Source organism: Capsicum annuum, chromosome 7 (assembly GCF_002878395.1).
Source record: "Capsicum annuum cultivar UCD-10X-F1 chromosome 7, UCD10Xv1.1, whole genome shotgun sequence".
Lineage (NCBI taxonomy): Eukaryota > Viridiplantae > Streptophyta > Magnoliopsida > Solanales > Solanaceae > Capsicum > Capsicum annuum.
In genome coordinates this window covers 127,504,591-127,573,338 of record NC_061117.1, presented here as the reverse complement: position 1 = coordinate 127,573,338, position 68,748 = coordinate 127,504,591, and the positions used below count along the sequence as shown (strand labels likewise).

At 34.7% G+C, this 68,748-nt stretch overlaps 3 protein-coding genes and 1 long non-coding RNA gene across 4 annotated transcripts; 2 read left to right on the top strand and 2 right to left on the bottom strand.

Annotated features, from left to right (window-relative positions):
- Nucleotides 1-16,039: 16,039 nt before the first annotated feature.
- On the bottom strand, nucleotides 16,040-32,306 carry LOC124885620. The gene is made up of 2 exons (XM_047393718.1): nucleotides 31,335-32,306; nucleotides 16,040-16,501 (listed from the first exon to the last, which is right to left on the bottom strand). The coding sequence occupies exons 1-2, from the start codon at nucleotides 31,394-31,396 to the stop codon at nucleotides 16,195-16,197; spliced, it is 369 nt and encodes a 122-aa protein (XP_047249674.1). The 5' UTR covers nucleotides 31,397-32,306; the 3' UTR covers nucleotides 16,040-16,194.
- LOC124885621 lies at nucleotides 16,501-23,473 on the top strand. Its single transcript, XR_007042927.1, has 2 exons — nucleotides 16,501-18,967; nucleotides 23,111-23,473. It is a non-coding gene; the product is annotated as an uncharacterized LOC124885621 (long non-coding RNA).
- Nucleotides 28,821-31,959, top strand: LOC107876638. The gene is made up of 2 exons (XM_016723513.2): nucleotides 28,821-29,780; nucleotides 30,608-31,959. Exons 1-2 carry the CDS (start codon nucleotides 29,237-29,239, stop codon nucleotides 30,721-30,723), a joined length of 660 nt encoding a protein of 219 aa, XP_016578999.1. The 5' UTR covers nucleotides 28,821-29,236; the 3' UTR covers nucleotides 30,724-31,959.
- Nucleotides 32,307-32,453: 147 nt separating the features above from the next.
- On the bottom strand, nucleotides 32,454-46,538 carry LOC107878078 (uncharacterized oxidoreductase At1g06690, chloroplastic). The gene is made up of 10 exons (XM_016724954.2): nucleotides 46,046-46,538; nucleotides 36,073-36,164; nucleotides 35,934-35,974; nucleotides 35,654-35,818; nucleotides 35,534-35,556; nucleotides 35,340-35,411; nucleotides 34,944-35,111; nucleotides 33,842-33,924; nucleotides 33,705-33,767; nucleotides 32,454-32,739 (listed from the first exon to the last, which is right to left on the bottom strand). Exons 1-10 carry the CDS (start codon nucleotides 46,248-46,250, stop codon nucleotides 32,554-32,556), a joined length of 1,098 nt encoding a protein of 365 aa, XP_016580440.1. The 5' UTR covers nucleotides 46,251-46,538; the 3' UTR covers nucleotides 32,454-32,553.
- Between the last annotated feature and the right edge of the window lie 22,210 nt (nucleotides 46,539-68,748).

The window sequence follows — 68,748 nt, the reverse complement described above, 5'->3', positions numbered from 1 at the left end:
TTATTATTTTTTAGAGAAATTAAAATATATAAATAAACATAATTTATATATTTTACAACGATTTTGAACGGTAAACTGTTCAAAATTTATTTATTTATGAATATATTATACGTTAATTAAACATAATTTATGTGTGTGTGTGAGAATATATTACGTTATATATTATGTTATATATAATTAAACATAATATGTTATAATTAAATATATATAATTAAACATAATTAACGTATATATATTCATAATATTATACGTTATATATTACATAATTACGTTATATATTATGTAATATATTATATTCATAATTAATGAATATATTATACGTTAATTAAACATAATTTATATATATTTATGAATATATTATACGTTATTCAGTAACATATATTTATGTTCATATTATATTGTTCATAATATAAATTATACGCCAAAACATAATTATTATACAGTTTACCAGCTTACGTTAATTATTATTATATATATATATAATTTATTTATAAATATATTATACGTTAATTAAAAATAATTTATTATTTATGAATATATATATATATATATAATATGTGTGTGTGGATTAAAGAATTTCTAAATGATTACTTTTATTATTGCACAATTAGTGGGAACTCATTTGATTAGACTCTAGGAGCTAGATTATTTATTAAATTACCAGAGGCTCTAGGAAGAGAGATAGAAGAAAAATGGTCCAAGAGAGAAGGAGTAATACAAAACCCGACACATGTCTCTTAAAATCTTAATCTGGATATTGACAGATTAAAATTCATGAACATAGTATAGAATGGATAGCTTTCACATGTCCAAAAAGACATTTTGAATGGCTGGTCATGCCGTTCGGATTAAAGACGGCTCCTCCAATTTTTCAAAGATAATATTTTTGGAGACTATAAAAATTTTGTATTAGTTTATGTAGATGATATTCTAGTTTTTAGTAATAATATGAGAGAATATTTAGAAAATTTACAACAAGTTTTTAAATTATTTGTAGATAATGGAATAATAATAAGTAGAAAGAAAATAGAATTATGTAAAAATAGTATTAATTTATTAGGAATAGTTATTGGAGATGGTAGAATAAAATTACAACCACACATAGCTAAATATAATGTAAAAAATTGTAAATTACTAATTACATCGTGCCAGGCCTGTTGATCCTGTTTTATAATATAATGGTCCTGCTACTTTACCTAAGTCTTTAATAAAAGCTCTAACATAATTTAAAAGTCCTAAAATTTTTTGTAAATCTTTAGTCTTATCTAATCTATCTGACATTTCTAAGACTTTTTTAGCTATGTGTGGTTATAATTTTATTCTACCATCTCCAATAACTACTCCTAAAAGATTAATACTATTTTTACATAATTCCATTTTCTTTCTACTTATTATTATTTCATTAGCTACAAATAATTTAAAAACTTGTTGTAAATGTCCTAAATGTTCTCTCATATTATTACTAAAAACTAGAATATCATCTAAATAAACTAATACAAAATTTTTATAGTCTCCAAAAATACTATCCATTTTTCTTTGCAAATTGAAGGAGTCGTCTTTAATCCGAACGGCATGACCAGTCATTCAAAATGTCCTTCTGGACATGTGAAAGCTGTTCATTCTATACTATCTTCATGTATTTTAATCTGCCAATATCTAGATTTACAATTAAATTTACTAAATATTTTTCTTCCTTGTATTCTATTTATTAATTATGTTTTGTCTGGTAACTTATACCCATCCATTACAGTATTATCATTTAGTCTTTTGTAATTTATTATCATTCTAGTTTTTCCTCTTATTATTTTACTATGGTTTCTTACTATGAAAGCTGCTAATCTATGTCTTGATGTAGATCTTCTAATAATTCCTAATTCTAATAGCACTTTTATTTGTATTTCAAAGTTTTTAAGGTCTTCATTTGTAGCCTCTATAGATGCTATTTTTATAGTATATTCTGGATTAATTATTTCTAATTTGCAGGTAATTTGATTGGAGTTCCAATGTTACAGGGGTTTTTCTCCAATTATCTCTAGCATATCTAGGATTTGTATTATTTTTTCTAAGTCTTTTTGATCTTTTATTACTCTTAGCTGTTGTATACCCTTTTTAAAAATGTATAATTCTGTATCCATTTCTATTAAAGTATAGTCTTTTTCTATTTCTTCTACGACTAATAAATCTTGTAATTCTTCATATATTGTTATCTTATCATTACAAGTACAATTTTCTCCTTTATCACATTCTAGGATTTTTTTCGATTTTATTTGATCATTTGAGCTTTCGATTCTTTGTTCTATCTTATCTTTAAGGAAACAATATTTAGTTAGCAGGGGTTGTGTCTGCACTGGTGAGTAAGTGATATTACTAGCGAATATTATTCAATTTTTCGTAATAAGACATCTGTCATTATTTTGCATCATAAAATCTAATCCTAAGACAAAGTCTGCTTTTATGTTTAAATTTCTAACTAATATTTCACTAAGTGTATATGATGGTTGGTAGAATTTTTCACAAGTATTAATAAAACTTACCTTTGCTCTTGGTATATAGTCTGTATAGGTAGTATAGGTTCCGTCCATTTGCATGAATAGTTGAGGTTTTGGCAATTTTTTAATTAATTTTGATGGTAAAATTCTACTATTTAAAATGCTTTTTGTACATCCTGAATCAACTATAGCTAATGTCCAGAACTCATAGTCTTGAATTTTTATTCTTGCTAAAACTTTGATTGTACTTATCTTCTTTTTTTCATTACCTACCATTCCTTCAAATGGTAAATTCATTGATTTTTTCTGTTTAACTTTATTGTTTTCAACAAATGTATTTAATAATTCTAACTCTACTAAATCTTCTTCTCTAATTATTTCTTTGTTGTACACTCTTATCTCTAATTTTCTTAGTGTTTCTTCTAATTCAAATATTCTGTCTTCTGTTGTTCTAGTTATTGGTCTTTGTTGTAAAATTTATTTAAATTATGGGTTAATTTTGGAGTTTCTAAGATTTCTGATGCCTTCTCTATACATTTTATGCATCTTTCCTTGTAACATTTCCTACATTTTGCCCTTTTATTTTTACTTGGAAACCACTTTAAAAAACAACATTGATTATTGTCTAATATTTTTCGTTCATCAAATTCATGTTCACATTCTTCTATCAAATTTACTAAATCATAATAGTCTGAGTTTGTCTTTTCTAATCCTATTTCCTTTATAAATTTCTCTTCTCCAGAATATGAAGAATCAAATTTATTTATTTCTTCTCCAAAGACTTCCATACTTCTAATAAAGTATATATACTTTCATTATCCGACATATATTCGTCTACATTTATTAAATTTTCATTTACATCTTCTATTAATTGTGCATTCCTATATCTATTATTGATTTTGTTTTTACAAGTATTTGCTAAGTGCTCTATGCTACTGCAGGTAAAACATTCTAATTTATTTTTATAGGTTCTGCTGGTATTATATTTTCTTACATGTTTATTCTTATCTAGGTCTGGCTTCTTTGCAGTTGATCTTCTTATATAATATTTCTTCTTAGGGCAATAGTCTTTTTTATATGACTTTCTTATTTCTTCTTTTTATAATCTTGGTCATAATGTTGTATAGTATATATGTTTTTACAAAAATCTGTATCACTTCTTTTTAATTATTTTTGTATCTGTATATTTGTAAATTTTTCTTGTAATACATCAATTACATGTTGTATTCTTTGTCCTATTGACCATGAGTTATTTGGGTTTTGTATTACTCCTTCTCTCTTGGATAATTTTTCTTCTATCTCTCTTCCTAGAGTTCTTGGTAATTTATTAAATAATCTAGCTCCTAGAGTCAAATGAGTTCCCACTAATTGTGCAATAATAAAAGCAATCATCTAGAAATTCTTTAATCCTTGACCAATTATTAATACTTAGTTGTTCTAAATTTATTAGGGCTTTTTATTGCAATACCACTAATCTACTATTGGGATCTTCTCCTGTTAGTAGAGTATATACTTTGTTTACAAAATTGTATAAATTTGAACCTAGTTCTACTAATTCTTGAAAGTCTTGTGAGAATATTGTTTTATAAGCTTCCCAAAGTGCTTTAGTTCTTTCTCCTGAAAATGTTTCTAAATATCTATACATAATTTCTGCATCTGGTTCTTGATTATCCTGTATATGTTGTATGTAGTTTGCTACAACTACATTTTTCCATATGTCTATTACATTATTCCATGCCTAGGGGTTATGAGCTAGTAAATTTAGAATTTTTCCTTTATTACCACCTTCTTGTAATCTAATGGGTTCTTCTATTGGCATTCTTCTCCCTCTAGGTTTTATGTCTTGTTCTGCTTGAATGTCTGGGTTTGTTCTGAATACTCTATATTTTGGTAAATTTTCTGTTGTTACTGCTACTCTTTGCATACCGGTTGTTCTCTGGAAAGGGCTTGCAGTGCTTGCTGCACTTTTCATAAATTCTTTTATACTTTCGGCTATACTATAAATCGATTCTGAGTCTTCACCTTTTTGTTTCTTTTTACGTGTATAACCATAATTATCTGTTCTTAATTCACATTTTATAAAATGTTCTTTCATTTCTTCAAGTTTTAAGTTCCCTAATTTACAACCTGTGCATTTAAATACGCTATTGCTATTTATTTCGTATAGGACTTCAGCTTTCATTATGACCTTATTTACTTCAAAACCATCTTCTTCTATTATTTCTATATTCATAAAATTAGTGTTCTCACATTTTTCAATTTCTTCCTCAGTTTCTCTTTCATTTGTATATGTATAATCTGTAAATCTTACTGAGGTGTTTTCTTTCTGATTAATATACATTAAATGATCTGTGGGTTTTAATATTTCTTTCTTGCTGAAATTTTCTAAATTTCACTCTAATCCTGCATATTCTTCTGGATTTATTTTTAAAGGCTTCATTAATTTAATTTCTTTATTTCCCATTATACTTACTACATCATCTATTTTTAGATTAAATTTTATACTACTATTAGTGGCAAGTTTTCCTATAAATCCTACACATATTAATAAATTATTTTCGTTATTCATTTCTTCATATCCTTTAGTCTGAATACCTATCTTTATATATTTTTCAAATTCTAAAGAATTTATCATATAATCTGGACTACAATAAAAAAGTCCTCCATTTGTCGACATGTCTACTTATGTTATTCCTATTATGGATCTTTTCGAGTCTAACCATCTATTATCATATATTGTAACTAATACCTTAGTTCCTAGATTTTTTCTAGTTAGGCCTTTTAATCCTACTACTATGAATCTCATATGCATGAGGCTCATTTTTTATTTTTCAATTTGTCTTAAAGATTCTGGACTTATTAAATTTACACTAGCACTATCATTTTTAATTACGCATAATTGCTCTTCCCTATAATATTTATATAATTGTGCCATTGAAAACATTCCTTCATTGTATAAAGTCTTAGCACTTAATAATTTTAATTTATTTTTTTGGAAAAGTTGTATATCTTTATCTACGTCTACTATTTCTTCTAGGTGTTGTCTTGAATTCATTTTGAGTCTATTTATGATCCTTGATAACATGTTTGTTGTTAATCTTTCTTGGGTAAAACTTGGTCTTGATCTGCTTGGGAATGCTGAAAAAAGATCCATGATTTTGGTTTAGTTATTTTAGCTTCTTTTAATTCTTTTTGAGGGGTTATTTCTATCTTTTTTAGTTGCTCTATTAGTTTGTCTATAGTTTTATCTTGACTGTCTATTTGTTTTTCTTCTTTTATGTTTTTATTAAGTTCTAATATTAATCAAATATCTTATATTAACAAGAAGACAACTTGAATTCTATAATTCTGTCCAGATCTCTTGTTAATATAAGATATTTGATTACTATTAGAACTTAATAAAAACACAAAAGAAAAAAAACAAAGAGACAGTCAAGATAAAACTATAGACAAACTAATAGAACAACTAAAAAGGATAAAAATAACCCCTAAAAGAATTAAAAGAAGCTAAAATAACTAAATCAGAATCATGGACCTTTTTTTAGCATCCCCAAGCAGATCAGGACCAAGTTTTACTCAAGCAAGATTAACAACAAACATGTTATCAAGGATCATAAATAGACCCAAAATGAATTCAAGACAACAGCTAGAAGAAATAGTAGTCGTAGATAAAGATATACAACTTTTCCAACAAAACAAATTAAAATTATTAAGTGCTAAGACTTTATATAATGAAGGAATGTTTTCAATGGTACAACTATATAAACATTATAGGGAAGAGCAATTATACGTAATTGAAAATGATAGTGCTAGTGTAAATTTAATAAGTCCAGAATCTTTAAGACAAATTGAAAAATCAAACATGAGCCTCATGCATATGGGACTCATAGTAGTAGGATTAAAAGGCCTAACTAGAAAAAATCTAGGAACTAAGATATTAGTTACAATATGTGATAATAGATGGTTAGACTTGAAAAGATTCATAATAGGAATAACAGAAGTAGACATGTCGACAAATGAAAGACTTTTTTATTGTAGTCCAGATTATATGATAAATTCTTTAGAATTTGAAAAATATATAAAGATAGGTATTCAGACTAAAGGATACGAAAAAATGAATAATGGAAATAATTTATTAATATGTGTAGCATTTTTAATAAAACTTGCCACTAATAGTAGTATAAAATTTAATCTAAAGATAGATGATGTAGTAAGTATAATGGGAAATAAAGGAATTAAATTAATGAAGCCTTTAAAAATAAATCCAGAAGAATATGCAGGATTAGAATGGAATTTAGAAAATTTCAGTAAGAAAGAAATATTAAAACCCACAGATCATTTAATGTATATTAATAAGAAAGGAGACACCTCAGTAAGATTTACAGATTATACATATACAAATGAAAGAGAAACTGAAGAAGAAATTGAAGAATGTGAGAACACTAATTTTATGAATATAGAAATAATAGAAGAAGATGTTTTTGAAGTAAATAAGGTCATAATGAAAGCAGAGGTCGTATACGAAATAAATAGCAATAGCGTATTTAAATGCACAGGTTGTAAATTAGGGAACTTAAAACTTGAAGAAATAAAAGAACATTTTATAAAATGTGAATTAAGAACAAATAATTATGGTTATACACGTAAAAAGGAACAAAAAGGTGAAGACTCAGAATCGATTTATAGTATAGCCGAAAGTATAAAAGAATTTATGAAAAGTGCAACAAGCACTGCAAGACCTTTTCAGAGAACAACCAGTATGCAAAGAGTACCAGTAACAACAGAAAATTTACCAAGATATAGAGTATTCAGAACAAACCCAGACATTCAAGCAAAACAAGACATAAAACCTAGAGGGAGAAGAAGAATCAGATTTATTTATTTCTTCTTCAAAGACTTTCATACTTCTAATAGAGTATATATTTTCATTATCTGACATATATTCGTCTACATTTATTAAATTTTCATTTACATCTTCTATTAAATGTGCATTCCTATACTATATAATCTGTTTATTATCTTCTCTGTTGATTATAAATCCCGTGTTATTTCACTTAAAATTCTTTGAAAAATTCTGATTGTGACGTTTCTAGAGTTGCTAATAAATCTGTTTATTATCTAGTCTGTTGATTATTTAAGTAACTATCTAGACTATTACAGACTTTATAATAAACCTAGGAGAAAAAGTTCAAAATGAAAATACAAAAATATTAAAAACTCTAGAGATATTAGAAGACCTGCAAAACAAACAAAAGAATTTGTTAAGTAAAATAGAATTAAATTTTGATTTCTTAAAGAACCAACAAGCAGAATTAGACAAAAAATTTAAAGTTTTAATTAATAAAGACAATGATAACTTAGAAAATTCTGAAATAAAGCTAGTATTACAAGAAGTGTGAAAAGAAATTAACCAAATAAAACATATAATACTCTCAAGAATGATATACTACAAGATAAACTTTATTTAGCAATATTATGAAAGGCTGCACAAATTCAATCAAATCTCGAAGAATTATCAGATCATCAGGCTTCCGTCTGCCTCAACTATTAAATAATCTGTTTCTAATGGTAATGTTAAGTCTGGGTATATATGTGTGTGTGTGTCTGTGAGAGAGAGAGATGAAAATAATAGAATTTGAGGGTATTTTTGTTCTTTCATACATTTATCCCAAGGATAAATTATGATGGGATTGTTAATCCCATCAATTGAGTGAATAACTTATCCCGGAACTATTTATTAGTTTCGAAATAAGTTATTCCCAATATTACCAACCAAACATGCAATGAAAAATTTTATTCTGAAATTATTATTTTATCTCAAAATTATTTGCTTTAACACCTCAAACCAAATGACCCCTAAAAGTATTATGTTCAGATAAATTCTCCACGTATATGGTGGTACATCCACCCTAGCTGTATGAAATCTTCTCTTTTTCTATGGACCCTTCCACCTTGTGGATCTAATACTGCTAAATCCTATAGCCACGTCCTCACTTATCCTTTTTTTACTATTATTATATTATAAATCATTATTTATTCACATGTTAGTACATATTTTTAATTATTTTGTTCAGGAGTATCAATGATGTTGATTAAGGAGACAAGAAGATTGGGGTCAATTATTATATTATGATTGAACTAATATGTTTTTTTAATGTTGGTAACTAAGTCAATTAATATATTATGATTGAAGTTACCAAAAAAATATATTATGATTGAAGTCGTGTGTTATTTTTATGTGTGTAATAACCGATGATAAATCCTTTTTTCGGATATACTCTATTAAATGATGTTTACATTATTTCTTGAAATTAATTTTTAGAAAAAATAATTAATATTAAGAATAAAAGAAAAAAAGGAGTTGTCTTTTCTTTATAAGTAAAAACTGAAAGTAAATTTCATGAATGATCATCCAATTTTGTATTCATTATTCCAAAATCATTATTCTTTGTTTTATTTCATAAAAGTCATTTTACTTTGCCTCATCTTTCACAAAAATCACTTTGACAAAATTTTATTAAAATATTTGATAAATAAATAAAAAAGTTCCCTTGTGTTTGAAGGTGGGTTCAAAATGACCTCTCAAATATACTTTTGAGTAGTTTTGATACTTTAAGCATACTAAATGTGAGTAAATTTGGCCTCCATAAAACACTTAACCAATTTTGATTGTTAAATTTTATAAAATTGTGAAAAAAAATTATTGAATCACATTTAGAGATGTATTCTTTGTAATTTTTTTTTCTTTTAGTTTATTGGAGGATTTGGAGTTGCTTTCTAGGTTAATTTATTTATTTGTAGAATACTTTCATAGATTCCTTCACAAGCTTCGTTTCATAATGTTGATCTCTCATGTTATATATGATACCACACTTTCTTTGATTATTTTGATTTCTTTGTGACAATTCCTTCGATATATGTATCACTAATACAAATAGGTATACTTGAAATTATTTTTTTTACGTAATAATTGAAATATTAAGGAGTAAGATACTTATATAAATTTGAAATTTTCATCATATCCCTATTTTCAACTAATTTCAATAAGTCTTTTAGCTCCCTCCCTAGCATCTCAAAAATATCTATCATCCAAAATTTCTTAACTTTTTTATTTGATGTTAATTAATATTATTTTATTTTTTAAATTTCTTTTAATAACTCTATTTACAAAAAATATTGCAGTTTACTCCGCATATTCAATATATTGATAATAATATTCAAACAAACTATTATAAAATAATTTAACAATTATATTTACTTACTTAATAATCTACTAAAAATATGTAACAAAAATAAAGCAAAGATGTCGATAAATTACTCAAAAAAATAGTGTAATAGTAAAATAAAAATATAATTATTGTACATTTATGATGAATAAACTTTAAGATTTTTTGGTTTTACTTTTTTCAATTTTGTTAAATTTGATCGATAGACTTTGTCAAACATATGTAAATAAAAAGATTCATTTTTAGCTATATAGTAGATCAAAACTGCTCAAAAGTATATTTGAGGGACCATTTTGAACCTGTCTCAAACATAAGAGGTCTTTTTTTATTTAATCCCACATTTCATGTAGTTTTTTAACCAAATTTTGTCAAACTGACTTTTGTGAATGATGAGGCAAAATTCATTGACTTTTGTGCAACAAAACAAAGAATAATGAGTTTTGGATAATGAACACAAAATTTGATGACCACCCATGAAATTTACTCTAAAAATGATAGGTAAAAGTAAAAATATAATAGAAAAACAATTAGAAAATTAGTGACAAGTAAAAGCGAACGGAAGGAATATATTCTAAGTAACTTGTTGAATTTATTTATGGTCGATCAGTATTTTCTGTACGTACTAAGTAAGGGAGTTTTCTTCTTTAATTGCCTGTTTAATTTCACTTTTAAATGCTTGTTAAATGTTACTACATTATTCTGAAAAATACGTCAACATTTCAAGTTATATCAAATGTTTCGTGACAAATGCTCCTAACTTTTACGACCAATTAGATTTCGCCCATTGGCTTGAAATAAGCTTTCTTTCCATTTTGATATTTTTGAATACTAATTTTTACCTTCAATGAATTTTACGACTAATTAGATTTTGCTCATTGACTTGAAATCAACTTTTCTTTTCTTTTCACTTTTTTTTTTTTTGAGTATTAAATTTTATCTCTGTAGTTTTTGTGATTAATTAAATTTCGCCCATTGATTTGAAATGAACTTTTCTTTCCATCTGATATTTTCTAAACTCAAAAAGAAATTATAGAAATCAACAAATAACTTTCCTCTCCTCAACTACTCTAGGCAGTTTTTACTATGCAAGGTCGAGTCTGAGAAACATGAGAAATTTTCTCTCTGCAAAGGGAAATATCATCCCAGTTCATCTGCTCTTCATCTTTCTTAGAACGGAAAAAACTCAAAAATACCCCTGAATTATCTGAAATAGCTCAAAAATGTCCCTCATTAGATTTTTGGCTCAAAAATGCCCTTCCGTTAAATATTTGGCTCAACAATACCTCTCCCTCTAACGGAATTCGGAAAAGGATTAAAAAGATCCCTGAACTATCTGAAATGACTCAAAAATATCCCTCTGTTAAATATTTGGCTAAAAAATACCACTCCCTTTAACGAAATTCTACCAAGCATGGTACCTAGATAAAAAAAACCCACATGACTATGGCACATTACCATCCACATATAAAATATTAGTATTTTTTAATTATATGACATTCCTTTCTTCTTTATTTTTATTTTTAGTTTTAGTTTTTTGCAAAGCAGTGAAACGAAAAAACCAAAAAACCAATCTTTTGCTAATTACTTCATTAGTGTTTTAAAAATTCTAGATTTCACCTTTTCATTAGTGTTTTAACAGTTCTAAATTTCATTTTGTTATTGTCGTTTGGGATGAGGGACAACTTGATCTTGATCTGATATTGATTCGGAAGAGGAGCTAGAATTTTAACTTTTAAGCTAGCAAATATTGATGTACTAATAATTGAGTTGAATTTACTAGATGCAAATTCTTTTTCAAAATAAATGAATTCCTTTTAACACTTGTTTAATCATTCGAAATGAATTCATTTTTCTAAATTCAATTTTGATGAATAATCTTATTATTTTTAGAACAAGTTTGAAAAGAAGTAAAATGATACTTAATATTGATAAATTATTCTTTAATTATGTCATTCATTAACTTTTTGAAGATGTGTGCCACATTCAAGGATTCATTAATTTTAGATTAGAGGAGGTATTTATTAAATCATTTTAACATAAACAGTTTGAGTAAAAGCTAGCAAAGCCAAACATATCTTTTGGGTAACTAATTTGAAGTTTAGTTTGAAATTTGTTACTTTGACGAGTAAATCTTAATTTCAACTTTTATACTGGCCTAATAATTAATGGGTATATCAGTTTAATAAGACTCTTTTGTTGAGTTTCACACTTTTAAACCTATTAACAGGAAAAAACTTATTTTTTAGATGATCAAAGGAATTTGATAATAGCGATGTTACGTTTAATAAGTTTTTTCAAAAAAAATATTATGTAACCACCGTTTGTCTACTTTGATTAAAAATTAAAAAGCCGTGTAAGTTTTGTCCGTTTCACTGACGTTTTTAAATAAAAATAAAACTAAAGAAGAAAGGAATGTCATATAATTAAAAAATACTAACATTTTACATGTGGATGGTAATGTGGCATAGTCACATAGTTTTTTTTTATCTAGGTGGCATGCTTGGTGAAATTTCGTTAAGGGAATGGGTATTTTTGAGCCAAATATTTAACAAAGGGATATTTTGAGCCATTCAAGATAGTTGAGGGATATTTTTGATCCTTTTTTGAATTCCGTTAGAGGTAGGGGTATTTTTGAGCCAAATATTTAGTGAAGGGGTATTCTTGAGCCAAAAATCTAACGAGGGGCATTTTTGAGCTATTTCAGATAGTTCAGGGATATTTCTGAGCCTTTTCCATTCTTAGATTTAGAAGCCATTTAGAAGCTCTTCTCCGCTCTTCTCATTCCCCTGAATAGTTAGCTAAGCTAGTTTGCTCCTCAATTTATGATTTAAAAAAAAAGAGTTAATCTTTTATTTCTTATACCTGATTAATAGAGCTTTAGTCTCCTTTCAAATTTCCCTATTTTAGCTTAAATATTTCACCTGGTTTCTTCAGTGATGGAATTTGATCCTCCAGCCCTCCAATTATCTATGCATCCTACTTATGCTGAGAGACTTTTGGGTGAGGGGATTCTTCATCCTCTACACTCAAACTTGCCTAATCTACCCTTGTTTGAAGAAATCACCCCAACAAATTCTGCAAATAATTTTATCCCCATTTCTGCAGATAAATCCAAACTGTATTCACCTTGGCAAAACTCCTTGATAATTAAATTGGTAGGTCAAAATTGAGCCATCAAATTTTAAAGAACAAGCTCCAGTAACTCTGGAAACCAACGGAAGATCTGCCTTTAATGGACTTAGGCCATGATTTCTTCCTTAGAAAATTTACTCAAGAACAGAACTTGATTCACGCCCTTCCACGATGGGCTTTGGTTTATCTACAATAATTTAGTTTCTGTACAGAGATGGGAGCCAAAATTTGTTGCATCCCAAGCACATGTCGCCTATACTGCCATCTGGGTCAGTCTTCCCATGCTTCCTACAGAATTTTATGAAGATGAAATTCTTCGCAGGGTAGGTGTGATACAATCCAAATTGGCATCAATACCTTTGAGCATATAATTCGAGGCCAACACAAGGGATTTTAACCCATGACCATCTCGAGGATGCTAAGACATGTTTGGAGTACCCTTGTTAAGCTCTCACGAGAACCATACCACGGTTGGTTGATAGCTTGAAATGCGGGAGAAGTTGTACTTGAAGATGTCACCCAAAGGAGCGTTGAGCAACGCCACATTTGGATGATAGCATGGGCCTCGAGAGAGTATGGGTTCCCTTTGCATTGTGTGGGCTCATGAGTCACTTTTGGGCCCAATAACATTTTAAAGTCACTTTTGGGCCCATTTGTAACAAGTAGCCCATGGCTATAAGTAGGTAGGTTTTTCTTCATTTTACGGAGTTGATGAATGATGAATTGAGATACACTTGCGAGTGTTTTTATTGAAACTAGTTGGAGTTTCTTTGGTTATCTAGAAACGTGGGTGCTCGGGATCCATTTCCGTTGTGTCCTCGTAAGAGGTTGGTGTTATCGGTAATTGATAGGAAGGTTTAAGGTTTAGTATACCCTTGGTTGTCCTTTTGCTATCGACTTATGTCAATCTATCTATCTTTTACTTTATCGTTTTATTTTCTTGTTTCCGTGTTTTTGTGTTTTCTATTTAGTGTGTTTCCTTTGTTTTTGTGTCGTTTCCATTTTTGTATTTTCATCTTGTATCATTTGATATTAGAGCCGAACTTGATTTCGTTCCTACGAAGTCAATCTTGAGTTTGTAATCTTGAAAATCACAAAAAAAGAGTGTCAAAAAAATGAAAATCCAAAAACAAAATCACTATTTTCGTTTTTGACCCTAGGTCAAAATTTTAGTTTTTGATTTTGTGTCTTTCTTATGCTTCTAGTGTTAGATTTGTGTTCTCTAACACTGTAGGAGTCTAGGGTTCGAATTTGAGCTAAATCGGAGTTGATTTAAGTCATCCACCGTTGTTGAGCTTGAGTTGAAGAAACTTGAAGGTGGGTTCTCGAATTTGGAAGGTTGTTGTTGAGATTTTTGGCTTGAAAACGTGTTATTTGTGTTTGGGGGGTTGACGTGAGCTTGGGGTTCAAATTTCATCGAATTCCGAGGTCATTTGCTTGAGGGTCAATTTTGAATGTTCTTGGTCTTCTTCGTGATCTTCATACATTTTTTAAGAAGAACATTCAAAATTAGTGTGTTTGATCCAAAAAGGGGAAGTGAGAGAAGGTGTGGTCCTTGTTTATTCCAAAGGAATATTCTAAGTCTTCCAAAGAAAGAAAGAATAAAAAAATATTAAAAAGGAATATTCTCAAGGAAGAGACAAAAATAGAAGTATGAGGGGTGGGGCGGGGGGGGGGGGGGGGGGAGGACCACAAGAAATTCAAAAGCTTCTTGAGCTTGAAAGCTCACTTGAAAAACCCCAAATCCTTATATTCTTTTCGTCCATAACAGCCCCAACAACACCAATCCAACCTACTTCAAAACTCCGTTACTCAAGGTTTGAATTCTAGTTTCATTTTCTTCATTCTTAAACATCATTCTTGTTTGTTCTTTTTTTGTGCCGTAATTTCTTTGTATTTTTTTTGTCTTTCATCGTTGAGTTGAGTCTTTAACCTCCAAAAGAATCATCAATTATTATTTCATCATTTTTCTCAATTATGCTAAATAACTATTGGTGGGGAAACATTGAAAACCGTATTGAAAGCCATCATGGATTTGCGATAAGATTTGATTAGCCTCGATCGTGGATTGAAACATGTTGAGAATAAGTGGGCAGACTTTGAGGAACACTTCGAGGCCTTGCACCCTACCCCTCATACTCCCCAAGGCATTGTTCTACCAATCCAAATCCAAATTGAAAAAGACCATTCCAACAAGGAGCCTTTGTCACTCCCTAACCAAGATACTAGCATTTTGCCTGGTATCATTTCTCCTCTCGTAACGCTCAACTTAAACGTCAATTTAAGTGTAAGGAGGCTGTTGTTAATATATTTATCAAACTTTGAAGTCGGGGTTGAATCCACGAGGAACAATATGAGTGGAAATTAAGTCATTTCGAAATAATATATACAAGTTAAATCCAAACCAATGTTACAAGAAGGTAAAAATGGGGGAGATAAGTATCTACACTAATGTTTCTTTTTAAGTTTGATCCTTATATAAATTTGGGGCTACGAATAATTAGAGTTTTAACAATTATGCACGGATCTTGGGATTATGCATTACTAAGTGAGTGATATGTGGGTGTTAGCAATCAACATCAATTTAGCAAGCCAAATATGGGTAGGTTTGGTTATGGATTTTGATGCTAATCTTTCAACAAAACACCAAACTTCCACCTATTGATTATTTTGAATACCTAATAGGTGTGTTCAACAATTGGTAACCACAGCCTCTAGGCATCCCTATTTCTAGGATAGTACCTATGATGTAGTAAACCTCACATTCACCCTTATGCCTAAGATAAAGAGAATTTAGCAAACTACACACACAATTATCTATCATTGCTTTAGTCTCCACATCCCTCTTTCGAGGATGATATGGATTCCTAAACTTCATCCAAAACCCTTCTTTTGAAGATGTCTTCGAGTTTTCTAGAGCATGGAGCTTTCACTCATCATACTCATGTGGGTATTTGGGGCTTTCACCGATCAAATCCCAACCAAGTTGGCATAATAATGATAAAACCCATAAACATGAACTACTAAATAGAAACTAATCAATAACAACCCACACACACTTTAACCCCTATTCACACATAATACCAAGATGGAGATCTACCTACACATAAGATAAATAAACATAGATATACCCATAATCTCTATTGAAGTGATTTATTGAAGCTTAAGCGAATGTTACTTCAAACCTGCCACTCTACAAATCAACAATGGAAGTGAGATAATCTTCCACTTAGAAAATCTCCAATATATTCTTCACCCAAAAATTATACAATATTTTTTTCTCCAAAAATGGAGGCTTATCAACTACCAAAACCAACAATTAGGGAAGATGGAATATGATACAAGAATCAAGGGTTTGGGTCTTTTTGGCCAAAATTGGGATCAACCACATTCATTTCTAATTTTACCCCTGGGCTGAACTCTTCCGCTAAGCCGGGATCACGCCAGCATGGCTGCACCCGCGTCTTCTGCGACCACGATAGTTGAATGCGACCGCAATGTATTGACCCTGCTTGACTACTGTGATCGCGGTCAACAGACCGCGACCACAGTAACTGAGGGCCTTCTATTCCAGGTCTTAATTTGTACTTTCTTGCTCCCCTTTTGATCATTTTGTGCTTCATTCCATAACTTTCCATCCCTTCAACTCTATGCCTGCAAAGAGTGGATATTAATGCATTTAATCATGACTATGTCTCATTTATTCATCCAAAATAAGGTAATGTGTATGAATATTTAGTGCAAGTGAGTGGTAAAATCACTACTCATCAGCAAGATCATGAAACATCACTTTCAAAGGAAAAGACAAGGAGTGTGCCTAACGAATATATGATTAAAAATCACACAGAGTTCTTATCAGAGGTTTCCAAACTTGAGAAGTATGATGGAACGTCATCAGAAGATTTGGATTCGAGGTCGAATCCTCTTCACGAAGGGAAAGACGATACAATCCAAATTGACATCAACGCCTTTGAGCATATAATTCGGGGCCAACACAAGGGATTTCAAGCCATGACCATCTCAGGGATGCTAAGACATGTTTGGAGTACCCTTGTTAAGCTCTCACGAGAACCATATCATGTGTGGTTGATAGCTTGGAATACGGGAGAAGCTATAATTGAAAATGTCATCCAAAGGAGTGTTGAGCATTACTGCATTTGGAAGATACGTGGGCCTCGAGAGAGTATGGGCGCCCTTTGCATTGTTTAGGCTCTTGGGTCACTTTTGGCACCAATAGCATTTTAGGGTCACTTTTGAGCCCATCTTATATTAAATAGCCCATGGTTATAAGTAGCTAGGTTTTCCTTCATTTTAGGGAGTCGATGAATGATGAATTTAGATACACTTGCGAGTGTTTTTGTTGAAACTTGTTGGGAGTTTGTTTGGTTTTCTAGAAATGTGGGTGCTCGAGATCCGTTTCCGTTGTGTCCTCGTAAAAGATTGATGTTATTGGTAATTGATAGGAAGGTCTAGGATTTAGTATACCCTTGGTTTTCCTCTCGTTATCGACTTATGTCAATCTATCTATCTTTAACTTTATCGTTCCATTTCATTATTTCCGTGTTTTTGTGTTTCCGTATTTAGTGTGTTTCCTTTGTTTTTGTGTCATTTCCATTTTCATATTTTCGTCTCGTATCAAGGTGTAAAGATAGGCACACTCTTGAAGGTAGACAACCATACGACCATAAATTCGCGTGGCAGATATGCTCGCATTTGTGTTCAGGTGCCCTTAGATCAGCCAATGCTTCACCACCTATTCATTGGAACGCACAAACAAGTGATTCTCCATGAAGCATCGATACTACTCTACATAATTGTGGTCGCCTCGAACAAATATCCTACTCCCCGCACATACCTCCTTAAAAACCTGATGTATCAGCTGCTGCGACCGCAAAAAAATGTACATGATGGCGAACAAATAACTACTAATCCACCATCAATTCTTGAAGAAAATAGTGAAGAGAAAGAAGGATGACGGTGAAATTCTCCATAAAGGGTAATAATACTCGATGACTTGCAGACACATCGAACGCAAATAAAAAATCGCCAACTCGCCAACTTGAGTTAGACCCACTAAAAAGGCCAGGTAAGCAATTTGGCTACCACCCCTGCAGGCAGCCAGGTAAGTCCAATAATTCTCCAACTTTAAATCAGCCTGTGACTCATGATGACTGCGCTGCTTCTTCTCTGCTGGCACAAATAAATTCTTCCAATAATCCACCTCTATCTTCGGATAAGGACAACACTAAATATACCCCCTGTAGTTTATATTTTACTACCTGTTCTCACTTAAGCCCTACCCCAACTATGTCCGACAATCACATGACCCCATCCAACATTGATGGCATGTAGGAGGTTCCCTCCTTTGCTGCTCCTTCCACGTCACATGCTAATTCTTTAGTTAGAAATGTTAATCAAGGTAATGATTACATTTCATGTGATTCATTAGACTTGTACATTCCCTTCTGTTTACCCCTCATAATCCATAATGAGACACCCCTTTATCTCCAAACGCCCATGTTAACCATACCGCTTTCATCCTTGCTATAAATTATGAACCATCGTCTCAACTGTCCCTTCACAAGCCTTCACATACACCACAACACCCTAACAAATCCACAAACTTCAGCACTTTTAGTTTGCTCAAATGGAATAGAAGAACAACCAAGTCCCTCATCTTGTTTATGTATTTACGAATCCATCTCTGCTCCACCCACTCCAGTCTTAGATGCAAGTGGGGTTAATGGGGTAAGCAATAACATTCACTATGCAAGTGAACGAATGGGACTATCTAGTGATGATGCAAAATCCATGCGACCTAGCCCATATCATCACTGAAGGGAAGATACTTGGAACGAAAATATTTAACAATACGACGCAGTAGAACTCGACTCTCCCGTCTCTCCTTTTCTACCCTCAGCTTCACGAGGATCTAGTCCCTTAGTTTTAGCCATACGTAACTGTGGTGCAGCTGGATCTCGAGATATACCATGATACACAGCCTCCTCATTCACCATACCAAGCTAAGGAGGGGAGCGACGAAAATCGACTGGCAACCACCATGGAAAATCTGCTGTGGGGACGGAAGGGATGATATTCGCGACTACCTTCTTGGGTCAGGTACGAGTATTCCTTCTCAAAGAACTATTAGAAAAAAGAAAAAATGTAAATTATCCTTAAAATATATTTAAATTCTCAGTCCATATGAGAACGATGCTCAATCCAGAGGTGGGGAAATATGCCATAATCACGAGTCCCTCTCTGAGGGACAAGGAACTTCCTAGTTCTTCTCGCAGTTGTCCCTTAAAATTTTACCACTCTATGAATTTTCTTATATTGAATTGCCGGGGATCTTCCTCCTCTGATTTTAGACTTAATTTTAGGAAGTTACTTGATATGCATAAACCCGTTCTAGTTGTACTATTGGAAACTCATAGAGCAAATCACCAGTCAATGCGACATGAGTTGCACTTTTTAAATGTCTTAGTTGTCCCGACTGAGGGACTAGCGGGTGAAATTGCCATTCTCGGGAATGCTGACCTCGTTAATGTTACTAATATGGCTCTTACGTACTAGGAAATTCATTACATGAGGGCTATTTATGCTTTTAATAGCGCTTCTGATAGGCTTGTGGTTTGGGAAAATCTTAAAAGTCTAGCTGGTTCAATATCTGGTCCTTGACTTATGGGTGAAAATTTTAGTGAAGTTTATAGAGCCGCTAAAAAATTTAGTGAATTAGGGGTCAATTATACTAGGGCTAATCAGTTTTCAGACTGTCTGAGTTATTGTCGAATACATGACTTGGGTTTCTCCGGTAGCAAGTATACCCGGTCAAATTTATGTAAGAATAATAGAACTATCCTAGAGCATCTTGATTGATTTTCTGCGAACTCTGAGTGGTTAGAGTTATTTCCTGAATCCTTTTTCAGACACTTCCCACGCACTTACTTTGACTACTACCCTTTGCTACTGACTTTAACTGCTCCTATTTCAGTTCCTAAAAAATCTTTCAGACTTGAAACTATTTGGACGTCTCACCCTAAGTTTAAACAGATTATTACTAGCTCCTGGGCTCATGTGAATAACTCCCTTGTCCCCGCAATCTCCTATTTCTAAGAACAAGTCTTCAATTGGAATAGGAAGGTGTTTGGGAATATTTTCTATAAAAAAAGATGACTTCTTGCGTGTCTAGCTGGAATTCAAAGATCCACGAATTATAATACCAATATTTTCTTGCAGAATTTAGAGACCTCTCTTATCTCTGAGTTCAATAATTTGCTTCATTTTGAGCATGGATTTTAGAGGTTGAAGTCTAGGATTCATTGGCTCAATTAGGAGGACATGAACACAAAATTCTTCCATATTTCCACCCTTAGACGAAGGAGAAAAAATAAAATCTTAATACTTCGGGACTCAGTGGGTAATTAGATCTTTGGTAGGTAGGACATTAAAAGGCATGTTACTTCCTTTTACATGAGCCTCTATACTTCAAATCTTCTCTACTCTCCCAGGCACTACTCGTGTGCTCTTTCACGAGTAGTCCCCCCCTGAAGAGGCCGATCTATATCTGAGGCCCCTAATGTATCAAGAAGTCATTGATACAATCTTTTCTTTTAAGCCATATAAGTCCCTTGGACCTAATGGAATCCATCCCCTTTTCTACCAAAAATACTGGGATGTCCTAGGTAGTTCCATTAAGGATTTTTATTCTAATGTTTTCACAACCTGGACAATCCCAATGAAAATCAATGAAACCTTTATTTGTCTCATCCTGATGATTTCCAATCCTCAACTATTAATCAGTATAGACCCATTAGCCTCTGTAACACAACGTATAAAATAATTTGCAAGATTATAGCGAACTAAATGAAGCCTTTTCTTCACAACCTTATTGGCCCCTTTCAATCGAGCTTTCTAACAAATTAGAGGGCTTCAGACAATGTAATTCTAGTCCAAGAGATCCTTCATTTTTTCAACACTACCAAAGATATAAAAGCTCATATGACTGCCAAGATTGACTTGGAAAAGGCTTTTGATCAGCTAGAATGGTAGTTTATTTATGACAATCTTCTCCATTTTAATTTTCCTCCTAAATTTGTGGGCCTTATCATGTCTTGTATCATGTCTTCGTCAGTCTCTATCCTCCTTAATGGATCTGCTTGTATTATTTCTACCCTTCCAGATGTATCCGTCAGGGCGACCTTCTCTCTCCTTATATCTTTATTTTATGCATGGAGCATCTTTCCCAATGCATTGACATAACTGTTGACTACGACTTGTGGAGTCTAATTAAAATCTGTACCCGTGCCCTGCCTTTGTCCTATTTGTTCTTTGTCGATGATATCATTCTTTTCTCAGAGGCGAATTCCACCTTATGCATTAAAATTTTAGGTATTTTTGCACACTTTAATTCTGCATCAGGTCAAAAGATTAGCCTTACTAAATTGAAACTTTTTTTCTTAAAAAACATATCATTCTCTACTAAGGAGATGGATAAACCTATTCTACATCTTCAGGAAGGTCATACTTTTGGAAAGTATTTGGGTTATCCTATCTTTTTGCGTCGCCAGACCAAACAAGACTCTCAGTTCCTATTAGCAAACTTCAAGACTCGACTTGCGAGCTGGAAAACTCCTTTTCTTACCACTACAAAGAGAACAAACCTTATCCAATCCACTCTTAATAGTCTCCCAAATCATGTCATGTACCTCCTTAAGCTTCCTACATATGTAATTAAACCTTATCCAATCCACTCTTAATAGTCTCCCAAATCATGTCATGTACCTCCTTAAGCTTCCTACATATGTAATTAAAAAAATAGAGGGTTACCTACGAAAATATTTTTGGGGGACTATCTCGGAGCACAAAATGATACATCTTTTAAATCAGGCCTCTATTTTAAAGCCTAAAAACCAAGGAGAACTAGGTATTCAGTAACTTGAAACCAAAAACTTTGCACTTTTGCCATCTACAGCTTGGAGAGATTTCTACTCAAATTCCTTTTGGGCTCGAATTCTTCACAGCAAATACTTAGGAAAACGTTTTGGCATTTCTCAAATTTGGAAAGCTCACTCTGAGCTGTTCTCAATGTCAAATCAGACTCCAATGACAGCCTAGAAATGGAGAGCATATTAATTTCTTCACGGACGCTTGGATAGTGCCAAATACGTTGCTCCAAAATTTGATTCATGGCCCACTTCCTGAGCATGAAATCACATTCAAAGTGTCTCAATACGTAATAGCAAATAGTTGGTCCTTATTGCAGCTGTCTTTTGATCTCCCTACTGATATTATTTCTCTCATAAACTCTATTTACTTACCTCGCTATAGTATTTCTAGATCTGACAAAAATCAAATGGGGCTTGAAAAATTCAAAACTTTTTACTGTCATCTCCGGTTACAACTGCATCTTCTCCTCAATCCATTTTAATGCGACTATCGTTGACTTCTCATGGATTTGGAAATTGGACGTTCCACCTAAAATAAGGCATTATATTTGGCTTATAAATCATAACCAACTCCCAACAACTTCTTACCTTGACCACGTTCATTGCACTAATTCACCTTCTTGCACGCTTTGCAACTCGTTGGCTGAAGAAACTGCATCCCATCTCTTCACACATTATAAATCGGTTGATCCCTTATGGACACAACTCAATATCATAACCCAAATTCATCAGCTCAAGGAGGTAATTCCTGAGTATCAATATCCAAACACGTGGTTCTCTTGGCTAATTGACCTTGTGTCTCACCAACCTCTCCAACCAATTAATCCACATATACCTAACAGGGTGCTTCTAACCTACTTTCTATGGTCTATATGGTTGGTGCGTAATAGAAGTATTTTTCAAAATATTCCTTCTGAAATCTCTATTGTACATGTCTTAGCTTCGTCCACAGAATACTGGTTTTTAGCGGGCAAGAAGAAAACTATTAAACGTACTATGCATGTCTATGTTAAATGGAAGACCTCTGCACCTCCTTTTATAATGATTAATACAAATGCGACTTCTATTTCTAATTTAGAGATGTCTAATATAGCACGTGTTTTTAGAAATTCGAATGGTGAATGGTTACTAGGTTTTACTAGTAAGGTCTTTACCCCGAACCCCTGAAAGCTGAACTTCAGGCTTTACTTCTGGGTTTGAATGTTGCAATTCAATACTGCTTTACAATACTGCAAATCAATGTGGACTGCCTTCAAATTGTTCAAGCTGTATTAAATATATCACCTGATGATTCACTCTTAATATCTGATTGCAGGTGCTTGATGCATAAACTAGGTAATTCTCTACTGGAACATGTGTCCATAGAACAGAATAAGTGGACTCATGTACTTGCATGGATGAATTCAGCTACTTCTATGCAACTATTTTGGTAACCTCCTGGATCCATAAAGGATATTTTGAGTTCTGATAAAAATGGAGACTTGAGTTGCTGACGGATCAGATAGATACATCTGACAAATTTTTGTTTAATACTACTAGTCGTAGTTGTCAGGTTGTAAATACTACTGCTAGGTGTGCTATTACTACTGCCGGTTCTTGTACAATTTTCAACATAAAATTTTCCTGTAAGACGTTGAAGCATATGTATATATATAATATACATCGTGTTTACCAAAAACAAAACTACTCTGGGCGGTTACCTTTTTTCTTTTCATATTCATATTTATATCCTATATGTTATATAATATGAATTTCATGTGACATATGTTTGTGTGAAATGTCATTAATTAGAGATAATAGTTAGTAATCAAATTGAATTTGAATACCAAGATTTACTTGTTCAATTTAGATTTGAATACCCGAGGTAGTTGGCCAAATTGCCAACTTGAAGTTAATTGTTTAATTTGGATTTGAATATCTAAGAAATTTGGATAAGTTGCCAACTTGATGTCAAGCTTGACAACCTTAGAGAGTAAGTTTGGTGGTCTATAAATAGCCACCCCTTTGTACATTTTTATTGATATATGAAAGTAGTAAAATAAAAGTACTACTAAAATTTCCTAAAGTTCTCTCCTTTTGTTAAGTTTGATATTGATATTTTATCTTTATTTCATAACGTTATCAGCACGAGACTCTACCGTCTCAAAATTAAAAGGCTAAGAAAAGAAAATAGAATTAGAAAGTCGAGAAGGCAAGACCGCAAGAATTATGGGATCAATATGATTTGGATTTCATCTTTCTACTATTTATGATAAGATAAGTATATTATTAATTCATATTCTTTAATTAAATTTGAAAATAATATTGATAATCACAAAGTGGTGACATTATTATAGGCTCAAGTTTGAGTTTATTATACTTTGGCCTAATATGATATTGGCTGAAGGTGTGATGATGAATTTAAATCTCATGCCATTAAGAGGGTAAGGTGATGATGGATATAAGTCTTATACTATTAAGAGGGTAAGACATCGGGTTAGAATTCTGATGCACCGTGATGATAAGATGTTGGGTTTAAGTCCCATGAATTTTTGGTCTTAGATGCATTTATATGGATAAGACATTGAGTTTGAATCTCAATGCACTATATTGATGATATAATGATGACTAAGCCAAAATTTTGGTGAATGTTATGAAATATATTTATGATATAATGTGGTAGCAATGCATAATATGTCTGAAAGAAGCCATGTGATTGAATTTATGAATATGAATATAGACATATCAACGACAAAACCTTTTATTACATTATATGTACGCCTTGATTTGCTCATGAAGGCGCAATATCTTGAAATAAATTCTAAGCTATCATAATTTGATAGGCTTAAGACATCATTATATTTCATTTCTAGGAATGAGAATGTTCTTTGTTAAAACTACAGATCTATTTCCTGGGGTGAATGTGATAGGAGTAACATCTCCATCAGAGGTAGAATAATTGAGAAGAAATATTATGAAATATACTCTAAAATAATAAAATTAAAAAATTATTTATGTTCGAGTAAATTTGAAATTTACTAAGTAAACTCATATGTCATGGTAAGCTTGGAGTTTACTAGTACAAATAAGTTCATAAGTTGACATGAACGATTTTGCAATCTTAAAGATGTGCACATTGAGTCTTACACAACATATATTAATGAACTAGAAGATTCTTCTAAGAACATTATGAGTTCTCAAATGATCCTTCAAAAGGTAAAGGCAATTTTTGTCACTAGTGGGCATGGTATGAAAGGTCATTGGGCACGTGATTGTTGTGCAATCCAATTTGGTATAAGTTTTCTAAATCCTCCATCAAAATAAAGGAATATAATGTGATGGTGCACTTGATCTTTCAAAAGATGTTGAGGTCTGTCATGTAAATATAATAAATTTCATGGAGTGAGAATGGGCTTTTAGTGAAAATTTATGAAGCATGTATATTTGATTATAGTTCATTCCTTGAAGAGAAGGAAACTTGTGATAAGCATTGTTGATGCTCGACCATTCTTGAAACGAATGTGTCAAGATGTGATAAAAACTATGAATAAGGACATGCTCATGCATGGTTGGATAAATATCACATCCCACCTCTATGGAAGGTTTGAGAAAAATAAATAAAAATTATTTTTCCATAAACGGCTATTGATCGCGTACTTGTAGTATGCCATAAATATTTTGATATGTTTATCACGAATTATTAAAGAGTAAAAGAAAGAAATAAGTCTTGCCTATTTTTAAAGATTATGACCGTACTTGTATGATTTTCTCCTTGAATGAGATGTTCACCATATGAATGGTGTCTGAAATACATGATAGTACACAAATTAATTGAGAGCTCCAAAGAGTTTAAGTGTTACTATCTAGAGGAATGAAATTGTTCATAATATTAGGATTGTAGTAAGTCTCAAAAGAAATTTATTAAGTTTCAAAGACATTGACCAAAAATAAATTATATTGAGAATATAAATAATGAAAAGATATTATATCTTCATATTACTACAATCGAAGCGGGTTATGAATATTTATGTAAAAAGTTACCCGCCCTTTTTCTCCTATTTGTAATACACAAATATGAGCATGATAACAGATCACATGCGATAGTATATTAAAATTTTACTAAAATAAATATCAGTTGGCATGACGGTTGACCATCCCAGTTCAAATGTGATGCAAAAATAATTGAGAATTCATGTGGTTATATATTAAAGAAATAGAAAGTTCTTCACAAATTCTCTTGTGCTGCTTGTTCTTACACTGAATTATCATTGTACCAGCTAAGGTTGAGATAGTATTCCCTAAAATTTTGAAACATATAAGAAGGTGAATATAGATCCGTTCACCTTTCATGCTGATCGATTATTATTAAATAGTTTAATAAATGTATCTGTGAAATGGTCACATGTGCTTTTCTATTACCTTGCAAATTGATTTTTGCAATTGTTTGCTCAAATTATTAAATTAAGAGCACAATTTCAAACTGTAAATAATGTTGATAATGCTAGTTGGTTTAGTAGAAATTGTATGCCTCTAATTATAGCTAAATCCTTGATTATGAGAACAAATCTCTCAAAAGAAATTTTGAATGAGATGTGCCATTTAAAATCTAGCAGCATTGGTATGCATCAAGCCAACAACGCTTCCCTTTTCGCAATTGGTTCAGGATCAGGAACCAAATAATTTCCATCTAAAAATTTGAATGTGGGGTATATGATTTAATTGCTCCACCACAACGTATAAAGATGAATCCCAAGATAAGATTGGGGTAGATGTTAAATTTCTTAACATTAGAGGGGAGTTGATTAATAGTTGAAAATTATGTATGAAATAAATTATCTAGATCCTCATAATACACACACACACACATATATATATATATGTGTGTGTGTGTGTGAATTTGATGTTCAAGAGATAATTTATTTGCAAAATGTTGCACAAATTGTCAGATGTGTTTGCTGGCTCTATATGATAATTCAAATGTAAAATGCTTCAATGAAAAGTCCGTAAAAGAGTGAAGTCTATATCACACTTGAAGCATGATAGACCAATTGATTCCAAAGATAAAACTCCTTGAAGAAATCAAAGAGCAAACAATCAAGATGATTATGATAATGAGGCAAATGCTTTGAAAGAGCACTGATATAACACTTCATAAAACCTTGGTAAAGATTTAGGTACCTGAATAGTAATGAATATGGAGAGATCTTCATAATTATGTCTTATTGAAATCGATATCAAACAATCATTGATGATATCTTTGATATAATATAGCGCTTAATATTATAAATAATATCAAGGATTTTAATAAAAATCTGTTAAAAATATGAATAGATAAATTTTTGGCCAAATAAAAGTATGTAATTCAAATAATCTATTTTACTTGAAAAGTGAATATGTGGACTCATAATCTAAAGATAAGAGATATAATTCTTGTGGGCTAAAAATGAGTTATTATGCAAAAGGTACAACTTGTAAGATATAAAGTATGACTTGTGCCTTGGGGCATAAATATTTCACAAAGTTTCTAAAATTATTGTAGGAGAAGTGTTCTCCTGTGGTGGATGAAATGAGGTTTGTTTCAGTCTGACAATACTGAAAAATTTGAATATGTATAATGAATTATTGTCATGTGTAGCTAGATGACAAAGGTTACATGAAAATACTTGAAGGATTTAAAAATGATTTCACTGAATGCCCCAATAATTATAAGACCGCTTACTTGAAAACAGTTCAATTTTGATCTCATGAAAATGATTAGTAAGTATCATATATTAGAGCAGTTGATGCACTTATGAATGACAAAACATCATTTATAAGAGTAAAGTGATATTTTAATCGATGTGAGTATAATATACGCTGCACTATTTTTTTCTTAGTCGAGGTATTTTCCCACAGAAATTTTCCTTGTAAGGTTTTTAATGAGGCAACTAAAAATGCATATTATTGGATGTGTACTCGGGATATTTGACAAATGAAATATTTATCTATCGATGAACATACATTATAAAGGTATTTATCTGATCCACATGAAAATCAATCTCAGATGGGCTATTTACTTATATATGAAGATACAACTACATCATGACGTTCGGTGAAGTATACAACAATCGTCACTTCTTTAAATCATACTGAGATAATTTCTATTCATAAAGTAATCCGACAATGTGTGTGATTGAGATTCATGATACATCTCATTTGAGAAAAATGTGGTCTGCAATGTGATAAAGTACCTACGATTTTATAGGAAGATAATGCAACATGCATAGCACAACTAAGAGGAGGATTCATAAAAAGAGATAGAGCGAAGACTATTTCGCCGAAACTTTTCTACACACACGAGTTTCAGAAAATGGTGATATCAATATGCGATAAATTCGTTCAAATGAAAATATTGTCGATTTATTATCAAGTTTTATCAACTACAATTTTCAAAAAGATGGTGCACAAGATTGGGATGCGGAGATTCAATCAATTAATTAACATTTCATTAGGGGAAGTAAAATACGCGTTGTACTCTTTTTTCCTTAATTAAAATTTTATCCCAATCGGATTTTCCTGATGAGATTTAAAATGAGGCAACATTAAAGGCATGTTACAAGATGTGTGTACTCTTTTTCCTTCACTGGATTTTTTTCATTGAATTTTCCTTGTAAGGTTTTAATGAGACAAAGTATCTATTAATGAACATCCAAGGGGGAGTGATATAATATGGATGTCATGTGACATATGTATGTGTGAAATGATTAATTAGAGATAATAGTTATAATCAAATTGAATTTGAACATCAAGAATTACTTGTTCAATTTGGATTTGAATACCTAAGGTAGTTGGCCAAATTGCCAACTTGAAGTTACTTGTTCAATTTGAATTTGAATATCTAAGAAAGTTGGTTAAGTGGTCAACTTGATGTCAAGCTTGACAACCTTAGAGAGTAAGTTTGGTGGTCTATAAATAGCCATCGTTTTGTATATTTTTATTAATATATGAAAGTAGTAAAACAAAAGTACTACTAAAATTTCCTAAATTCTCTCCTTCATTTAAGTTTGATATTGATATTTTATATTTATTTCATAACAACAAGTTCTATGCCTTGTAGAAGATAAGAAAGACAAGTGAAATTTAAGATAGTGAGATATTATTCTTTTCATTTTTTAAAATCTTATCTTAAACTATGGTGGACACAAAAAAAATATTGGGGGAGGAAATTAGAGATGACATGATGTATTTGTAGTATATGGAGAACATAAATTTAGATAGGAAGATTTGAAGATCGAGAATTAAGGTAAAAAGTTAGTCAGTAGTCCGACATTGTTTAATTTCCTTATCAATATTCTTCACTTTTAGTACTCCTTTTATCTCAATTTATATAACTCACTTTTAATTTTAATCAATCCAAAAAGAGTAATATAATTCTATATTTAGTAACAATTTAATTTTAAAATATCCATTTTATCCTTATTGAATGTTATGGAACAAACTGAAGATACTGCAAAATAGACTGAAGGGGTTGAACAATCATCTGGCCTTATATAGTCAGAAGCTTCAGCAGGCTAGACTTAACCTAGAGATCACACAAACCAAGCTGATTGATAAACCTGTATGCTCTAATCTGATTGAACAAGAAAAGGCTTGGTTGATTGAAGTTAAGAAGTGGAGTGATATTGTGGAACAAGTCTATAGACAGAAAGACAGAGTTACTTGGATAGATGGTGGGGACGCAAATACAAGATACTTTCATGCAAAATTGAAGATAAGAACCAGCAAGAACACCATTACATCCATTTATCATAACACTGGGGTCAAGCTAGAAGATCCTGCACTGGTGAAAGCTGAGTTTATAAAGTTCTTTTCTAACTTTATGGGGGCACAACTACCTTGCCCAAGCATAACAGTAATAAGAAGTGGCGTATGTCTCTCTCATGAACAAAAGCACAACCTAATTACCTCTATCACAGAATTGAAAATACATGCACTAAAGAAAGGAATGCCACATGATAAAGCCCCAGGTATTGATGGTTATCCAGCAGAATTCTTTAATCTAAATTGGTCTATAGTTAAACAAGATGTACCACTTGCTGTAAAAGAATTCTTTAAATCTGGTAGACTGTTGAAATTATTTAGCTGCACAGCTGTGACCTTAATCCCCAAAGTAGCTAACCCTACTTATGTTAGGGACAATAGACCCATAGCTTGTTGCACCACAATTTATAAAATCATCACTAGGATTCTTACAAATAGGCTCAAAAGTGTTGTCAAACATCTTGTGAATCCTTCCCAATCAGCTTTTGTGGAAGGTAGAAGTATTGTTGATAACATCCTGTTTAGTCATGAAATCTTTAAATGGTACAATAGGAAAGGTTTTTCCCCAAGATGTGTCATGAATATAGATCTTAGGAAAGCCTATGATTCCATTGAATGGGGGTTCCTAAAGACTCTCCTAGCTGAGTTAGGTTTTCCTAGTAAATTCATAACTTGGATTATGAAATGTGTAACATCTGTCTCTTACTCCCTGGTCATAAATGGAAGCCTAGCTAAACCCTTTCAGAAGAGGAGGGGAATAAGACAAGGGGATCCTATGTCCCCCTATCTTTTTGTCATTGCAATGGAGTATCTCCATAGAGAACTCCAATTAGTGCAGCAACACAAAGACTTCAAGCATCACCCCAGATGTAAAAGGCTAGGTGTGGTACACATCAGTTATGTAAATGATCTTTTAATGTTTTGTAAGGAAGAACTGAAATCTGTGAGATTATTGCAAGAAAGAAGTATTTGCTAGATTCTCAGCTGTATCAGGCCTTCAAGCAAATTCAGATAAGTGCTCTATATATGTCAGGTGTCAAACACCAACTGAAGCAAGAACTATTGAAGGAACTTGGGTACAGTGAAGGGGAGCTTTCTTTCAGGTACCTGGGAGTTCCTTTATCATCTAAAAAGCTCATAATAGGTTAATGCTTGCCACTAGTAGAGAGAATAACAAAAAGAATCAGATGTTGGACTGCTAAGTTACTATCCTATGCTGACAGAGTTCAATTAATTAAGGCAGTGATCTTCAACATTCAGATATTTTGGGCACAAATATTTGTCCTTCCTAAAAAGATTCTAAAGATAATTGAAACCATCACCAGGACATTTCTCTGGACAGGCTTCACAGAGGTATCCAGGAAATCCCTTGTCTACATTTCTCTGGACAGGCTACACAGAGGTATCCAGGAAATCCCTTGTCTTTTGGGAAAAAATTTGCATGCCATAAGATGCAGGAGGGCTGAATGTACAGGATATAAGACTTTGGAATAAGGCAGCAATCTTGAAGTTTTTATGGGCAATCAATGAAAAGAAAGACTCTCCCCGAATAAAATGTGTCCAAGAGTATTGTTTGAAGTTTGAAGAAGCAGGAACATACAATATACCAACAAATGCCACTTGGGTGGTAAGGAAAATGCTGGTATTTAGGACATATATCATGCAGTGCTCAACTATGCAAGGTGATCTCACAACTAGACTTCAGGCAATGGTTGTCAAAGGTAAACTTAACATCAAGAAAATCTATTTACAGCTATTACCTCAATACCAAAAGGTAGCATGGAAGAGCATTGTACTTCAACAAAGCATACATTCCTAGCATAAGTTCATCTTATGGCTGACCATTAAAAGAAGGCTTGCAACAGTGGATAGATTGCTGAAGTTTGGTATTCATGTATCCCAATCATGCATTTTCTGTGATTCACAAGTAGAAACACTGGACCACCTATACTTTGGTTGCACAGTGACAAAGAACATGTGTCAAAGGTTATTGAAATGACCGAGGATACAAAGAATCATTGGTGGCTGGGAAAAAAAGGTCCAATGGGCAAAAAAGAAGTCAGAAATGGGTGCCATCATCAGCTGTGTATTTAGTATGCAGGTTGCTATAATTTGGAGAGAAAGAAATCACCTTAGATTCCAAGCTGGCCAATTCTATGCTGACAAGTTGTACAAGGAATTTGCAGTGCATGTTTACATTGTAGGCAAAAGAAAAACACAATGGACTGAACAATATTCCTTAGGAACTTGTATTTGATAATAGAAGATGTAATAGATAGGAAAGTTTAGCTATAGATTGATTTTGTTTCAATTCTGAGAAGCAAGAGGTAGAAGATGTAATAGATAGGAAAGTTTAGCTATAGATCGGTTTTGTTTCAATTCTGAGAGGCAAGAGCTCAACTCATGTCTGGTTTTGTAGAAGACACACTTTGGTATCAATAAAATTCCTTTGTTTACCCCCCAAAAAAAGATCTATAACCCCACAAACATTCGTTACTTATTTTAAACCATAAATATAAATCTTTCTTAAACTATATGTCAAGTCAAACTACAACATACAAATTGAGACGGGATGTAGTATTACCTATTGTCTCTTTTGCTTCGGTTATCATATTATTGTTTGTTGCTATATCTTTCTTGTTCATTGTTTTTTGTATGACTTTTTCACTGTTGTATTTGCTTTACATGCTTAATTTTTATTATGTTTTACTTGAGCCGAGGAAATATCGAAAGCAACCTCGACTTTCTGAAAATACATATGGATAAAATTGCTTATGTAGCACTCTCCCCATACCTCAGCCAACTGTGTTATTATTGTTGTTGCTTCATTAGCACTACTTTTTCTCACACAATAGAACAAGGACTTAGCACTACCAACATTTCCAAGACTTTCTGAATTACATTTTCTATGCAAATAAATAATCACAGTGAAATACAATAGGTAAAGAATAATGTACATGTAAAAATAATGTTGTCAGATTATAACTTTTCGACAGGGAAACCTGTAACAGGTTTTAAATCAGATGCCAAAGAGCGAAGTTGGCCAATTTCTTGTTGAGTGAGTCTCCAACCCAATGCACCAGCAAATTCTTTAGCTTGCTCTGCATTTTTGGCTCCTGGGATGGGAACAACATTATCCTGTGCAATCAACCAATTGAGGACCACCTGTGGAAGGTAACAAACAAGTCAACAGACCAGAAATGATCAGTGCAAAAAATATCCTCTATTCAATGAAAATGATTACCGAGAAAAATAAGTGGCTTTCTTGTTTATTTTTTGGTGTTTGATAAATAAACAGAAAATAGCATTCTGAAAGTATTTGAATATAATAATCTAAGCAAACAGGTTGGCATGGGGCTAGGGATGTGGGGCTTCTGGGGATGGAGTAATGGGATTGGGGTATTAGTATAAAGTGCCACTAATGAAACTTATTTTCCTATGTCAACTAGGAAAGTCATTTATCATTTTTAAGGAAGTTGTTTTTATAGAGAATATTTTCAAAAATTTGACCAACCAAACATGGGAAAAAATTGAATTTTCATCCATACCAAACACACCCAATTTCCCTTAGCCTTTTCTCCTTGAGATTTTCCAAGGACTGCCCAATTAATGACTACCACATTCACTCTTAAGTCATCCAACCTAAAATGTACTAAACTCTGAATGGCTGAAACTCAAAAGTGAACTTGAACTTTTCTAATGATTATATAATTCTCAAAGACCACAACTTACAAACAAAAGAAAGGTCTCATTTTGATAAAAAAGATTATTATACTAAGCTCGAAGGCTTTTTTTCTTGATGACCGAGAAATCGATGAGGTCTAACTGCCGCATATTCTGAAATTTGGTGGATGATGGGTCCATCTATGCCCTTTTTTTAAATAGGTGCATCCATCTCTATCCTTCTTCACTTAAATACCACATTTTTGTGGGTTCACACTCATGACATGCGCCTAATCCACACATCACATGTTGCTGCTAAAAAACGTGATGTTTGGGATGGAGGTGATATAACCAAAGTAAATTACAGCTTATACTATGATTAGTGTTATAGCATTCCAAACAAAGCCTACAACTGAAGAATTAAGCTAGACAAAGCATGAGATTTTCGAGAAACAAGAAGGATATACCTGCGTTGGAGTCTTACTGTAGCTTTCTCCAATCTCCTTTATTCTATTTATGAGTGGCTGCAACTGCAAGTGCACAAAGTTCTTGAGCCATAGGAAGTGAAATTCTTAAAAATTCTACATACAGTAAAAGCTCTTACTTTGGTTAAAAATTCAGGAGTATATATCTGTCTGCGAGGTCCAGTAGGAGGATTTTCTGGAGTATATTTTCCAGTCAAAGCTCCTGCATATGTTGGGACACGTAACGATTTTGGGCCACATAATCCGAAGACAAATTAACGTGAATTTTCTTACTTTTAAGTTGAAATAGAAAACAAGATTGATTCAGGAACACATCATTATCATGGTTCAACAATAAGTTCTTTGAAGCAAACTGCATAACATACTGGTAACATGGTATCTCCCCTCCAAAGACACCAAAAAGAGAGCAAATAAGGGACAAACAATTGCTAATCAGTAGCTTCAGCAAACAGACTGGGGTGTGCAGCTTGGAGAGACATAATTTATGTTGTAACTTAATTACCCGCAGTAAAGACACAACCTAGCCTCAGCGGAACATGTCAGTTGAAGCAAAGGCAGTAGTGGACCACAACTTACTGTTCATTATGAAGCAAGAACTCATCTCTACTAGTCTAGTAGTATACTTCGGTAAGTTTTCTACAACTCAGAGATGCCAAGGATAACAATCTAAACATGACAAGTTCAAGCTTATTGCATTTAATCAAAAAGGAAGGTATAACATAAGAGTTATAACTGACTTCATACGCCAATAAGATGGCGGGAGAGTGGCAATTGTGTAGTTCCCCCCATTTCATCCGTTGAAAATTGATATAGAAGTCTGAAACCAGCTGGATGTATTCAGTAACCCCTTTATCTAGGCTACATTAGCAGTTTTTCACTGTGATACATGATGGTTTGGAAAGAACAATTAACTATGTATTGTCGTCTAAATTTTGGTGCCAAATGACTGGGACAGTTGACGGTTGCTATGGGGAGGAATTTTCAGCAAGTCTATATAGTTTTCAGTAGAAACTATATACATGTGCGATGAAATAAATCATTTATATATACATGGGTGACAAAAGTGCAGGAAACCAGCTTCCAAATTTATGTTCCATAACAGCATAAAACCTGATTATTTCTTTCATGTCTGGTTCATTGAGGCCGTAAATTGGATCATTGGTGATTTCACAAGAAAACAGTTGTACAGACAGAATTAACAACTGCACAATCAGGTTTTACCTTGAGCAATGGGTGAATATGCGATCAACGTGACTCCCAGTTCATCACAGGCAGCTTTTACACCATTTTGCTCTGGCAACCTGTATATCAGACTATAATTGACTTGATTTGAAGCTAGTGGAATACCTCTCTTCTTCAGCTGCTCGTATGCACTGCGAAGACGCTTTTCTGTAACAAAAACTATTTCCGTCGGCCAGATATCGTATGTAGCGGGCAATCTTTTTGGTCTTTATTTTTGGTAAAAGGGGAGAATTTTGGTTAGTTTGACAGAGTCATATTCTCATAGCACCTTTGATATGAAAACAATCTGAAATATTACTGGGCAGGAGAGAGAACAAAAAGTAATCATCCAAAGTACTGTTCAAACATTTGAGTGACTAGAAACAACAGGTATACCACTATAGTTAGATACTCCCACAGCTTTTACAAGGCCCTGCTCCACTGCATCTCCTAAACCATCAATATAACCTGAAAAAGGATTTGCCAGCGCACTAAGCTTTGTCTATGTTAAATGTGAATTATAAACTAAATCGTTGTCAAAAAGTGCATCTGATTAGTTGAATTGTCCAAGGGCATCAGACATGACAAACCTTCATTTCCCCATATTCCTGGCCTGAGATTTAGACCACGAAAGCTTTTATCAGCTATTGACTGTTCGTTTAAGAGAATTACGGAAAATTTTCCAAAAGGAGAGCGCTCAAGAAGCCTACCAGTGAAGTTGATAAAGATCAACTGAAGAAAGTTCCAGACGTGCAAGAGAATCTTTTAGGGCCGCTAGGACACTTTGACGGCCAAGCCTCCATGGTAATGCAGCAAATTTAGTTGCAACAGCAACCTCCAACTCTGGATCTTTTTCTTTTCTTTCCTTGATGAATCTGAAATAAAACAGTAACTTATATTGGAGAAACAACAAAAGTGAAGAACATGCAAATTGATATTCTTTTGTCCAAAAGTAAAATTAATGAAGATTTAGAAGAACTCAAAGCTCACCTTCCTAGTAGTGTTTCAGAATTTATCGCACCGAATGAGAACTGCAAGTAGAGCAAATAGTGGTTTTCTTGTGATTGTCCACTTTTTTTGTACAACTTAGCAGATTAAAGAGAATTGCCAACATTAAAACATTTCCCACCCTTGAACCATAAACCTCAGCAGTATCGATGAATGTTATTCCACAATCAATGCTAGCATCAAAAGCAGTCTTTGCACCCTTCAACTTCTTATCTGTCATCATATCAGTATAAAAAGAGAAACATATTGTTTCTTATAATAGAGAAACTGAACAAGGTAGGTAACAGCTCAAACAAAATAACTAAGCCCGGAAAATTAAAAAAAGTGGCTGACATTTCAGATGCTATTAGTAATTACCATAAGATCTTCACAAAGGGGGAAAAAAAAAGAAAGAGGAAATTGTTACATCCTGTGTGGTTCCAGGGTATGTCCAGTTTTTCATTTTCTTCTTTTAAGAAAATTCAAAACCTTGACTCGTTTTTTCTTTCTGTTTTGAAGAAAAGTAGAAAACATTCAGAGTTGGATAATGTTGAAAAGCTCCAAAGTATTTTAAGGTTTTCCTATTTAAGATAACCAGGCAAGTTCTGCATGAAGAAAAGAGATTGAGCCTCATTTTGGACAAGTATTCACTAATTGACTGACAGTTCTTAAATCTAGGCAGTCCCTGGCACGCTTAGCTCTCCATATCTCCGTCTTCCAGGCACCATAGGTAGCAGAAACGCATCGTTAAGCCCTTTCTTCATCTCATTAACTTATAGCACACACTTAGTTTTTAGGTGCATATCTATTTGAATATCTTTGAGAAAAAATGCTTTTTGTTCTCCAAACGAGATAACTTTTCACAGATGAAGCTGGAAACGGATATTTTCTAGAAAGTGAAAATAGAAGGAAAATTTTCATTGGACGTTTTGCAAGAAGAGAATAACAAGGAATCGCAAAGTAGAGCTTTCTAGATTATTGTCCTAAATCTTTTTTTTTTAAATTTTTGGTTTAAGGTTGCTCGCCCGCGCTTGCTCTAGGGATCTAATCAGAGACAAACTTGGATTTGGAAATTTAAAAGTGGAAAAGGAATTTTCGCTTGTTAGCCAGAATACATGTGCACATTTTTTTCTCAGTAAAGGCAGACTAAGCTATAAAATCTTTTCATACAAAGAGCACCCCAGTTGTAAAGGATTACACTGGGTATGTTGTTCTTGTTGTTTTAATACAAAGAGCCCCAAGGGCTATGGTTTACTTGTAAGAGAGTAGCCTTTGCTGTGTGGGTTAGGCACACATCAAGAGTTTGAACCCTGCAGTATACAATAGTCTGGTACTTAAATTGAGAAGGGTAGAGACATAGACTCATTATCCACAGAGTTTTGAATAGTGCACCACAGGCCCCGCGCGATTTCTCGATTATCAAAATTTAAAAAACTTGGATGAACAAGGAGGGTAATAAATTGGATGCTACTAATGAGAAAAGGATAAAATATATGAGATTTGAATCAGCAAATCAACTAATATTAAGGGAAATGTTAGGATCCATGAAAGCAGGGAAGACGATATTCTAAATGAACAGAACCTGTCGCAAGGGAAGCTTGGAATGTTATATTAAATGCAGGGAACTGATGACAGCGTCAAAAGAAGAAGTATACTTTGGGTCGTCAGAACAACATTCAAGGACTACACCAATCAGATAGGGAATCCACAATATGCTTCAATGTTTGTTATGTTTGCTGAATCAACTCTAGATTTCTACTTGTACTGCTTCTTAGACGTTAATGTAGCCCGGAGTAACCTCAGTTGTTTCTAACAAGTTTATAACTGTTATGGCAATTGCAACTTCAATATCTACATTGAGGAAAAACAATGATGACGACATTGTCATAAGATAGAGACCAAAATAACTATCTCCTTGTAGACACGTAAAATTTATTGGATCAAATTCATATAAAATTTGAATTTGATCCATATTTTATTGGGTTTAAAATTATTTTGGGCTTAAAAAATAATAAGGCCATTTTATTCCTCATCAAGGTCCATCTCACCTTGAAGCCCAAACTAATCAAGTGACGTGGCATCCCAGTCAAATCCAAGATCAATAAGATGTTGCCACATGTACAAATGATGTGGAAATCTCATTCAAATTCAACAACCAGTCAAAAGGCACCAAGTGTCAAATGACATATTTCGGCCAATCACAAGCAACTAGGCCTACCCCTACAACTATAAATAGGGGGTAACATAACATTCTAAAGGGGGGCGGAAAAGGGGATTCTAAAAAGAGGATTCTGCAAGCATTGGAGAAAGCTCTGCATTGACTACACAGCTCTTCAAAGAATTGACTAACGGAGTTCTGCCCGGAGATCAACTTGACAAGACGAAGTGTTGTCTGACATTCCTGGAGATCCAAACACATTTCTAGGAAGTTCAAATCATCCTACATTCGAGAAACACACTATTGATGGCCCTCGAATCACGGAAAAGGCTTAGGAGAGAAGAATCAAGAGAACAACAGAATTACATTCCTGGAGATCCAAACACATTTCTAGGAAATTCAAATCATCCTACATTCGAGAAACACACTATTGATGGCCCTCGAATCACGGAAAAGGCTTAGGAGAGAAGAATCAAGAGAACAACAGAATTATAACAACAGAATTATACTCACAAGATTTATTTAAATAAAATTATTATTTTTGTTTATTTTATTTTTGTTTGCAGTTAATTTCAGCTTAACGAAAGTTTGTTGCGAACAAATTTTGGAACGCCCAGTGGGACCAGTTCTGCTCTTCATCTCTACCTTCTACAAATTGAAAAATCACAAATTCAACTACTACAATGGACTTCAGAAAAACCAATAAGTTTCGTGCAGGAAGTCTACTACTGTCAAGTCTACTGAGATCACACTTGTTGGCTCCATCAATCTACACAATCTCAACGCTTGTGCTTTGGATGGATCCCAATACTTCACCTTTTTGGAGATGACGAAAAGGAGAAAATCTCAAATTTCGACTGTAACTACAACCCCTGGGGGCAACTTTGCATTTATGTTATCAGATGAATTGTCTGTAACTTTGGAGAATCTGAAGACTTCATGAATTCTCCAACTTCAATGAAAGTCAACACCTTCATGGTTGATGCAGTTGACATGGATGAGAAGTTTGCAATGATGGAGCAAATCATTGAAGCCTTGAAGAAGTCTATTGATGAGAAAGATCATCAAATCGCCCAACTTATGAGCAAGTTAAATCTCTACAATCCTGGAGAGTCAAATTATAATCTAACACCACGAGAAAAAGTTGATGGTGAATCTCTCATCAAGTCAAGTGACAATCACTGCGATGATCGATCCGCTTCAGTGGCTACTCTAACAGTTCAACAACTGCAAGATATGATTGCAAACACCATCAAGGCACAATATGATGGTCCGTCACAAAGTTTCGTAGGATACTCAAAGCCGTATTCTAAGCGAATCAAGGGTTTACCAATGCCAATTGGATACCAACCACTAAACAATTTGACGGAAAGGAAAATCCAAGGCAACACATAGCTCATTTTGTTGAGACTTGTATCAATGCTGGTACACACGGTGATCTTTTTGTCAAGCAGTTTGTTCGCTCTTTGAAAGGCAACGCTTTTGATTGGTACAAGAACTTGGAGTCTGGATCAATTGATTGTTGGGAGAAACTAGAAAGTCAGTTCCAAAATCGTTTCTACAGCACCTGTCGTACGGTCAGCATGATGGGGTTGACAAACACAAGGCAAAGTAAAGATGAGCCTGTACTGGACTACATAAATCGCTGGCGAACATTGAGCTTTGATTGCAAGGATCAACTTTTTGAAACTTCCGCAGATGAAGTTTGCATTCAAGGGATGCGTTGGGGCCTTGTGTATATCCTTTAAGGAATTAAGCCTTGAACTTTTGAAGAATTAGCTACGCGCGCTCATGACATGGAGCTAAGTATTGCAAGTCATAGAATGACGTCACCTGTTTTTGATCCTAGGAAAGAAGTCACGAAATTCAAAGACTCGTCTGAAGATCAAATTGGGGAATCTATGACGACAATTGTGAGTTTTACGAAGGCCTCCACAAGACAAAAGCTAAAAGAGGAAGCTCTAAAGCAACAAATGCGAAAGGTGAAAAATCAACCAATCTTGAAGGAGTTACAAGCAAGAGTATACCCTTTTCCTGACTCTGATGTTCCTGAAATTCTTGACGAGTTACTAGCCAAAGAAGTCATTAAGCTTCCTAAGTCAAAGTGACCAGAAGAATCAAACAAAGTCGACAATCCTAAGTACTGCAAATTTCATCGCATTATTGGTCATCACACCACAAAATGCTTCATCCCGAAGGAAAAGACCATGACATTAATGCAAGAGGGAAAGATCATCATCGATGATGGAGATAGAGTTGATGCAAATCATGTTAGCACCGAACTGGAACATAAAAAAAGTTCAATTTCAAAAGTTCTACAACCCATGTGCTCTGTGGCATCACCTAAAGGTAAGGAAATCATCATGCTACAATTTAAGAGCTTTGACCCAATTGAGGTTCCCACCATGAAGAAAACAACAAGCAAATCCATGCAAAACGACTTCTCCAATAGCAAAAATGGTGATACTTGGACATTGATCGCTCGCAAAAGAAAAAATGTCAAAGGGCTTCTAAACTCCAACTTCTAAAAGTCGACACAAGATCAAGTACAAATCTGCTTCAACCAATAGGGACAATATATACCAAACTGAAGTGCAACAATACTCCATTACAAAGGGTTGGAAGGAAAGTCAAAACGCTACTTGCTGCATGAGCTTAAACTACAAGTCAAAAATGCTCCTCGATGCACGAGCTTAAGCTGCAAGTCAAAATGCTTCTTGATGTACGAGCCTAAACTGCAAGTCAAAAATGATCCTCCACGCACGAGCCTAAACTGCAAGTCAAAACATTCCTTAAGGCATGAGCTTAAACTGCATGTCACTCGTGGCCCGCATGAGTCTAAACTGTGAACGGCTCTCTAAAAAAAAGAAGAAGAAGAAAGAAAAGAAAAGAAAGAAAAAGAAAAATGAAAGAAAAAGAAATTCTTTCAAAAAAAGAAAGTAAATTAACTCATCATTCCTGAACTACGTTATGACTTGATCCTCCCGAGGTACGTAGGCAGGTTAGAGTATTTTTACTCTAAGTTCAGTCATGAGTTTAAAAAATAAAAAAAAGAGGAAAAGCATGTGTCATTATTTGAACATGGCAATAACACTTTGAATTGACATAGATATCACATGAGGATAGACATTCCTTCGCTAAGTTTACCACAGACATGCAAAGGTGAAGAGGCTAGCAAGACAAAGCGGATTTCGACAACACATTTGTATAAATCCGTATAGATATTCACCATCATTTTTACATATGTAGTAAATCTTAGAGACTTCTCCGCAACAAAAAAAGACGGCTCATGATTCAAAGGCTCCTACGTCAAGTTATGAATTTTCTATCATAGCCGCTCAAAGTTGCAAAATAGGCCATCAGATTCCGAACTAAGCCGACTTTGATGACGTATTTGTATAAGTCCATAAGGGCGTTGAGTGTGGTTTTTATGTATGTTGTAGATCTGCGAATCTACTTTCCAACAAAAAAACGGCACCTGATTCTAATACTCCTACGTCGAGATACGGAATTTATCGTGACGCTGAAAAGCTGATAAAACTAGCGAACCAAGATTAGAGAATCGGTTTTGGGGCAATATCTGGGACGATTTGGGTGCAATCTGATTATGATTCCCGCGTGAGACGTAGCTCTACGAATCTAGTTTCCAACGCAAAAAACGGCTCCTGATTTCGATACTCCTACTTCAAAATACGAAATTTATTGTGACGCTGCGCAAAGCTGATAAAACAGACGTATTAGGACATTGAATTCCATTTTTATGAATCAAACAACTCATATTTTTGTTCTTCCATCGGAGAATAAATATTTTTGTGGATGTGTGCCTAGTACATGCTCACTAAAGCTAAAAAAGGGCAACTTTCAGAGTCAGATCATTCCAAGTCACTTTTTTATCAAGCAGTAAGGAGATAATGCACCAAATGATTCAACATCAATCATGTCGACCTTTTTGGTCTGACATCAAGACCATTTGCACAAGTCTACACAAAAAAAAAATGAAGATGGAACATATCTACAGTGTTGACCGGATGAAGCTTTTCGATTTTATACAGATTGATGCCAACTACGTGAAACTTCAATCTGGCAATAAGTGTCGGTATCAAAGGCACGATGCTTCGATGTGGCATGATCAACATTGGGAGAAACACATCAATTCAGTTCAACATGGTTGATATCGATGTCGATTAGCATGAATTTGGTTGTCAACCATTGATCTTATATGCCGAGATGTAAGGAGTTTTCTATGCCAAGATTTAAGGAAGTAGGCACAAATTTTCTTGCCAAGGATTGAAAAGAGTTGCTCCGAGTGTCCGTTTCCAAGTCGTGAGAGGGAATATTGCTCGCCAAATCCTCGATAAAATGGGTGAAGCACCTAGTTGTTGCTCATTGAAAACTGTGACTCGATAAATGATGCCTCAAGTGATTCCTGACCAATCATCTGGACAATGTTTGTACATGCTTGGTGTGATATCGACACCACTTGCATTTTTTCATGAACCTATGAAAAAAAAGAAGCAAAGAGGAGTGATCACGAACATGCTATCTGGAGTCACGACATGACGACTTATAGCGTCAACTTCAAAAATTGATTCTTGTCAATAAAGAAGGAGTTTGACATTGAGTTTTGGATGTGATGATTGAGTTTTGGATGTGATGCAGCAATACAAGTTTAGTCTCTCCAGAACTAAGTCGTTCAACATATGAACATTCCTACAGTCAGATATGATTTTTACTCTGTGAGTGTTTGAAGTTGAAAATCAGGAAGACACTTCATGTACTTCTTCGGTCAATGTTGCGGGGAGGTTGTATCCTTTGCGTGACGTCCCACCAATGCTGCCAAAAAGGTTGAGGTGCACCAGCGGTGTTTTCCAAATACACGGTCACAAAGAGGCCAAGAGATGTCTTTGCAAGGGTTACAGATTTCAAAAGATTGTGGTTGATGTGATTTCATAATATCTCCTTATATAGAGGCTCCTATGAAGAATTTTCAGTTCGTGTACAAGAAATGTTGTGATGAAATTAGAAGATGAGAATCCTTGGGAATTTCAAATTGCCAAACAGTTGAAAAATTACCATATTGAGGAGATTTCTTTGGAGGTGACTTTAATTCTTTCTTGAAATCAAAGGGAAAGTTAATATTTTTTTCCTGTTGGTACATGAAACCAAAAGGGAAGTTGATATTTTTCTTTGGTACATAAAACCAAAAGGAAAGTTAATATTTTCCTTTGGTACAAAAAATCAAGTCAACTTTTTTACTTCATACGTGCAATATGTCAAGTGAGAGGGTTGTGTTGATCCTTTTAATTCAAATACATTGGGAGGGTCACATTGTTGTGCAAGTAAAAACTACTTAAATAAATATTAAGATGGTGATTTCTCATGGTCATACTTATCCAAGAAGAGTAAAAAAAAATGTACTCGATTGTGGGCGAAAAATAAGGATCACCACAGACAAATCGTTGGTTGCTTTGACGAAACCTTTCACGACATGAAAGTTCATGGAAGATACTTTACTTAGACCAATCACAAGTATTGGTCTAACTAGGATGCACCGATGAAAACACATTCATGAGTACTTCAAGTCTCGCCACCAAGTTTCGGCAAGCCTACACGGCGACAAGGCATGAATTAGGGGGCATCTGTAGACACATAAAATTTATTGGATCAAATTCATATATATGAATTTGATCCATATTTTATTGGGTTTAAAATTATTTTGGGCTTAAAAAATAATAAGCCCATTTTATTCCTCATTAAGGTCGAATCTCACCTTCAAGCCCAAACTCATTAAGTGACGTGGCATCCCAGTCAAATCCAAGACCAATGAGACGCTGCCACATGAACAAATGATGTAGGAATCTCATTCAAATTCAACATCCAGTCAAAAGGCACCAAGTGTCAAAGTGACATATTTGGGCCAATCACAAGCAACTAGGCCTACTCCCTACAACTATAAATAGAAGGTAACATAACATTCTTAGGGGGAGGGGGGGGGACGGAAAAGGGGATTCTAAAAAGAGGATTCTGTAAGCATTGGAGAAAGCTCTGCATTGACTAACGGAGTTTTTCCCGGAGATCAACTCGACAAGACGAAGTGTTGTCAAAGAATTGGCTAACGGAGTTCTGCTCGGAGATCAACTCGAAAAGACGAAGTGTTGTCAAAGAATTGACTAACGGAGTTCTGCCCGGAGATCAACCCGACAAGACGAAGTGTTGTCTAACATTCCTGGAGATCCAAACACATTTCTAGGAGGTTCAAATCATCCTACATTCGAGAAACACGCTACTGACGGTCCTCGAATCACGGAAAAGTCTTAGAGAGAAGAATCAAGAGAACAACAGAACTGTACTCACAAGATTCATTTAAATAAAATTATTCTTTTTGTTTATTTTATTTTTGCTTGCAGTTAATTTCCAGCTTAACGAAAATTTGTTGCGAACACTCCTAACTATCTTCAAGGGATTAGAAAGGAAAAAGATTATCTAACAGCGGCAGTAATTCCAGTAGCAACAGTAACTAACAGCAATATAATTTTATAAAGGACATGTAAATAGGATTGCTCTGGTCCATAAGAGATAACATATTTTTTCTGCTTTGCAGGGCTTCCCGGTCCATAATTGCAATAACAGTTCAATTTTTTTTTTTGCTTTGCAGATATTCTCAACTCCACTTCCTTGAGCATTCTTTATTACAACCTCTAAGACACCCTGTTCTAGAAGAACAAGCTATGTGATTTGAGTATATCCTTCTCTTTGTGTTGCAGGTCAAGGTCTCCTGCTTTGTACCATCAAATGCATGTTCATATTCTTCATACATAAATCTTTCGTGGAGCCACTTTTCATCATAAACATGGGATTCTCTATCAAACAAACACTTTCTCTTTCAAACTCTTAGTTGCTTGATGAAATGCTAGTCTCAGTGATGTGACTAAGAAAATCTCATTAAGCCAAGGGAACATAGAACAATGATACTTTTGGTCTCACTACATTAAGATTGACCTGAATTTATGACAATTGGGGTTCATTCCAATTTACTTATACTAGGTTATTCATTCTGGAAATTTAAGAGATAATACATGCATAGAGATCTGGATACTCTTTGTAAGACTGTACTTGTGAACATTACACAAAGATGCAATTGGGGCTCATTCCAATTTCCTTTTTTCTTGAAAAGAAAAGTCGCAATTCACAATCAGTTGGCGCATTCCCATCAAGCGGCATTCAATACCAGCAAACAAGACCATCTTACCTATCGTTAAAATTTCCAGAATGAATAACCTAATTAAATCCATGACTAACAATAAACAGAAAATACTAAGGAAAAGAGCGGCATAATAGCAAACTTGAACACTCATTTTATACAAAAAAAAAACATACCCAGTGTAGTCCCACAAAGTGGGGTTGGGGAGGGTAGAGTGTGTGCACACCTTATTCCTACCTTATAGGTAGAGGTTGTTTCTGATAGACCATTGGCTCAACAAAAAAAAAAAGAAAGTCCAACGCAGTCCAGCAAAAAGAAATCACTAAAATGCAAGAAACAATAGATAGTAAAAGAACATAATAGAACAGTGCTACAACAAAACAATATGATAGTCCAAGTAACAGAAACAAGACATATGTGTGACCAAAATCGAAGGACAAGAAATTACAAGATCATTATTACGACTACTAGTATGGATGAACACTCATTTTATACTTTTCCACAGTACCCAAGCTTAGCGCAGAATCAGTTCATCCCATAAATGAAAGCAGGATTTAGGAATACTAATAACTAATAAGCAAAATGACTAACCAGCTTATCAGAATTGCAGTAACTGTTATAGTATCCCCCAACCCCAACCCCCACCCCACCACAAGAAAATGCAAATAATGAGATAGTCACAGTTTACCAAATTTTCCAAAAAGTCTGTGAATTCCATTACATTTCTGTAATTTTAACAGCAAAGAAAAAACTGACCATCCCATTCAAAGTTGTTCCAATAGCTGGTGTCACCCCAAGACCAGGCTCCAATTCCAAGCTTAGTCACCTTCAAATCAGACCCACCAAGCTTCACCTTGTCGTCTTCTATAACACTGCTCTTAGAAGTTACTGCTCTGATTTTCTGACCGCTCCTCCTCTGGCTCAATGAAAACAAACAGCCACTGCTAAAATGCAAAGCCATCTTCTACTTACAAAGAACTTTCAAGAATCCAAAACACACTGTAATTTTTGCAAGGAGAAACTGAATGGCTCTTTTCAAGAAGTTTGTAGCATGAGAAGATTGGTGGCACGAGTAATGGCTTTTGTTTGTACACGTATGCTGTTTTCTTTTTTTCCCTCGTACGGTTTATGGCTAGTTGGCTCCCAAATCTTCCCACCACATGAGGTTGCAAATCCAATACGTCCACTGTCACACCTAAAAGATTTTATTTATCTTAAGAAATAAAATTGAAAAATTACTCCTTTCCCGTGTTTGTCTATTTTGACTTGCAAATGGTATTTAAAAAGTTAAGAAACTTGAGAAAGTTTAATAAAGGCCAAACACAACATATACCTCCAACTTATAATCATCTTTCACTTTTACATCTCATATATTTATTTTAAACAACTAAAATAACTATAAAATCTTTCACTTTGACATCTCAAGTGAATGATATTTATTTTAAACAACTAAAATAACTATAAAATATGTTATTTTGGCACCTTTCATCATCAACTCTACCACGGATCTCAATCGCTGCCAACATGAATTAAACGACCAATTGATTTGTGCCAATTCATTTTAAATTGCCACATCACTATATGCACGTACAATTATTTTGTTTTAAAAAAAAACAAAACACATGGCAATTATGTCCAATGAATTAATGACACATATTTTTTTGACCAAATAATTACAAAAAAGCCCCCAACAATGTCTTCCCTACGCAACCTTCTTTGAGCTTAACCTCTATGAATAAAGGTTGAATTTTTCAAAGAATGAAAAAATACTTCCTTATTCTCTAAGGATGATAGATCCGCATTAATAGCTTCACGAATTTTAGACACGTGACTAAAAAAAATTGAAGGAGAAGACAGACCATTGTTCAATTAGAAAATTAATGAACACAGAGAGGCCAATGTTCGATTAGAAGGAGGTTGTTACGAGCTAGATTCTTGGAAAATCAGCAGCAGGTTCATGGATTCCTTCTTTTACTGAAAGTTAGCAACGGGTTCCTAATTTATTCAAATTAGGAACTCAATTTTATTAATTTTTTCATTTTCTCGTGCACATATTGTTCCTAATTTATTCGAATTAGAAACTCAATTTTATTAATTTTTTCATTTTCTCGCGCACATATTTTTAGACAAAAACATAGTTATATTGTTAGTAGTGATATGAAAAAACATTCAAATAAATTATTCTCTAAGAGATAGAGAGAGTTTGGAAGCACCATTAAAGGATCTTGGGCTTGAAAAAATGGTGAAAAGTAGTGGGATGAAGAAATGGAGAAGAAGAAGGTAAAATTAAGGGAAAATTAAACGAAAATGGGACAAAATAAGGCTCCCATGCGCCTAAAATGAGAGTGTTATAAACTCACTTTGCCATGTCAGCAAAAGGTGCCAAAGTGACAAAGTTTATGGCTACTTTAGGTGTTTAAAATGAACACCATCCACTTGAGGTGCCAAAGTAAAGATCGTGCCTAGTTGAGGTACCTGTCGATGTGTTTGGCCTTTAACAAAAGAGTCTTTTAAGTCTATTGGTGACATTTACCAAAGAAAAGGGTAAAATTCCATTTTAAAAAAGTGTAATTAAGATAAATGGGATCAAATAACATTTTCAAAACTTGTTAATCTTTTTCAAAATACAAATCAACCAACAATTCTAATTAATATGTAATAAAAATACAAGGTCATTCATTTCCCAACAGTTTTCAAAAAATATCTCACAATAGTTTCTCTCCTTCTCTCTCAACTATCAACTTTTTGTTCCAACAAATTGCCTTAAACCCTTCACAACAAATCAATTTTGTTACCATTTTCGACCACATCAATTGTTATTTTTTGATTTCCTTCTTCCATGTAGCCGTCATTTTCTCCTTCTTTGCATGTTTTATATTTGTTGTTTTTTTTTTTTGTAAAATTAGAACTTTTTAGTTAATGAAGAAAAAGAAGAACTTTAGTTGTATTATCTTCAAGTAAAGGTTAACAATTTTAAATTCTGATGCTAGAAAAAGTAAGAAGAACTCGAGAAAATCCTAGTTTGTGGTAGTTGTTCTCTTACTATGGTGATTGATGTAAATGGGGTATCTTTTATGAGTGAAATATGATTTCTTCTTATTGTTCTCATTCTCGAACATTTCTATAAAATAGCACAAACATGAACTTTGACATTTTTCGTAGATATTTATTGTGATAATTTTATCTTGTTGTTTGTGTTGTTGTATTGAATCACTTCACTTGGTATTTGTTAGTGTTATCGGTGAATGTTGGTGTTGGTGTTGTTGGTATTGTTAGTTTTCTTTGTTTGTTTTATTTTATTGGTGTTGTTTAAGCTCTGGTATATTTTGTTTTGTTGATGTTGTTGGTATTATTGATGTTGGTGTTGGTGATGTTGATGTTGGTATATTGGCAAAAATAAAAACATTGGTGTTGTTCAAGTGTATGTGTATGGGGGGGGGGGGGGGATACAACAACTTGGTGTTGTTGGTGGTGGTGTTCTTTTTATTGTTGATATATAATGATGCCCAACAAATGTGTAATTTGTTGGTTAACTTGCTTGATTTATTCCAACAGATGACCAATATATTGCAACAGATGGGTCATCTATTGGAAGAAATCAAAATAGGTCCTGCTATTGGTTTGATTTCTTCCAATCTGTTACAATAGATAGGTTATCTATTGAGGAAATCAAAATAGATTTTCCAACAGATGAACCACCTATTACAATAGATGGGTCAGTTGTTGTTAAATCACTTCACCTGGTATTTGTTGGCATTATTGGTAAATTTTGGTGTAGGTGTTGGTGTTGTTGGTGTTGTTTGTTTGTTTTGTTGGTGTTGTTTGTGTTCTAGGTATGTTTTGTTTTATTGGTGTTATTGTTGGTGTTGTTGTTGGCGATGTTGGTGTATTGGGAAAAACATTCTTATTGTTCAAGTGTGTGTCTGTATGGTGATATAGCAACTTGGTGTTGTTGTTGATGTTGTTTTTGTTGATATATAATGTTGCCCAATAGATGTGTAATATGTTGGAAACAACTACATATCTATTGGTTAACTTGCTTGAATTATTCCAACAGATGACTAATTTGTTGCAACAGATGGGTCATTTGTTGGAAAAAATAAAAACAAGTCCTGCTACTGGTTTAATTCTTTTAACAGATGACTCATCTAGTGCAACAGATGGGTCATATATGTTGGAATAAATCAAAATAGGTCTTCTAATCGATGACCCACCTATTGCAACAGATGGTTCATCTGTTGGATGAAATCAAAACAGGACTTGCTACTGGTTTGATTTCTTCCAACAGATGATCTATTTGTTGTAACAAATGAGTCATATGTTTGAAGAAAGCAAAACAATCTATCTACTAGTTTGATTTCTTCCAATAGATGATCCATCTGTTGTAACAGATGGGTCATCTATTGGAAGAAATCAAAATAGGTCTTTCAATAGATGACCCACCTATTGTAACTGATCAGTCATCTGTTGGAAGAAATCAAAACAATCTATTACTAATTTAATTTCTTCCAATCGATGACTCCTCTATTGTAATAGATGGGTCCTCTATTAGAAAAATCAAAATAGGTCATCCAAGAGATGACCCACATGTTGCAACAAATGTGTAATTTGTTGGAAGAAATCAAATCAATAGCAAGATTGTTTTGATTTCTTCCGTCAGATGACCATTTGTTGCAACAAATAAATAATCTATTGCAACAGATAGGTCATCTGCTGCAACATATGAGTCATCTATTTCAATAGATGGGTCTTCTGTTGAAAATATTTTTGTAATGTATTGTATTTATTAAATTCTATTATCTTTTGTTTAATATTGCACAAATCAATTGTAATATTTTTTTCTCTTATTTGTAGATAAAAATAGCTCTTAAAAGAAAAGAAAGTGGATCAACTTCTAATAAAGCAACCAAAGAGGCTAAATTACAAACACCATTAGAAGAGCTTGTTGAACAAGCTCTTCACAAAAGAATGAAGTATTACCATCTATAGGGAATGATGATTTGGAAAGAGATAGAAATATTGCACAATTTACTGAAGGAGATGATGTAGAAAAGAAAGTTGAGGGAGATGAAGAAGAGGTTGTAGAGGGGAAAAATGAAAATAAAAATGAGGAAGAAGATGGATATAGTGAGGATGAAGATGATGAAGAAAGTCATAAAAGAGATGAAGAGGAAGGTGAGGATGAAGATGAATCAGAAAAACAAAATGAAAAAAGGATGAAGTGAAAAGAGATGATGATGATGTTGATGATGATTTTGTTATACATGAGCGTAGATTAAAAAGCCAGCATGATCTTGTCAAAAATTTAAGTATTGAAAAGTTTGAAGTTTAGATGTCTATAGATAACCTTACAGATTTGACTAGTGATTTTGTAGTTAAATCTATCATAGGTAAAAATTTTGATATGTTTAGGAAGATTTTGAGGGATAAAGAATTGGAGGATTATTTTAAGTCTAGTTGCTTTGAATAATTTTTTGATCTACCGGAGGACAACAATGCACGCTTTCGAATGACATGATATATGGTCTTCTTAAGCGCATGATCAAGTATAAGGGTGATGATCAAGAATTGAAGGATGAGGACAAGAAGATAAATGAAATCAGAATAAACTACCATGGCATGAAAGAGTTTGCCATAGTGACTGGACTGAGATGCCATTCTCCATTTGAACCTCTTCCCACAGTAACACCCTTAACAAAGTCAAAAGCAAATAGGACACCAAAATCAACATCAAAGAAAGGCAAGACATTAACCAAGCCATCTACCAAAACCAATAAAGACAAAGGAAAAATAAATGAGTTGTTGACCATTGTTGGACCTAGCTACAAAGCTAGGTCGTTGATAGTTGATCTCTAGAATAAAAAGTTTCTGAAGAAGCACAAGGAGCCATTGTGCTTAGTTTGGTTTGTGCATTCCATTTTATGGGAAAAGACATCAACAAAGTCATAGAACCTGAATTGTTGGTGCTTGCTCAGAATTTGGAGGCATTTAACAATTATCTATGAGGATATAAAAGCTATTTATTGATTGTCAAATATTCATTAACAAAGTTTTCTTCAAAGACGATTAGCTTATACGACTTTTCTTGGCCTTTCATGGTAAATTTTATCGCGATTTCTCCAGTCTTTTATTTATTTATTTATGCTATTGAATAATTATTCATACTTTTTTTTGCATCATGTTTACATTTTTATGCTTGGGAATTTGAAGTCATTCCTCACCTCCGACAGCAGGTCAAGGACTACTCGGATGAGGTTTCTCATCCAACAATCCTTAGGTGGTTATCTGCCAAGAATAACTCAAAGATGAATCCCCTTGATTTCTTCACCACTTCTAATGATGCAGTAAGTCGTCTTTTAAATATAATAATTTTACTCGAGGAACACATTGAAATAGATAGCTCATCTATTACAACAGATGGTTTATCAGTTGCAACTTATCTCTTTAGATTTCCTATCTACTACAACTAATGCAATATATGGGTAATTTGTTGCAACAAATGAGTTATCTTTTGCAACAGATAAGTTATCTACTGCAAAAGATGGTCCATCTATTGTATAAGTTCTCTGAACCTATTAACAGAACCCAATCTACCACAAACTAATTATCACGACCCAAACCAGGGCCTAGTCGTGACAAGCATCTCAAGTTCGCCAAGGATCGGAGACCACCCCCATTAGACTAGCCAACCAGAACATAATAAAACTAACATTGGAGGAGTTTCAATCATATAACAAGATAGAGTTGATTTTCGAACATATAACAAAATAGAGTTGAGTTTCGAACATATAACAAGATAGAGCTGAGTTCCGAACATATAACAAGATAAGGAAATTAATAGCAAGAGGTATCTAAGAATCCACAACACAATTCACCCATACTTTGTTGTCCACAAAGACTCTAAGAAACCAAACATCAACCAAAGTCAGGACATGCCCCCGACCATATCCAAAAAACCACCGAAATAGTCTAAGACAAAGTAAAGACAAGACCATGAAATGAGGGTCTTCTGGAGAATGAAAGATCACCACTTCAAAATAGACCAGCAAACAAACTAGAATCAACTATCACTGCATAAGGAAATAGAAATGTCTTCAGACCCTACATCATGTGCGAATACAATATCTGGGGACGGTTAGCGGGGTGAGTGCTAGCATGTAACTCAGGAAAGGGATAAAGTAATTCCATGATCAAATCAGTCCAAAATCATTCAAAATCAATGCACACAATCATCTACACATACATATATATAATACGTTGGGATAGAGAACAAGGCTTAGCATGAAAGTTAAAATATTAACCTAGACTGTGTAGCTCAAATCGTCATTTAATACCCATAGGCTATATGGGTTTAGCTCTCAACCTGCTGAAAGGTCTCAGTGTATATTAGCCGCATGAATTAGGGTATCGAGGAAGGCCAAGGAATCCATGACCCTTTGCCAATCCAGGATACAAATATATAAAGTGTGACACAAGAGCATGGTCATTAAGACCAACCCTCACACCAGAAAACGTGGATTCCCAGTATCAGTCCCTTGGGACCTTCACTTTCATGGCTCAGCTACACAACCCCCTTTAAGCCCAATTAAAATATTTACACATTCTCATTCGTTGAACCAATAATCATCCATTAAGGCATATACTGTTGGTATCGTTATACTAATTACGCTTGCAAACTAATATCATCATGCCATTTTAAGTATCATCACTTGGGGGAATACACTACCCCATAAGTTCCAATCATTCATTTATATTGGTGAATCAATGACCCCCTAGGTTTAATTATTTACCCACATGATGGAATCCACGACCCCCAAGGTTTAATTTAAAATCATTTATGTTTCATTAGCCTTTTTGCAAAGCAACAGTTCCAAAAGAAATTTCAATATGCATATACTCATGTTTCAAAGCCAATTTCATAAGATTGGATTGAGGTTATTACCAATTCAATTACCAAAATTCATCAAGTTAAGGGAATCTATGACCCTCATAAGTTTATCAAATGATTTTGGCGGAATCCATGACCTCCTAGTCTAGTCACCATGTCCATGCACCCAACGTGTTCCAAAAATCCATTAGCAAGCATAAACAATTGCATTCAAACAACGAAAATCCAATTCAAGTAATAATCATTCCAAAATCCTCAACCCAAATTAAAACCAATAAAATTAAGTTAAATGGGTAACAATTAAACACATACTTTTAACAAAATAAACTTTAGAAAAGAGATACATGCCTAAAAGTATTGAGAATTATGGAGGGAAATCACCAATTGGAGCTATAGAAGCCAAATCCTTTGAAACCCTAGTTGTTTTTGCCTTAGGGATTTGAGAGAGTAAAAATTAGTTTATGATTGAGTAATAAGGATTTATGGGGTCCGTTAGAGTATTTTAGGTCATGGATTTTAATTTGGGAAAAAGGAAAATGACCAAAGTGCCCTCCATTAAAATACTTAAAATTGTCGCTTAGTCGTTACCGGTCACGTGATGACTTATGATGTCTGGTTATAAATTGTCACAACGACTCATAGTCTGGGCAGAGACAAGGGGCACCCTCACTGTTGACCCTACGAGTTGTACCATACGACTCATAGGGTCCTAGTCATACTCAGGATAGAAATAATGGACCAACACATTGGTGGGACCAAGAGTCTGACCATACGACTAGTAATATCTCCCCACGACTCGTGAGGTCCATGTCATGACGTCCACAGAAAGTTTAGGAACCTATACTGGTCACCCTACGAATCGAGCCCCATAACTCGTAATGAGTCCTTACGACTCATGAGACGAGTTGCCAAAAATCTGAGGTGTCATATTACCCCTCCTCCCCTCTCTCCAGGATCATAATGAGGAGTCAAAGTATCTATTAGAATGAATGTAAGACTAGAATGCAATCACAAATTCTTTAACAAAGTCAGAAAACAAAGAGAGCAGGAAAACACACACCTTAAGCACGATTATCCAACCTAGGGAACAAGAACGGATATCTGGACTTCATGTGCTCTTCAGCTTCCTAAGTAACTTTTTCCACCTTTTGGTTTCTCCAGAGGACTTTCACCGAGGCCACATCCTTAGTCCTCAAATGATGAACTTGCCTATCAAAAATCTTAACTGGAACTTTCTCATAATACAAGAAATCCAAAATACCCATGCTCTCAATAGGCACAACCAAAGAAGGATCACTCACACATTTTTTAACATCAATACATGGAATAAGGCTTGATAGAACCTAAATTCGGAGGCAAATCTAATTCATATGCAATATTGCCAACTCTCCTCTAAATCAAGTACTGACCAAAATAATGGGGACTGAGCTTCCCCCTCTTTTTAAACCTCATCAATCCCTTCATAGGAGATACCTTCAAGAACACCTAATCACCAACCTCGAACTCAAACTCTCTTTGCCTCACATTTGCGTAGGACTTGTAGCAACTCTGAGCAGTCTTAAGCCTATCTTCGATCACCTTCACCTTCTCCATGGCTTAGTGAATCAAGTCTGGACCAAAAAATCGAGTCTCACCAACCTCAAACCATCCCATGGGAGACCTACATCTCCTACCATAAAGAGATTCAAAAGGAGCCATCCCAATACTAGAGTGATAACTATTATTGTACGCAAACTCAATGAGAGGAAAATAATCCACCTAACTACCTCCGAAATTAATCACACAGGTCCTTAGCATATTTTTAAAAGTCTGAATGGTCCTCTCCGCTTGTCCATCTATTTGAGGGTGAAATGTAGTGCTAAGATTCACCTGTGTGCCCAAGCCTTACTGAAACGAATGGCAAAAATCAGAAGAGATCTGTGTACCTCGATAGGAAATAATGGAAGTTGGAGTACCATACAATGTAACTATCTACTCAATGAACAACTTAACGTAATCCTCTCCAGAGTAAGTAGTCCTCACAGGCAAAAAGTAAGCAGACTTAGTCATCCTATCCATGATGACCCAAATCGAATCATGATGACTCCGAGACCGTGGAAGACCAGTAATAAAATCCATGTTGATCACTTTCTATTTCCATATGTGCAACTCAATCTTTCGAGACAACTCATTGTGCCTCAAGTGCTCAACCTTCAGTTGCTGACAGACCTGTATCGCATGGGGATATAGCGTTCGGAGACAGGAATAAGGATAACATAATTTCATGATCAATAGTGCAAAATTATTCAAATCTAATGCACATAATCAGATGTGTATATATATATACATCACATGTCGGGGTAGGGAAAAAGGCTTAACATGCATTTTAAAACTTTAGCCTGGATTGTGTATCTCAACCGTCATAACATATGATGGCACCCACAGTCTATATGGACCTAGCTCTCCCCCAGTTTGTAGGGCCCTAGTGCGTGTGGGCGTACGAACCAGAGGGTATACATATACACTATGAGGGACTCAAACCTCCCGATATATCAAGCTGACACAACCATCCAATCATGTAATATAATATGGGAGACTCGAACCTCCCAATCATATGATAATAATAAGAGGGACTCGAACCACCCGGTCATTTAGACCCCTCCATTGACAACCACAGTTTCTAGTATTGGTCTCTCAGGACCTCCACTTTCATGACTCAGCTACTCAACCCTCTTTAAAGTTCAATAATATTATTTATCACACATTTTCATTCATTGAACCATGATACACATTTAGGCATTATTGGTATCATCATACCAACTATACTTGCAAGGTAACATCAACATGCCAAAACACTTTCATTATTTGGGGAGATTCATAGCCCCTTGGTTCAATTATGCATTAGCTTGAGGAATTAAACAAAGACATAAGGTTCAATTAAAAATCATTATGCTTTATTAACTTTTCACCTTATGTAATAGTTCAAGAGTTGTTCAATATGCATGTTTTTTATATTCAAAACCAATTTTGCAACATGGGATTGAGGTTGTTACCACTTCAAAAGTCATAAGTTTGGGGAAATCACAATCCCCTCGTTTATTCATTGTACCCATGTATTCCACAAATTCAAAACCATAAATAAAGCATAAATAGTCCTAGGTAAACCATGGGAAACATTTTTCAATAACAAACATTCACAGCCCTTAACCCATGTTTAAAAGCCATCATCAATACTATATGAACAATACTTTAAAACATATGATTTTAGAAAATTCGCAATTAGGGAAGTATAACATGCTTAAAATACCAAGTTTCACAAAAAGAATTCAACCATTGAGCCCTTGGATGACCTACTTCTTGAAAACCCTAAGTATTTTGCTTTAGAGGATTTAGAGAGAATAAAGAGAGTTTTTGATGTGTTAATGTGTGGAAATAATGCCCCAAATATATTTTATGGATGTGGGGTCTAAGCAGTTAAAGTGGGAAATATCCAAAGTGCCCTCAACTTAAAAGTTGGAAAAGTGTCGCTAGTGACTATGGGTCACACAACGACTCATAACAATACCTTACGACTCATCACCATGAGTCATAACCAAGACAGTGTTAGGGGGCACCCATACTGTTGACCCTATGACTTACATCATGCGAATCATATCATGACCCTACGACTCGTAGAGTACAAGTCATATCCATGACAGAACCACTTGGGCCTTAGACTAGTCACCCTACTATTTTCATCAAATGGCTCATAATCAGTCCTCACGACTCATAGTGAGCCACTTGTACTCAGAGCAGAACTTAGCCACACACATACTATTTTGGTTACGATTTGAGTCCAACGACTCATCATGGGTCTTTACGGCTCATGTCCCCAAGTCAGACTCTGGAAAACAACTCAAGCACCATTCAATGGACACCTTAAGACTAAGGTCATAGAACCCATCACGATACCCTACACTCGTAGTGTGAGTCGTACTCAGAACAATGAGGATAAAATTTCAAAAATTTTCAAAGGACCAAAATCTGGGGTGTTACATTTTCCCTCCTTAGGATCATTCATCCTTGAATGATGGGTCAAGGTATACGTTAGAACGATTTAACATAGAAACACTCCCACACGTACCTTTAACAAAGACATCAAGGAATTCACAATTTTCTTTAACAAAGTCTGAAAATAAAGTTGCTGAGGAATATACATACCTTAAGCATGATTATTCGGAGCAGGGGAACAGGAATGGGTATTTGGACTTTATGTCCTCTTCAGCTTCCTAAGTAGCTTCCTCAAACTTTTGGTTCCTCCAAAGAACCTTTACCAAAGCCATATCCTTTGTCTGAAATCAATGGACTTGGCGATCCAAGATATCCACCAAAACTTCCTCATAAGATAAAAAATTCAAAATGCCTACACCTTCTAAAGGAACAACTGACGAAGGATCACCCACGCACTTCCTCCACATCAAAATATGAAAGACCGAATAAATGGAGCTCAAGCTAGAAGGTAATTCCACTTTATACGCAACATTGCCAACCCTCTTCAAAACCAAATACAAACTAACATAACAAGGACTGAGCTTTCTCTTCATCCCAAACCGCATCATGCCCTTCATGGGAGACTCCTTTTAGAATACCCAATCACCGACATTAAACTCCAACTTCCTCTGTCTCACATCCGCGTAAGACTTTGGGCAACTTTGGGTGGTCTTAAGCCTATCCCGAATCACCTTCACCTTCTCCATGGTTTGGTTAACTAAATCAGGGCCAACTAATCTATTTTCACCAACTTTAAACCACCAATAGGAGACCTATACCTCCTACTATACAAAGCCTCAAAGAGAGCCACACCACTACCAGAGTGATAACTGTTGTTATATGCGAATTTTATAAGAAGTAAGTTATCAGCTCAACTACCACTAAAATCAAATACACAAGCCATAAGTATATCCTAAGGCCTGAATTATCCTTTCCACTTGCCCATCTATCTGTGGGTGGAAAGCAGTACTAAGGGTTGCCTTATTCCCCAAACCTCTCTAAAAGGAATGCTAAAAGTGAGATGAGAACTAAGTACCACGATCGGAAAGGATAGAAATTAGAGCACCATGCAACTTCACGATCTCCTTAATGAACAACTTAGCATAATCCTTATAAGAGAAATTATGCCTTAGTGGAAAGAAGTGCGCAGACTTGGTCATCCTATCACCGACTACCCAAATCAAATCAAATTGCTGGCGAGACCACGAAAGTCCGGTAACAAAATCCATATTAATTATTTCACATTTCTACACTGGTAGCTTAATCTCTTGAGTAACCCACTGGGCCTCAAGTGCTCCACCTTTACTTGCTGACACACCATGCACTTAGACATAAAATTGGTCACATCCCGCTTCATATTATTCCACCAATAAATCTCCTTAAGATCATGATACATTTTTATCAAACCAGGATGAACTATATAATGCGACTTATGAGCCTCTGCCAAAATTCTTTCTCACAACCTATTAATATCGGAAGCACATAATCTACCTTGGTACCTCAAGATTCTATCACCACCAATATCAAAAGCCATCACTTTCTGGTGACCTACCTCATCCTTGATCTGCATTAAGATAGAATCCAAAACCTATTTCTCCTTTACCTCCATGCCAAGAGATGACTTTGCCACCTCTTGATGAATCACGCTACTACCTTTTGAAGCTATGATACAGACTCCAATATTAGCCAAACAATGAATGTCCTTCACCATATCCCTCTTCTTCTTATCCGCATAAGAGAAGCTCCCCATGAAACCTTCTAAGTGCATTAGCAACCATATTAGCTTTACCTAGGTGATAGTGGAGATTCATGTTGTAGTCCTTTAACAACTCAAGACACCTCTTTTGCTTAAGATTTAGCTATTTTTGAGTGAACACCTATTGCAGGCTCTTATGATCAGAATAAATATCTACATGGACCCCATACAAATAATATCGCCAGATCTTCAATGTAAACACCACAAATAATAATTCCAAATCATGAGTTGGATAGTTCTTCTCATGAACCTTTAACTGCCTAGAAGCATATGCAACCATCTTGCCATGCTACATCAACACGCAACCTAATCCCACCCATGACGCATTACAATAGACAACAAAACCATTAGTACCCTCAGGTAGAGTCAAGACTAGAGCCGAAGTCAACTTATTCTTCAAATTCTAGAAACTACCCTCATAAGCATCAAACCACAAGAACTTCACTTTCTTTTGAGTCAACTTAGTCAATGGGGCAGTAACAAAAGAGAAACTTTCTACAAACCTTCTATAATAATCGGCTAAACCCAAGAAACTTTGAATATCAATTGGAGTCATGGGTCTAGTCCACTTCTTAACCACTGTAATTTTCTATGGATCCACCATGATCCCTTTACTAGAAACAACATGACCTAGATAGGTCACAACATTCAACCAGAACTCACACTTTGAGAATTTCACATACAACCTCCGATCTTTCAAGGTTTGTAACACAAGGCGTAGGTAATCGACATAATCTACCTCACTTTTGGATTACACCAAAATATCATCTATAAATGCAATTATGAACAAATCCAAGAACTGAAAGAATACTCTATTCATGAGATCCATAAATACTGTCAAGGCATTTGTAACCCAAAGAACATCACCAAAAACTCAAAATAACCATACCGGGTTCGAAAGGTAGTCTTAGGGATATCCACCTCCCTAATCTTCAACTGATGGTAACCCAACCGAAGATCAATTTTGAAGAAAAACTTATCACCCTGTAGCTGATTGAAGAGATCATTGATCTTAGAAAGCGGATACTTATCCTTCACTGTCACCTTTTACAACTGGAGGTAATCTATACATATTTGAATGGACCTATCCTTCTTACACGTGAAAAGAGCCAGAGCACCTTAAGGAGAAATACTAGGGTGAATGAAACTCTTATCTGGAAGATCTTTCAACTGCTTCTTGAGTTCCTTCAACTCAGCCCGAGCCATTTAATATGGAGGTATATAAATAGGATGAGTATCTGAAAGAAGATCAATCCCAAAATCAATTTCTCTATCAGGAGGAACAACATAAAGATCTTTAGGGAACACCTCAGGAAACTCACAAACCACTAGGAAAAATTGCAGAGAATGTCCTTCGAACCTAGAATCCTTAACATACACTACCTTATAGACACACCCCTTAGAAATCAACTTCCAGGCTCTAAGATACGAAATGAACCTCACCTTAAGCACTACGGGTCACATAAGAGCGGGTAGACTCAAATCAAGCAGACAATACACATCATGAGAGAAAAGTTGAGCATACCAATCACAATTTTGGGGGGACGCCTCGGAATCCTGGTGGGTGGCAAGAGGATACAGATGATTTTGACCAGTGTCGGATCCAGAAGTAGAAGTTGCACCCTTTGGTGTAGGATTTAATGAAGCAACAACATAGATCTTATTGCCCCAGAAGCAACCCTGGAAGTACAATCCCTCTGCATATGACCAATCTAACCTCATTTAAAGCACTTGTTTCTCCCCTCTTCACAAATTCCATGGTGCACCTAACCCTAAAATCTACCTGGGGGATATTATGGAGCTGACTAAGCCCAACTACCATAAGGCTGGGCACCCTGCGCCCTATAACCGACACTATTTTAAAAATAACAATTACCCAATGACTTTAGATAAGGAGTATTAGCTGTAGAGTAGGAACTAGAATTACCCTACTTTTTCTTAGATCATTTTCCACTGTCTCTACCACTCTATTTCTATCCTTTACCCTGATCCGAATACCAAAACTTTTTATTCCGCCTTTCACTCATCTCTACTTGCTTCTTCTTTTCATCTTCCACTTGTTGCATAGAAACCACAAGTCTAGAGATGTCCATGCCCTTATTTAACAAAGCACCCTTGCTCTTCAAGATCAACTCTCTATCTAACCTAAAAGCAATCTTCCTTATTCTAGCCCTAATGCTAGACACTAATTTTGGAGCATGTTGCGATAGTTGGTAAAACTTAAAGGCATACTCCTTCACTGTCATCTTGCCTTACTTTAAGTTCATGAATTTCTCAGCCTTCACCTTTCTTAATTTCTGAGGAAAGAAGTGATAAAAAAAGTAATAAAGAAGTTATCCCACAAAGTGGACTTAACATCATCACCCCTAAGTTGCTCTCACTCTTCATACCATCGATATGATATATCTTTCAACTGATAGGCAGCGAACTCCACACCCTTCACATCTATAGCATGCATTACATTAAAAATCTTTTCTATCTCATTAATAAAATTTTAAGGATCTTCCTAAACTTAAAAACCAGTGAAAGTCAGAGGACTCAACCTTATAAATTGGCCAACTATAGTGACCTCAGAGGATGGAGTGATAAAAACATCACGCTTAGTCTGAGAGGCCACAAACTGGGTAAACAAATGAGTCGACTAGCAAAACTCAGCATTAGACGCATCAACAAGAGGTGCCCACGTAAGGATAGGAGGTACCAATGGAGCTCCATTAGGGCAATCAGAAGTAGCGATCCTAGATCGGGTCTGAACTCCTTGAGCAGGATGAGGTCTATCCATATTATCCTCTGACGGGATAGAAGAGTTTTTATAAGCATTAGATTTTCTTTGGAGGCATAATCTAAAAAGTGAACATACAGGAATTAGAGGAGATTTCAAAACATTAGACTCTGTAACTCAAAATAGAACAACACATAAGAGAAACATTCCTAAATTCTTCATAGCCTTTTCCTTATAAGTGTGGCGTGCTACACACTCGAAAAAGAGACTCTAATTGACATGGCTTTGTGGACACCCATTGACACTAAACCTAGGCTCTGATACCAGCTTTGTCATGACTCGAACTAGGGCCTGTCCATGACGGGCATCTCCAATCCACCATGGACCAAAGAGTACCCCCTGAACCTAACCAAACACCACCCACCAATGGCTGAATTTTAAATATATAACAAGATAGCACAAGATAAGTTCAAAAAATAAAAGATATTTCTGTAGACGATAACCAACAACCGACTAAACACATCCAACCAACATCACCCAAATCCACAGTAATCCAACAAAGCCTCTATGCAAAAGAATCAAAACCAGTCATGGTCGGGACATGTCCCCGTCTCTAATAATGACAATGATAATGATAATGAATACTCTCAATCCTAATCTATGATAAGAACTGATGAAATGTCTAAGTCTTCCAAGAATGAAAGCTCACCACTTCACTATAATGAATCGACAAACCGATCTAATCCATGATAACACTCACCTATACCATTGAAATGGGTAGAGGACGATTTTTGTCAATAGCTCAACTTATGTTGAGGTCGAATCCACGAGGTGCAAAGTTAGATTTCTAGTCTTATGGGTGTTAAAAGCTACTGTTATCTGCAATGTGAATAAGATAAAACACATGAATAAAAATTGGGGTGGGGGTGTTGTGGAAGGTGTTTATCAATGTCAACTCAAATCAACAAGTTAAAGAAAAATATTATGATTTAGATTCATTATGAGAAGGATTTTGGTATTATTTCTACCTAAGGGCAAGTTATGCATGGGTGCATAAAGATTTAGTGTAAATTCTAGTCATTAACAATGTGGTAGTCTAGGTCGAAGGTCCTTGAGGTTAGTTTCTCAACAAGACCTTAAGAATATCACTTATTGACCCTTTTGGGTACCTAACAAGTGTGTCAATTACAACTACCTAATACCTCAATGGGGCTTCCCTCTTTTGAGGAAGATGCCCAAAATATAGTCAACCTTCTAATCACCCTTATGTCTAAGATAGTAAAAATTAGCAAACTACATCCATTAATTATCCACTATTATATTGTCACCCATATCCCTCTTTCAAGGATGATATACGTTCCAAAAATTCACCTAAATCTCTCTTTCAAGGATGGTTTAAGCTTTTAAGAATTTGGGGTTTTCAACCACAAATCCATTTTCGGTATTTGGGGCTTTCACCCACAAATCCCAACTAATTAAACCAAGAAATAGTGAAATCCATCATCAACAAACTAGCATATACACAAATACATCACAACCCACACATAATTACACCTTAGTTCAACATAATCCCAAAACAATTAAAGTTTAGCTACTCATGAAGTGAAGAGAAAGAAATATACCATAGGGTTAATTCAAAGCATCCATCCTTCAAATTTCACTAAATTCAAAGTATGAAATTTAATTTACAATTATTGCCCAAATTAGGGTTTGAACTTTAAATTCAATTATTCCCTTCAAGTGTAGAATGACTAAAAGAGAAAGGGTTTGAACCTCTTAAAAAATTAGGGTCGGCTGAATAAAATTACAAAACTGCCCCTGGGCACATTCCCGCGTAGCTGCGATCACTGAACATTGTCCACGATCGCGACTATCGCAACCATGGTAAGAATACCATTACCATAATTGTGGTACTTTGACCTGGCTTAACTAGCTGCGATCGTATTTGACTGACCGTAATTGCGGTAACTGAGGCTGATTTTCTACTTCAAGTCTTCCAGTTGCACTTCTTTTCTCTTTTTTATCCTTTTCAGCTCAAATCGTCATCTTTCCATCTTATAACCTGTATGCCTACACAATGTGAAAATTTGTGCATTTAATTAAAAATTGTCTCATTGATATGTTCAAATCATAGTAATGTGTATGAATGTTGAGTGAAAATGAGTGGCAAATTTATCACTCATCAATACTCCCAACTTAAGGTTTTGTTTGTCCTCAAGCAACACTACCTCTTACCATGAGATAATGCATATTTATGCCCAAATTATATGACCCAATGATTACAATGACTTCAAGCTTAGTTACTACCACAAATAGCTCTTCAAACATGGGAAAGCTATTCTCACAATATCCCTCAACATGAAATGAAACTTTCGAGGATGCAAAAGAATTCAAAGAGCGTCCATACAAAAATCATTAATACTTTAGAAGTGACTCATCATTGACCTCAACTCCATTATACTTCTTTTGCCTTATTTTCTGGGAGATGACAAAATCACCCACCTCAACTTGTCTACATGCCTCCTCACAAGAAGAAAAATTCCACGCACCAAGTTATCAAATATGAAACAAGGGATTTAAGTACAAAAATTTCTCTCTCACAAGGACTCTCGATGCTAACCAGTACCATGTCATAGGCTTGAACCTATTTTCAATTGCCACTATAATAAATACACTGGGTTGGAGATCTTGAAGGTCTTTTTAAGCTTGTAATGTAGGTTTGGGGAAGGGTAGGATATCATTTATGAACAACATGGCTATACCCTCCTTGAACATCTACATTCATACTATTCCATCCAACTTTTGACCATGGGCCACTTCTTTTGTTTTCACTCTTTACACATGTGCCTACTTTTATTACTTTGAATCACCCACTTTCTTTTCATCTTTTCTTTTGTACACTTCACACTTTTCTTTCCTTTGTTGGATCATTTTTTCTATTCATTTGTTCTCAATCCTTAAGCTCTTAGGCACTCATTTACAACTTCGTGGCCCAAAGTTACCTCTTCCAATCTTCACCGCCCGTAACTTAGGCTTTTAACCCCAAGTTGTATTTTTAAGTTCAAGGAGGGTAGGGTTTAAAAGAGGGATAAAAATTGAGTGGCTCACGTTTTGCAATGTGTTTGCCAAAGAAAGGTCCAAAGGCTCAAAGTGGGTAACTAGGGATAGCATCTATGCAGGGGTAGGCTTTTTTAGGCTAGAGTGGACTTCCAAGTTTACAAAAATGGCCTAGGATCATCTCACCAACCAAGTATAACAAAATTAGCCATGAGAGACTAATGGGTAATATTTTAGATGGTAAAAGTATACATGAAATTTAGATAAATAAGCTCACCACTCAAGGCATGCAAATTCGCAAAGGGTGCTTAATTGCCCCTCCCGCTTGAGACAACAATGGAGCATTTACTAATTAGTACAAGCCTAAAATTTTGAAGTCACAAGAAGAGAAAAATTATTGTTACAAGGTCGCTCACATTCATTCCCTTGATTTTTGAAAAATTTTGGATGGGGGGGGGGGGGGGGGGGGGGGGGGGGAAAGTGTTTGCTTTGCATTTGCACCACGCACAATTTGCTAATTATGGCACCAATCCAAGACTTCATTTCATATTTTGGCTTTCATATGGGCAAACCATATGGATACTTAGACTTTGTCATTGGTACAAGTGCAATCCCAAATCCAAAATGCCACAGGTACTCAGACTTCCCTTGCATTTATAACCCTGATGCTACAGGTACTCAAATTTTCTCTGCATCCATGGCTCAAACCCAATCATGATGATTTTCCCTTAAAAATGTCATCACTCAATCCATCATAGGGAAAATCTCATCTGATATCGCCATAAGAAAAATAAAGATAAAGTAAAATGCTAAAAACAAAAACGACTAATCCATGAAAATTTGGGCACTATCAGAGTGCCCGAATATTACAACCCAAGGCAAAAAAAAATAAAAATCATTCAAAAGAACATAAAAACATCCATAAATATTAATAATATAGGCTAAAATAAAATGAATGCAGAGACAGGTACCCCCTACTAAAAAACTAACAATGTCCTCACTGCCTAAACAATCAAGCATAAAGAGAGATAAGGGTGCTCCCTAAAATATTATCAAGAACTGCTATCACTCTCGGTCTCTAAAATATTATCTGTATCCTCAGGACTAGACCACTCAGCTGGGGCCTCATCATTGCTCTCTACTCGGGAGGAAGAAAGTCTATCTCAGGGTTTTAGGACCTTCCACGAGGCCTTCACCCTCTTTCATATCTTGCTGAAGAATTTATCTCTCTTCTTCTCCCTTTTACCATCTTCTCATATGAAATTCGAAGCCCTTGGTACAACTCCACCAAGGATGAGTAGGCTCTCTCAAGACTAGAAATAGTAGCTCTTTGATTTCGGTAGTCTTTTGATATTTCTTATAATCAGAATAGGATACATATGAGTGGAGGAGGGTAGAGGACTCTCCTGGCCCCTAGGGAAAAACTGATGCGAGATCCCTAATGGCAATAATATCAATACCAATATCCTCAAGAGGCCGACCGTGGATGACTTACAAGACTCAGGCTCTTCACATATAGACTTTCCCAAGTTGATATTCCTCTTCTTGCTTATGCTCGGTATACCATTACCTCAAATTTTCCAAAGATAGATGGGGTTGCCAGGGCGCACCTAAGATTCTTCAAGTTACTTCTCAACCCCGTCGCTCCTTCAAAGCTCAGTAATCAAAAAAGGAAAGGAGAAATTCATACCGCCCTGATTCTTAAAGAATTTTATGTCTGAAACCACAAACTGACAAATATTTAAAGAAATGTCGTCTAGAATGCAAGTAACTATTCGAGCCCATAAATCTAGAACTGCTATCATATGGGTGCAAGAGGAGACTCCGCTACATATGATGTTCAACCAAATTTGAGCCTCGGTAGTAAAGTCATTCATGGATATGTTTCTTTTGGTCACTGCCCAAGAGACTTCTCTTTCGGGACATAACCTATCTGCCAACCAGCTTTTTGGCTCACACTCTTTTGCTTCAAACTCATCCATGTTTGCATTCGGGAGCCCGTAGATGTCATTAATTTGCTCTAACCCAAAGTCCACCTCTTTTCTCGGATCTTGATAATCATCATGGGCGGGTCTGAGAAAGATACTATGCTAAGGTTCACATTGATTTGTGGGACCTAATGCTCATTCTCCTTGTAAGGATTTAGTCCATCACCAGTGGGAACAAGTATGTCATGAAATGCCGAAAGCTTTTTTGACACTTTATCCAAGCATAACCCTCTCTCTGAGAGCATCTTTATTATCGGAAGATCACTATAGTATAGAGTGTGGCACTCGGGGCCATGAATCAGACGTGGTCATAGTCTTCCATGATATGATCCTAAAAAGCATGATAACAACATAACTTCATTAATCATTGACATTTATATGTATAAACTATGCGATGTTGTTCATTAAAACTTATGGGATGGTTATTTGGTGGTGTTTGGACAAGAATTTGAATTGCAAAATTTTTGGCCCAGGGTGGATTTCAGCCTCAGATGTAGTGATTGCGAACCATAGAGCTACAATTATGGTGCCACAATCTCAATCCCGATAACCGCGATCGTGGTATTTGAGATCGATTTTAAGCCAAAATTTTTAATGTACAAAAATTCAAATTCTAAGCCAAAACATATTCTATAACAAGACTTTACACTAAAATTATTGAACAAGATTACTAGGTACTTGATTATGCCCTTAGAATGTAAAAACAACTAGCGAAGACTCATTTGGGAATTTGATCGAGCACCTAGTGTGCACCCTTCATTATTCTCAATTTCCTACACAATTTGGGTACTCAAGACTTCCCCATGCGTGTTCACATAATATTCTAGCAGCTAACCACCACACACGTTCATTTAAACACAGATTTAATGTTAAAAATTATATATTTAGGCCTCTCCTATAACATGCATTCTATGGACTATTTCCAATAATTAAAGCATGAATTCGAGACACTTATCGGAGGGAATGATGCAAGAGGGATGCTCTAATGCTTTAGAATGCCTAAAGTGTGCCCAAGAGTGGGTGCAATTTGAGAAAGGAGTGTGAGGGAAATAGGAGTCCAATGGACTTCTAAAACTGTTTTGACCATGATCATGGTCCAGAGTCCGCAATTGCAGTGACATGGGTGACCGTGATCTTACACCAAGGTTTACAATCTCGTTAACAAAGAGCATTTTTGTATCTCTATTTTCCCTTGTTTAGTTTATTACTCATTTTGCCACAAATGCATGGATTAATCAAATGAAAATATTAAAATCTACCCTACAAAATTAAAAACAAAGGATAGGAGCCACTTTTGTGGCATTTATGGGTTCACCCACATAGCACCGTAGTTATCATCACGGCACGACGTCTTCCATCTTTCTCAAGTTGGATTATGAAGGGACCTATCCTTCACTTCCTTATCCTCAACATCTATGGCCGACATCACTTGAAGCTCCATGGGTTGTTTCTTTATCTTACACACCGGAAGGACACTTCATCATCATGAACTTTAAACCTTATTTCCCCAAGTTCTAAATTGATAGTCTCTCTTCGGTGAAAAAGAAAGGTCGATCAAATATGATAGGAACCTCTTTGTCCATTTCACAATCTAGCACCACAAAATTTTCCAGAAGGATGAATCTATCCACTTTCACCAACATGTCGAACAAAACACCAACAGATTTCTTGATAGACCGGTCTACCATCAAAAGCTTCATCGACATTGGAGTATAGGTGCTTAATATAAGCCTTCGATAAATTACAACGGGTATGAGATTAATACTCACACCAAAGTCACATAAAGCCTTTTCAAACTTATGTGTCCTGATAGTGCATGGAATTATAAAGGCCCTTGGGTCTTCCTTTTTTTCTACTATCGCATTATCCATGATAGTGCTACACCCATGAGTGACTTCAATGGTGTCATTCTCAACAATCCTCTTCTTTGACATCAATTTTTTCATAAACTTAGCATACCCTAAAATCTCTTGGATAGCCTCGAGTAATGAGATGTTGATAGAGAGGTTGTTAAGCTTAGCCATGAATGTTTTGAATTTA

Bases quoted from the DNA above. Each gene is read 5' to 3' on its own strand.
- LOC107876638 (XM_016723513.2), top strand. From the start codon at position 29,237: ATGTTATGGAACAAACTGAAGATACTGCAAAATAGACTGAAGGGGTTG. The intron at 29,781-30,607 runs GTATTGATGGTT...TATATATGTCAG, and splicing joins GCCACATGATAAAGCCCCAG to GTGTCAAACACCAACTGAAG.
- LOC124885620 (XM_047393718.1), bottom strand. From the start codon at position 31,396: ATGCTAGGAATGTATGCTTTGTTGAAGTACAATGCTCTTCCATGCTAC. The intron at 16,502-31,334 runs GTAATAGCTGTA...CACTCTTTGCAG, and splicing joins TGCTACCTTTTGGTATTGAG to GCATAGAGTTGAAGGGATGG.
- LOC107878078 (XM_016724954.2), bottom strand. From the start codon at position 46,250: ATGGCTTTGCATTTTAGCAGTGGCTGTTTGTTTTCATTGAGCCAGAGG. The intron at 35,112-35,339 runs GTATACCTGTTG...TTTTTGTTACAG, and splicing joins GGGAGTATCTAACTATAGTG to AAAAGCGTCTTCGCAGTGCA. The intron at 32,740-33,704 runs GTATATCCTTCT...TACCTTCCACAG, and splicing joins ACAGTAAGACTCCAACGCAG to GTGGTCCTCAATTGGTTGAT.